Source organism: Grampus griseus (genome assembly GCF_964374135.1).
Source record: "Grampus griseus genome assembly, chromosome: 10".
Lineage (NCBI taxonomy): Eukaryota > Metazoa > Chordata > Mammalia > Artiodactyla > Delphinidae > Grampus > Grampus griseus.
Genome location: NC_139004.1, coordinates 26,043,437 through 26,115,525, shown reverse-complemented (window position 1 = coordinate 26,115,525; position 72,089 = coordinate 26,043,437).

Here is a 72,089-nt window from a genome sequence, read left to right as displayed (position 1 = left end):
TTAAACACTAAGAGAATAGGATAAAAGATAAGCTAAATCACATGAAGTCTGTTATTTTCAGCATTGCACACACTCTTTCATATCATGCTGTGATACCACTTACAAGTTTTCCAGTTGTATTTTATTTTTACTACCCCCCTCCCTTTGGGTTACATATATACCGAATGGATGATCTGAATATATATTTTCTAGTCTGTCTTTCTCTCCTTCTCTTTTTTTTCTGTAATACTGCAGCTAATGAGGCAAAAGGCAATCCTAACCATTTTAGACATGGCAGTTTGGCAACTTCTATTTCCCTAGTTCAGCCAGTTTTGTTATTCTCCTACATGTTTATAATTGCTATTTTTCAGCTCTCAAGTGAACGCAGGTAGAAAGAAAGCTAGTTTGAATCTGAACCTGGTGCTAGAGGTCCCAGGAAGATTATTTCACGGGACTGAGAAGCCTTGTGAAGTGTTTAAACAGCAGAGCATTTCTAATGGAGTGCAAGGACATAAAAGTGAAACCACAAACCCAAAACATTTTGCAATTACTGGCAAAACTGTGCTTTGTCCGATAATGCTGGGGAATAGCTCAAGCAGAGGAGAGAGTTGCTAAAATGGCAATAAAGAACATACATACATCCTGACTCTCTAACAACTGATGGCTTGTGTCCGATTTCTTGTCCTAATGGTTTCCCTTGAAATTTGGTAGGAGAAGTACATAAGACAAAGGAGGAAAAAATTCTATTCTCTTTCTGAATGGGGTGATAGACATTATGGGTTATTTTGGGAAGCAAACTAAAAATTGTAGTTCAGAAGCTTAAATGTGGACCGAGGGACTGTGTCCTGTTTCTCCCTGCTGGGTTCATTTAGGATAAATCCCAGGCTGTCCTGCGTTTTAGTTGGAGACACTCACAGTGGGGGTGATTGGACTTTCTCTGCCCTAGGCACAACATATGCTACTTCCCATCCCTTTAATAGGCATTAGTTCTGCAGACAGCACTGGTCAAATGTACATTATTCACAATCACTTTAATGCAAATACGCAAGGCCGAGGGAGAAAATATGTCACAAAGAGGCAGTCATCCATTTCTGCTCTTTTCTGGTTCCCTTTTTTTACAGGCTCTCTCCTATATGTTTGATTTAAAAATAAATACAGTATAAAAATAATAAAAGAATATGTAGCATCTACTGTGAGAACTATAAAATAGCTCCCTAACAATTCCCCGGAAATGCCTTTTGTAAAATTCCAATAACTAGAACCCTATAAATTATTTTGTTTTTATTGTTCTCTTTTCTTTGCGCTCTCTTTCTCTCTCTCTCTCTCTTTTGGTTACTGTGTCTTTTTAATTAAGTGGAATCCCTGCATGTGCTCCAACACTGTCGCATTTGTAAGAAACAGAAGAGGAATCAAAGCCAAGGGTAGAACTATATTTAATCTGTTAAATGAAAATAAAACACACAATTAGTTTTGTACTGCAAAAATTAGCTTCTGCCTCATTTTCAACCTCTATTTAAAGAACTGTTTGATTTCTCAATAACAAAGCATCTGATCTGTAGCAGAACATTTCTAAGACAGATTTGCAAATGTGTATTACACAGGCATGCATTTTAAATCCGAGCAGAGATTATGTGGTATTTGTCTGTCTAAACCATGAAGATATAACTTACTTTGCTGGTAGTGAACCTGAATTGCAAAATCATCTGCCAAATATGGGAAAGACTCCTGGATTTCTGGTACTCTATTTCTGAGAAGTTAAACAGTTCTGTTTTGTTTTAGAGTGTATCCAGTGAATTTATTTATATACAACTATTTGTCACACAAGACAACTTGACATGCTAAGCCTTGCTTTACATTAAGCACATGAAAGTTCTTATATGTGCAGAATGAAAAACTAAAATGTAACCATATGCACATGATATTTCGAGGTACATAAAATTGTGCCAGGGACCCTGAGAAGCCCATATGCGTGAACAGCAATACAGAACTAAAAAAATATGCAGAGTAAGAGAACATTTGGAAGACATTGTACTTCTTAAAATAATACAATTAAAATGTTAAGCAAATCCTACGTTAGTCTAAGGTACAAGTGTAGCAAACATTTGCCATATGAAGGGAACAATATGCTTTTATTGTGACTCCATTCTGTTAATTTAATGATCTATGTCAATGTGCTTACATATCATGTAATTCACTATCCTGTCTTTTCAGAAGCAGTCACTCTAATCTACCTTTATGCTTGCTATCTTATTGTTATGCTTATGATTAACTTAGAGAGTAGGGAAAATAAAAACCAAATGAAGTGTCAGGTCACCGATTATTCTTTACTATGTCATTTTAATGTAGTCTTAACCGAAGATAATTACATTAAAAACATAACTTTTTTTTTTCTTTCTCCCAAAATTATTTTTTAACTGAAATAGCCAGTTACCCAGTAGTTGGGGGAGGTCTCTTCAGTTGTTGGTGCCTGGTGATTTACATGGACACCTATTAACGCTAATGGAAGATTTGTGCATAAATCTCTCTACTCCAAAAGGATAATGGCCTCCTATTAGTCTCCTATAAAAGGGGCATAAGCAAAGTCTGTCTTTATATATGACCTAGGTAGTGAATTACTTAAGGGAGATTTACATCACATCTAATTAAATAGTTTAATGATTTTGGCAGAATTTTGTTTACGTTGTTATAAACTTAAAAAAATGCCAAGTATGTCTTTGACTCTATATAAACTGCCGAAGTTAATTGAGGGCACTATCATCATTAATTAAATACCTGGATTTTCAGAAACAAATATATTGTGATGGTGAAAATAGATCTCTTATTGCGCCTAGGAAAAAGAATGCACGAAACTTTTGTTTTATTTCATTTGCAGTTTTTACAAAGCATTATCCTATGCGCAATCCTGGTGAAAGAACCAAAACGGTTATTTTGGATTGTATTATATCCATTTGCATTTAAATTTACAAAGAATGAAAAAGAACTAGATTTTGAAATAAAAAAGAAATGATCTTATTTAAGCGAATGACACAGCCAGCATTAGAAACAGGATTCCACAAGACTGAGATGAATAAGAGGAAAAAGGTACATGTGAAGTGTTACCCTGAAGGCTCATCTAATAGGCCTTAAGTAATTCCCAGGCCCTTGAGAGGCTCAGAGTATTATAGTAGTTAGCCAGACACCTGCACAGTGCTAAAACTAACATTTGTCAAACTGACATAAATGGAAATGTGTTTCAGCACCAACTTCCCGTGTCTACACTAGTTTCAGCACCAACTTCCCATGCCTACACTAGTTTCTCCTTTTTTTCCCCATCCTTTTGCTTCTTCAGGCATTTAATCTCATGCTTAACAGAAATAGTTCTTTGGAAAATGATATTTCAAATCAATCATTTAAGTCTTATCAGAAATCTGTTAATGCGTATCCCACCTCTAAGGACATTTGCATTTTTAACATCATCTTTAATAGTTTTCTTTTGAAATGTTTTGCCTCCTATTAAAGGAACCAGGTGTATAGTCAGAGTCCTTGAAATTGTATTAATTTGCTTCTGCTTGAATTGGCTTTGGTTTATGGCCTTACCTGAACTTTGCTGGAGAGAGTACAGAATAGGGGAATGGGAGAGGGTTTGGGAATCTTGGAAACAGTCATTTGGTGACTTGATGTTCTCCAGTTACATGGACATGGTTGTCTTAGTCTGAATTTAAATGTCTTTGATTGCTTCCAGTTCAATTCATTTAAACCCTTGAAATTAGTATTCAGGGTTAGTGCTGGGCTACTTGATTTGGGGCCTAAATAAAATATATGAGATCAGATTCAGAGGTTCTACTTACTGTACACAGTCTTGCTCTCTCCAAAAGTAAGGTTATTCAGGTTATCTATTTCTTCTTGGATGAGTTTTGGTACTTTGTATCTTTCATGGAATTTTTCGTTTCATCTGAATTGTTGTTTTGGCATAAAGTTGTTCATAATAACTCTTTATTATTATTTTAATATTTGTGGAGCATGTAGTGATGCTACCACTTTAATTTATGATACTGGTAGTTGTGTTTTCTCTCTTTTCTTCCTGGTTAATTTGGCTAGAGATTTATAAAATTTATGAATTTTTCCAAAGAAACAGGTTTTCGTTATAATTTTTTCCTATAGTTTTCCTCTTTTCTATTTTGTTTTTTTTCCACTCCTTTTATCTTTATTATTTTCTTCCTTCACTTATTTTGGATTTAACTTTTTCTGTTTTAAATTTCTTAATATCACTAATTTGAGGCCCCTCTTTTCTAATATAAGCATTTTAGAGCTATCAATTTCCCTCAAAGCTCTGCTTTAGCTGCATACTACAAAATTTTATGTGATGTGTTTTCATTTGCTTTAAAACACTTTCTAATTCTCTTTGTGATTTCTTCTTGGATACAATGTCTTTTTTTTTCTGTGATTGCTCTTACATTTTCTATTTGTCATTGATGTTCAGCACATTGATCATGAGGAGACTTGGTGTAACTTTCTTTATGCTTATTCTGCATAAGGTTTGTTGAAGTTTATAGATCTGTAGATTTATAGTTTTGGCAAATTTGGAAAATTTTCTTCAATTATTATTATTTTTTCACTATTTTCTTCTTCTGATACTGTAATTACATGTATGTTAGACCATTTGTTATTATCCTTCAGCTCACTGATGCTCTGCTCGTGTTTTCTCTTTTCCTTCCCTGCTTATTTGTTTTTACTCTGTTTATCTTTGCTTTATGTTTTCAAGTTTTATGTTTCAAGGTTTTATGTTTTCAAGTTCACTGATTTATATTTCTGCAGTGTTTAGCAAGATGAATAACACCTTCCAGTGTGTTTTTTCTTTCAGATATTGTATTTTTCACCCCTTCAAATGCCATTTGGGTCTTTTCTTAATATCTTGCATTACTCTTTTTATCGTATTCATAGCTCCCTCTACCTTTTTGAACATGTTGAACATATGTGTTGTAACTTTTGTAATACTTTTTCTGATAACTCTCATATATGTAATCTCTGTTTTTTTAAAATCAGTTATTCTTTAAGTTATGGTTCATACTTTCCTCTGATGGTATTGTCTCTAGAGCCTCAGAGAGTATTGTCTGTTGTCCCTCATGGTGCTGGGCAATGCCCGTGTTTCTCTCCTAAGCAGGCCTATCAATTCCACATGGTGTCATAATAATTTTTACCCAGGGTTTGTCTTATCCCTAACCTTTACTCAAAGAGTATGTTGTTTCCTCTGTTTAAAAACATTACAAAAATAAATCTTAAAGTTAGTTTTTAACTTTCATTAGGGAGGATCCAGGGGAGCTTTTACTATAAGGCTAATTTAACCCTACTACTAAGATGATATCCTTCTGATCACTCTAATCAGTGACCCAGACATATTAATGCACTCTAGCCTTATGTGAGCTCTAAGCATGGCACTGTTTTCTGGTGATTCTTTTCCTGGCCTCTCACACATACACAGATCAATACTCAGCCAAACACTCAAGGAGACCTCCATAGATTTCCAGATTTGGGCTTCTAGCCTCTACAACAGTAAGAGAATAAATTTGTGTTTTTATAAGCCACCAAATTTATGGTAATTTGTTACAGCTGCCATAGGGAAAATATACAAATTTTATCTCTTACATTTAGGACTATCATATATTTTGAGTTCCATTTTGTATATTGTGTGAGAAAGGGTCTAACTTTACTCTTTTGTATATAGGTATCCAGTGTCTCAACACCACTTGTTGAAAAAATTCTTTCCCCATTGAATTGTTTTGGCAACCTTGTGGAAAATCCATTGTAAATATAAGTGTATACTTTTGAACTCTCAATTCTATTCCGTTAATCTGTGTTTATCTTTAGGCCAGTACCACCCTTATTAGACTACTATGTAGTATGTTGTTTTTTTTTTTTTTTTTTGGCGGTACGTGGGCCTCTCACTGTTGTGGCCTCTCCCGTTGTGGAGCACAGGCTCTGGACGCGCAGGCTCAGCAGCCATGGCTCACGGGCCTAGCCGCTCCGCGGCATGTGGGATCTTCCTGGACCGGGGCATGAACCCGTGTCCCCTGCATCGGCAGGCGGACTCTCACCCACTGCGCCACCAGGGAAGCCCTGTGTAGCATGTTTTGAAATCAGAAACTGAGTTTTACAACTTTGTTCTTCTTTTTAAAGATTGTTTTGGTTATCCTGGGTCCCTTGCATTTCCACATGAATTTTATGATCAAATAATGCAAAAACAGTACCTGGGATTTTGATAGGGATTGTGTTGAATCTATAGATCAATTTGGAGAGTGTTGTCATCTTAATCTTAAATCTTTCAATCCATGAACATGGAGTAACCTGTTATTTACTTAAGTCTTTTAAAATTTCTTTTAATGAAGTTTTGTAATTTTCAGAGTACCAGTCTTACACTCCTTTTTCTTTCTTTCTTTTATTTTTTAACATCTTTATTGGAGTATAATTGCTTTACAGTGGTGTGTTAGTTTCTGCTTTATAACAAAGTGAATCAGTTATACATATACATATGTCCCCATATCTCTTCCCTCTTGCGTCTCCCACCCTCCCTATCCCACCCCTCTATGTGGTCACAAAGCACAGAGTTGATCTCCCTGTGCTATGTGGCTGCTTCCCACTAGCTATCTATTTTACGTTTGGTTACACTCCTTTTCCTAAATTTATTTCTAATTATTTTATTCTTTGTGATGCTCTTGTAAATAGAATAGTTTTCTTAATTTTCAGATTTCTCATTACTAGTGTATAGAAATATAATTGATTTTTTGAGACTTCCCTGGCGGTCCAGTGGTTAAGACTCCATGCTTCCAATGCAGGGGGCGTGGGTTCAAACCCTGGTCAGGGAAATAAGATCCCACATGCTGCATGGCCAAAAAATAAAATTAAAAAAAAAAAGAAATATAATTGATTTTTGTATGCTTATCTTGTGTCCTGTAATCTTTTTGAGCTCGTTTATTAGTTCTAATATATTTTGGTGGATTCCTTAGGATTTTACATATACAAGATCTTGTCATTTGCAAATAGTGATAGTTTTACTTCTTCCTTTCCAATCTAGATCCCTTTTATTTCTTTTTCCTGCCTGATTACCCTGACTAGAATTTCCAGTAAAATGTTGAATAGAAGTGGTAACAATAGCCATTCTTGTCTTGCTCCAGATCCCCGAGGAAAAGCGTTCACCCTTTCACCATTTAGTATGATTATAGATATGGATTTTCCTTAGATGGCCTTTCATATAATTTTAAAAAAATTAATAGGCTTATTTTTTAGAATAGTTTTAGGTTTGCAGCAAATTTGGGCAGAAATACAGAGAGGTTCCATATATTCTGCCTTCACATACAATTTTTTCTATCAGCATCTTGCATTATTATAATACATTCGTTACAATTAATGAATCAATATTGATATATTATTAATTAAAATCCATAGTTTACATTAGGGTTCACTCTTTGTGTTGTACAGTGCCATGGATTTTAACAAATGCATAATGTCTCATATCCACCATCACAGTATCGTAAAGAATAATTTCACTGCCCTAAAAATCCCCCGTGTTTTTCCAAATATTCATCCCTTCCCTCTCCTGAACCCCTGGCAACTATTGATCTTTTAACTATCTTGATAGTTTCCCCTTTTTCAGAATGTCATGTAGTTGGAATCCCTTTTCAGACTGACTTTTTTTGCTTAACAATATGCACTTAAGTTTTATTCATGTCTTCTCATGGCTTGATAGCTCATTTTTTATTACTCAGTAATGCTCCATTGTCTGGATGTACCACAGTTTATTAATCCATTGACCTGCTAAAGGACATCTTGGTTGATTCTACATTTGGCAACCATGAACAAAGCTGCCATAAATATCTGTGTGTGAGTTTTCTTGTGGACATATTTTCAACAACTTTGGGTAAGTATCTAGGAACATGGATTGCTGGATCAGATGGTAAGAATTATGTTTAGTTTTCTTAGAAATCACAATACTGTCTTTTGAAGTGGCTGTACCATTTTGCATTCCCACCAGCAGTAAATGAGAGTTCATGTTGTTCTACAACCTTACAGCATTTGGTGTTGCCCGTATTTTGGATTTTAGCCATTCTAATATGTGTGTAGTAGTATCTCATCTTTGTTTTACTTTGTAATTCCCTGATGACATATACTGTTGAACAGTTTTTCATAAGCTCGTTTGCTATCTGTATATCTTCTTTGGGGAGGTGTCTGCTCCAGTATTTTCCCCACATTTTATTTGAGTGGTTTGTTTTCTTATTATTGAGTTTTAAGTGTTCTTTGCATATTTTGGATACAACCCATTTATCACACGTGTTTTGCAAGTATTTTATCCCAGCCTGTGACTCATCTTTTCATCATTTATTTTTTACTTAACTTTTCAGTTCCTCAGTTTTCTCATATGTAAAAGTGGTCTAATAGTAGAATCCCACAGGGTTATTTTCAGGTTGGTATCAACTAGGATTCAGTGCTTTAATCCAAAACCATTTTTGGTTATCTTAAATAATAAGATGTTTAATACAGGTTAGTTATGTGCTTATAAAGTTGTTGGATGGGCTAGAGAGCAAGCACTAGACTGGACCTCCGGTGAAGCCTCTGAGAATAAGACTACCGAACTGGCCTGCCAGAAGAGCTGCTGCCTCTGCCACACTCAGGAAAGGAGGGATTCGAGAGGCTGCCAGACAAACCAGGAGTCAATAACTCACTGAAATCTAGGATTCAGAAGCCTGTCATTGCCACTGTTACCATCACTACCACTCTACAGCTGTTACTCCAGCTCTTCAAGAGCCTTGTGTGACTTTTCAGGCAGTTATCAGTTTTATCCTGAAAATAATGGGATTCCATTTATTCTGAGACTTCTCACTGGAGAGATAGCTTGACAGTTTCCAAACTTTTTTTTTTTTTTTTTTGGCGGTACGTGGGCCTCTCATTGTTTTGGCCTCTCCTGTTGTGGAGCACAGGCTCCGGACACGCAGGCTCAGCGGCCATGGCTCACGGGCCCAGCCGCTCCGCGGCATGTGGGATCTTCCCAGACCGGGGCACGAACCCGTGTCCCCTGCATCGGCAGGTGGACTCTCAACCCCTGCACCACCAGGGAAGCCCCAGTTTCCAAACTTTTGAATACTGCTTCCAACTAAATCTATAAAGAAAATGAAATCAAGGCCCTAATGTGACCAGAAACCTGAAAAGGGTGACCACATTGCAGTTTTTGCTATGTAATGACCAAAGCTGGGTAAATGAAATTGTGAGAAGGCCTCCCTCACTCACTGGATATCTGGTTACATTTACCACTCATTTCAGCTGACTGCTAGCCCTGGAGATGTTCAGAGAAGGTAGCTAAGAAGCCACTGCTTAAACTAACATGTTTTTATATTTCCTTTTCTATGCTGCTCCACAGTTAATGCATTGGCTTACTGAACCAAGCAGAGCAACAAAACAATACAATTAGGAATAGTAAGCCTAGGGCAACAACTGCAACTCAAGTTTTATATAGATACCTCGCTGCTAGCATCTGAAGTGGAATCCTGAGTAATCACCATCCTCCGGGTGTTGGTGCAGTTAGGGGTATTTGTGCAAAGACAAGCAGTCAGGAGGGACTGCTCACCTTCACCTTCACCCCAAAGTGTGATGGTACTTGATGGAACCTTGTGCCCGATTTTGCTTGGCTTTTGTTTTTAGTGGTCGATTTATTTTTGATGTCTGAAAAATGGGGCTGACACTATAAATCTACAGACATGCACACAAACACACAGTTTCTCAAGCTTATATTGTTCTTTTGGGTTGAAAGATAGGAAAGAAAGAAACCACTTTGGGAAAGTCTAGAGTACTACCTTCCAGGAAGCTTAAAGACTAGCCAGGGGGAAACCTGAGAAATTAAGGACCAAGTCTTTCTGGGTATTTGCGTCATATTTTCCAATCTATTATGAAAAACCTGAATAGGGCAATCATTTTGAGGATGGCTTTTGATTCTTGCGAAGAAGAAGGAGCCAATTACATTCAGCACTATCTGGTCCACATTCAGTCATTGTGCTGTCGGGGCCTGCTTTACTTGAGAAAGCTTCTTTTTTTTCTTTCTTGCTGCTCATGGCCTTGTCACAGATGATTTTGCTACTGCAGGACGTCTTGTGTGCAAAGAATCATAAACTGTACTAGGCTTCCTTTCTCGGGAATAGGATGGATGAAGAAAAGAAAACTCACCGGCTGCCACGTTCAGTTACTCTGAGGTCACGTTGCCCTTTCCAGGATCTGTCTGTAAAGTGATCTGTGTGCCACGGAGGAGTCCCTGAACAGCCCCATGTCTCTGCTTCCACCTGTCTCTTGGCTCCCAGAAATGTTTATAACTTTTTTTTCTTATTTTTGGCCGGGAGGCTTGTGGGAACTTAGTTCCCCAACCAGGGATCGGACCGGGGCCCTCGGCAGTGAAAGCGCCGAGAGTCCTAACCACTGTACTTCTAGGAAGTCCCTATAAAATTGATGAGGTCATATGTTTAAAGCTCATCACCTGTCTTTCCTAAAGAGAAGTGTGGGACTTTAACTCCTCAGTCATTCTAAAGGGATTAGCAGTTAAAAAGGTATGTTAAACTGGTTTCTAGGGAAATTCTCCAATAAAATACCGATCTTGTCTATGGAATGGTCCCTGCCACTTGAGTAAAATTTGTCTACAGGCTCTGTGGGAAAACCGGAAATGTTCACAGATTAAACTCATCTCTAAAGAGAAGCTCCTTGAAGGAAAAAAAAAAAAAAAAAGCAACATATTGATTACAAGAGTGGATTTTGGAGCCAAGCAGTCTGGATTCAAAGCTCAGGTCTGCCACTTAGTAGCCATGTGAGCCTAGCTAAGTCTTGTAATGCTTCTGTGTCTCAGTTTTCTCATCTGCTAATTGAAGCCAACAGCAGAATCTTCATCTTGGCGTTGTCTTAAAGATTCATTTAAGTGATAGTGTTTGTAAAATGCTTGTAACTATGCCTGTACATATTAGTTGCTAAGTATTGTTTAATAAAATAAAAAATTTTTTGATCCTTCTGCTTATCCCACCTCTTCTAGGGGAAATATACGTTTGCTTGTGGTTTTATTTTTTTATTTTTATTCTGAGTGGAACCAACATCTCACCTACCTTTCCAGTCTTTAGTGAAATAAAGATCCCATATTAAAGGGGATATATGAATTTTCTTCACCTCACTAAGTTTCTCAAGCTGTCAGCTTATCTGCCAATATGGGAAGTCCAAGAGAGGTTCCTTTAACTTCCTGGAGAGAAAAAAAAAAATCTTTACCTGTGTCTGTGTCTGTCTCTATCAATGTTCCATTTTGGAAAACAAATGCCATTGAAAACAAGGTTTTTACTTATGTTTAGAATGATTTCCTTATTTTCCCATGGACTATTCTGGATATTTTAAAGCTGATCATGACAATCAGTTTCCTGGATTATTAACACACCTTCTTCCATGTTTATTTCCTTCTTGATAACTCTACATTTTCAGGTCCATCTATGAAATGTTTCAAATGTCAAGTCGGGTGCCTCTTTTCATGTATTAAAAGGATTTCTATCATTGTCCTCTTAAGAAAAAACTTGCTTCTGCTAGAACTGACTGGTCTCTGAATGGACACTCCTAAAATATTTAATCAGCAGGGCTTCCATAGATCATATGGACAAGAAATAGAAAAGTAAGGATAGAACTGGGAGAGAAGAATAGAGGAACACATACATTAATATGGTTATGGTAACTTCTAGTTCTGCAAGCATGTAAATATTTAACAGCATACCAGTGCCTTACTAGGCATATAGTTAGCCTTCCCTGAGCAAATAAATCCATTACTTTTTTGATCTATGCAATCTCCTTGCCTTCAGGCTGGATTGTAACTCAACATACTGATGAATGTCCCTTAAGTTTTTGTTGTGGCCGTTCTCGATGTATGTTTAATTTTCAACCACACCATAGTTCGGGGAGGTATGGTGATCTTCTCTGAGGCTCCTGTAAAATCACAAAGTTTTGTTGCAGCAAGTTGCAAATGGTTGCTTTGTTCAAGGCATTTTTGTTTATTGTATTATTGGCCTGAAAATGTGAGATTTCAACCAGATGTTCCTTTCCAGGAGCATGATTTCTAAGTAACTTAAAAAAACAATTCTTTAAAATGGTAAAACCTTAAATCCTGATAAGACTATTATCTTTTTTTTTTTAGTAGCCAAAGACACATGGCTGGAGGAAGAATCCATAAAGTCTGTTTTATTTTTTCAACTCAAATGAGAAGGACTGAATTATCAAGCATGAAATTGCCATCTGTGCTCCCCTTCCCTGCCCCCCACGTTTTAAATAATTTTTTAGCAGATCAGGTGAACTCAGAAATTTATTTTAGAAAGAATGATGTCATTGTACAGCTGAATGTATGCCTTCATGAAGCTACCTGGGGCAACAACTTGTCACTGTAAAAATATGAATGAGATAAAATTTTCTCTTTCCCTCTGCTCCTCTGGACTCCAGCCTCATACTAATAATAAATGCTGCTGGTTTTGTAAGCATTTGACGTATGCCAAGTGCAGTGCCAAGTGTATTATGTTCATTATTTCTCTTTTAGTCCTTTTAAGAACCTCTTTAGGTGGATATAATAGTGTAATTATTCCCACTTCATAGTTGAGGGCACTGGAACTTGGATAGGTTAAATAACTCGCCAAATACCAAGCAGTTAGGGTCAGTTTTGGGTGTCTGTCTTATGTCATTAGACTACTCTTTAAAAAAATTTTTTTAAAGGGAACTTTATTATTTTTATTTATTTATTTTTGGCTGCATTGGGTGTTCGTGGATGCGCGGGGGCTTTCTCTAGTGGCGAATGGGGGCTACTCTTCGTTGCGGTGTGTGGGCTTCTCATTGCGGTGGCTTCTCTTGTTGTGGAGCACGGGCTCTAGGTGCACGGGCTTCAGTAGTTGTGGCTCACGGGCTCTCGAGCATAGGCTCAGTAGTTGTGGTGCACAGGCTTAGTTGCTCCGTGGCATGTGGGATCTTCCCGGACCAGGGCTCGAACCCGTATCCCCTGCATTGGCAGGTGGATTCTTTTTTTTTTTTTTTACATCTTTATTGGAGTATAATTGCTTTACAATGGTGTGTTAGTTTCTGCTTCATAACAAAGTGAATCAGTTATACATATACATATGTTCCCATATCTCTTCCCTCTTGCGTCTCCCTCCCTCCCACCCTTCCTATCCCATCCCTCTAGGTGGTCACAAAGTACGGAGCTTATCTCCCTGTGCTATGCGGCTGCTTCCCACTAGCTATCTATTTTACGTTTGGTAGTGTATATATGTCCATGCCACTCTCTCGCTTTGTCACAGCTTACCCTTCCCCCTCCCCATATCCTCAAGTCCATTCTCTAGTAGGTCTGTGTCTTTATTCCTGTCTTACCCCTAGGTTCTTCATGACATTTTTTTTCCCTTAAATTCCATATATATGTGTTAGCATATGGTATTTGTCTTTCTCTTTCTGACTTACTTCACTCTGTATGACAGACTCTAGGTCCATCCACCTCATTACAAATAGCTCAATTTCGTTTCTTTTTATGGCTGAGTAATATTCCATTGTATATATGTGCCACATCTTCTTTATCCATTCATCTGATGATGGACACTTAGGTCGCTTCCATCTCCTGGCTATTGTAAATAGAGCTGCAGTGAACATTTTGGTACATGACTCTTTTTGAATTATGGTTTTCTCAGGGTATATGACTGGTAGTGGGATTGCTGGGTCATATGGTAGTTCTATTTGTAGCTTTTTAAGGAACCTCCATACTGTTCTCCATAGTGGCTGTACCAATTCACTTTCCCACCAGCAATGCAAGAGTGTTCCCTTTTCTCCACACCCTCTCCAGCATTTATTGTTTCTAGATTTTTTGATGATGGCCGTTCTGACTGGTGTGAGGTGATATCTCATTGTAGTTTTGATTTTCATTTCTCTAATGATTAATGATGTTGAGCATTCTTTCATGTGTTTGTTGGCAGTCTGTATATCTTCTTTGGAGAAATGTCTATTTAGGTCTTCTGCCCATTTTTGGATTGGGTTGTTTGTTTTTTTGTTACTGAGCTGCATGAGCTGCTTATAAAATTTGGAGATTAATCCTTTGTCTGTTGCTTCATTTGCAAATATTTTCTCCCATTCTGAGGGTTGTCTTTTGGTCTTGTTTATGGTTTCCTTTGCTGTGCAAAATCTTTGAAGTTTCATTAGGTCCCATTTGTTTATTTTTGTTTTTATTTCCATTTCTCTAGGAGGTGGGTCAAAAAGGATCTTGTTGTGATTTATGTCATAGAGTGTTCTGCCTATGTTTTCCTCTAAGAGTTTGATAGTTTCTGGCCTTACATTTAGATCTTTAATCCATTTTGAGCTTATTTTTGTGTATGTTGTTAGGGAGTGATCTAATCTCATACTTTTACATGTACCTGTCTAGTTTTCCCAGCACTACTTATTGAAGAGGCTGTCCTTTCTCCACTGTACATTCCTGCCTGCTTTATCAAAGATAAGGTGACCGTATGTGCGTGGGTTTATCTCTGGGCTTTCTATCCTGTTCCATTGATCTATCTTTCTGTTTTTGTGCCAGTACTATACTGTCTTGTCTACTGTAGCTTTGTAGTATAGTCTGAAGTCAGGGAGCCTGATTCCTCCAGTTCCGTTTTTCGTTCTCAAGATTGCTTTGGCTATTCGGGGTCTTTTGTGTTTCCTTATAAACTGTGAAATTTTTTGTTCTAGTTCTGTGAAAGATACCAGTGGTAGTTTGATAGGGATTGCATTGAATCTGTAGATTGCTTTGGGTAGTAGAGTCATTTTCACAATGTTGATTCTTCCAATCCAAGAACATGGTATATCTCTCCATCTATTTGTATCATCTTTAATTTCTTTCATCAGTGTCTTATAATTTTCTGCATACAGGTCTTTTGTCTCATTAGGTGGGTTTATTCCTAGATATTTTATTCTTTTTGTTGCAGTGGTAAATGGGAATGTTTTCTTGATTTCACTTTCAGATTTTTCATCATTAGTGTATAGGAATGCCAGAGATTTCTGTGCATTAATTTTGTACCTGCTACTTTACCAAATTCATTGATTAGCTCTAGTAGTTTTCTGGTAGCATCTTTAGGATTCTCTGTGTATAGTATGTCATCTGCAAACAGTGACAGCTTTACTTCTTCTTTTCCGATTTGGATTCCTTTTATTTCCTTTTCTTCTCTGATTGCTGTGGCTAAAACTTCCAAAACTATGTTGAATAATAGTGGTGAGAGTGGGCAACCTTGTCTTGTTCCTGATCTTAGTGGAAATGGTTTCAGTTTTTCACCATTGAGGATGATGTTTGCTGTGGGATTGTCATATATGGCCTTTATTATGTTGAGGAAAGTTCCCTCTATGCCTACTTTCTGCAGGGTTTTTATCATAAATGGGTGTTGGATTTTGTCAAAAGCTTTCTCTGCATCTATTGAGATGATCATATGGTTTTTCTCCTTCAATTTGTTAATATGGTGTATCACGTTGATTGATTTGCATATATTGAAGAATCCTTGCATTCCTGGAATAAACCCCACTTGATCATGGTGTATGATCCTTTTAATGTGCTGTTGGATTCTGTTTGTTAGTATTTTGTTGAGGATTTTTGCATCTATGTTCATCAGTGATATTGGCCTGTAGTTTTCTTTCTTTGTGGCATCCTTCTCTGGTTTTGATATCAAGTGGATGGTGACCTCGTAGAAAGAGTTTGGGAGTGTTCCTCCCTCTGCTATATTTTGGAAGAGTTTGAGAAGGATAGGTGTTAGCTCTTCTCTAAATGCTTGATGGAATTCGCCTGTGAAGCCATCTGATCCTGGGCTTTTGTTTGTTGGAAGGTTTTTAATCCCATTCTCAGTTTCAGTGCTTGTGATTGTTCTGTTTATATTTTCTATTTCTTCATTGTTCAGCGTTGGAAGGTTGTGCTTTTCTAAGAATTTGTCCATTTCTTCCAGGTTGTCCATTTTATTGGCATAGAGTTGCTTGTAGTAATCTCTCATGATCCTTTGTATTTCTGCAGTGTCAGTTGTTACTTCTCCTTTTTCATTTCTAATTCTGTTGATTTGAGTTTTCTCCGTTTTTTTCTTGGTGAGTCTGGCTAATGGTTTATCAATTTTGTTTATCTTCTCAAAGAGCCAGCTTTTAGTTCTGTTGATCTTTGCTATTGTTTCCTTCATTTCTTTTTCATTTTTTCTGATCTGATCTTTATTATTTCTTTCCTTCTGCTAATTTTGGGATTTTTTATGTTCTTTATCTAACTGCTTTAGGTGTAAGGTTAGGTGGTTTATTTGAGATGTTTCTTTTTTCTTGAGGTAGGATTGTATTGCTATAAACTTCCCTCTTAGAGCTGCTTTTGCTGCATCCCATAGGTTTTGGGTCATCATATTTTGTCATTTGTTTCTTGGTATTTTTTGATTTCCTCTTTGATTTCTTCAGTGACCACTTCGTTATTAAGTAGTGTATTGTTTAGCCTCCGTGTGTTTGTAGTTTTTACAGATCTTTTCCTGTAATTGATATCTAGTCTCATAGCGTTGTGGTTGGAAAAAGTACTTGATACAATTTCAATTTTCTTAAATTTACCAAGGCTTGATTTGTGACCCAGGATATGATCTATCCTGGAGAATGTTCCATGAGCACTTCAGAAGAATGTGTATTCTGTTGTTTTTGGATGGAATGTCCTGTAAATATCAATTAAGTCCATCTTGTTTAATGTGTCATTTAAAGCTTGTGTTTCCTTATTTATTTTCATTTTGGATGATCTGTCCATGGGTGAAAGTGGGGTGTTGAAGTCTCCCACTATGATTGTGTTACTGTTGATTTCCCCTTTTATGGCTGTTAGTATTTGCCTTATGTATTGAGGTGCTCACAACAGTGAGAGGCCCACATACCTCAAAAAAAAAAAAAGTTAACGTGTAATAAAAAAAGAAAAGAAACAAAACCCCAGACAGACTGAACCCTAGGACAAGTGGTAAAAGCAAAGCTGTATAGACAAAATCACACAAAGAAGCATACACATACACACTCACAAAAAGAGAAAAAGGAAAAAAGGAAATCTTTTGGGAAGTCTGAGCCCTTCTGCCAGCGTTCAGTAGGTGTTCTGTAGGAGTTGTTCCACATGTAGATGTATTTCTGATGTATTTGTGGGGAGGAAGTTGATCTCCACGTCTTACTCGTCCGCCATCTTGGAGGTCTCCCTCAACACTGGTGTGTTTTTTTTTTTCTTTTTTGCGGTATGTGGGCCTCTCACTGTTGTGGCCTCTCCCGTTGCGGAGCACAGGCTCCGGACGCGCAGGCTTAGCGGCCATGGCTCACGGGCCCACCCGCTCCGCGGCATGTGGGATCCTCCCGGACCTGGGCACGAACCCGTGTCCCCTGCATCAGCAGGCGGATTCTCAACCACTGTACCACCAGGGAAGCCCAACACTGGTGTTCTTTTTTTTTTTTTTTTTTTGCGGTACACAGGCCTCTCACTGTTGTGGCGTCTCCCGTTGCAGAGCACAGGCTCCGGACGTGCAGGCCCAGTGGCCACGGCCCTCGGGCCCAGCCGCTCCGCGGCATGTGGAATCTTCCTGGACTGGGGCACGAACCTGTGTCTCCTGCATCGGCAGGCGGACTCTCAACCACTGCGCCACCAGGGAAGCCCCAACACTGGTGTTCTTGATCTCTAACTTCTGACTTCTTATTCTCCTGTGATAAATGTCAGTTTTTTTCCCTTTCATTTTTACAGTTTCATTTCACTTTATTTATTTATTTTATATCTTTATTGGAGTAAATTGCTTTACAATGTTTTGTTAGTTTGTGTTGTACAATAAAGTGAATCAGCTATAAGTACACATATATCCCCATATCCTCTCCCTCTTGAGCCTCCCTCCCATCCTCCCTATCCCACCCTTCTAGGTCATCACAAAGCATTTAAAAGTGTTTAAAGATGATTTCATTACACATGCTTGAACATTGTGTAGCAGAACTGAGATTATCCAGAGATCTCAGGTTCTATTAATCGTAAGATTTCAACTGAATTCACACTACATTTATCTTTGGGGAGACATATGTAGACAGAATGATAGCATTTTTACATGTTACTTGTATCTACTATGTGGTACTTGATCGTAATACATATCTAAATACACATATAGATGTATTTAATTTTTAAATGTCACAAGATTTTATGAAATTTTTAGTTAGCAGTGTGGCACAGGGAAAATAGTACATATGGCCAAAATTTGAGTTTTAGCCATAGATTAATGAAACTTGTTATGAGGTGGCCAGAACAGCCATTCCATTTATTTCTGAGCAGTATTAATAGTCAGTTTTAGAAAAAATAGCTGAATCTGTTATCTTCACTTCCTCCAGTTCATTGTGCATAAATTTACCAAATTAATTTTCCTTAATCACTGTTTCCACGTTGTCATTCCTCTTCTCAAGAAGTGTTTAGGAGATTTGAGGTCTTACTGGCATGGAAGGGAGCTGCTTTGCCTTTCTTTTAAGCCTCTATACACTATCGGCTGCGCCTTTCGTGTAAATACCTGCTTCCTCCTGCTCCCTTGTGTGAGGCTTTCAAATATGTCTGAACTTTCTGTTTTCAGCTCATCTAATCTGACCTGCTCATTTCCTTCTTGGTGTCTTCTCATACGTTTTTTTCTGCCCCCACTCCACCAATTTACTTCTCCCCTATTTCCTCAGGTAGATCACCTTTACCTCCTTAATATAACTTCCATCACTCTAGCCCTCACTGATTCCTCTTTTCTCTGTTCATCAAAGAATGTGTAAATTATAGAATTATATGTAACCAAGCTATAATATTGTGTTGGGATCATTTAGCCTAAGCCATTTTTTTTTTTTTTAAGTAGGAGGAATTGAAACCCATGAAGTTTATAACTGGTTCAACCTCACACAGGGAGGTTCCTGTATCTTTGGTCACTGTACTTTAAAAACTGTGCACAAAATTTTATTAATTTGTTCATTCATTCCTCAGATACATACTGTACACCTTTTATGACCCAGTCTTTTAACCCACACAAAAACCCTAAGCAGTAGATACAGTTTTCATGCCCATTTTACCCATTTTGATACCCATTTTAAATGGGTATCAATCCAAGGCATCAGAGGTTACATGGCAGAGTTGGAATCCAAACCCCTGTATTTGGCCTAGGACCTGAGTGTTTTTTTTTTTTTTTTGTGGTACGCGGGCCTCTCACTGTTGTGGCCTCTCCCGTTGCAGAGGACAGGCTCCGGACGCGCAGGCTCAGCGGCCATGGCTCACGGGCCCAGCCGCTCTGTGGCATGTGGGATCTTCCCAGACCGGGGCACGAACCCGTGTCCCCTGCATCGGCAGGCAGACTCTCAACCACTGCGCCACCAGGGAAGCCCAGGACCTGAGTGTTTTATCATCATGTGACACTGCCTCTTTTCGCTGCTGGTCCCTGGCTAGTTTTTACATACTTGAAGGATGAGACCACGTTCCATACTTTTGGGTTTCTCTCTGTCCCCCCAGTAGGGAGTAAGCACCCAGTGTACCTCAATATTTGTTGATTGATCGGTTCTCTGACCCAGCACATTTCTCGTGAAGATAGCCCCCAAATGTGAATCCACATTGCCACAGTCATATTTTTAAAGAAATCACTTGAACCCAGCCTAAAGCTAGGTCTGTACACAGAAATTAAAGTACACAGAAGTTAAAAGTTAATCATGCAGATAATTAAAACAAAACCCTGCCTTTTACTTTAATGGTCTCATTTTCTTTGTAGTTTACTTATCTGTCTGCAAGCGTTCCTGTCTTACCCTATCGGTGTAGCAACTGCAGCTCAGTCCACTTGATTTCCACCAATGATTTAGGTTTTTTCACAAAGTCAGGAAAATATGTAGGGCAGAGCCATAGTCAGTTCTTTCCGCTCCTGACTGAATTTGATTCATTCTCAACACACAGTCCGGTTTTCAGTTGACTCCTTGCACACTCTGGTTTGTGTAGACTGTGCTTAGTCATCTCCAATATTAATGCTTCCTATGAAAAATACATAAGAATGAAAGCATTTTGTATCCATGCTAAAATGAGTGAATATGGAACCATTCGGGGTCCACCGAGATCTTCAGGAGGATATTCTGGATAATTACACAGTCTCAGCATCTGAGACTGAACAAAGTAAGCAGGCCTCCAAAACAGAAAAAAAAAATCCTTCTTGCAGTCAGGCCATTCCAGCCTAAAACAAAACCCTCCCAAATTCTTATTGCAATAAGTATAATATATCAAGATAGAGATTTATGACATAATGAAGCAAATAAAAAATAGAACATTATTGTCTTTTCATTTAATTCAAGATTAATTAAGATTGATTTGCTTTTAGCCTTTGAGTGAATGCTGGTGATCTTAGGTTTATGTGACCAGTTGTGGACTTACTGAAATGATAATCAGTGTATGAATCTCAGTTTTTCTTGATATTGACATATACATATATTTTTGAGACATTCTATATAATTCATGGATTACTACCCTTTCCTCCCACAGGTAAATGATAGATTTCTTCTTGAATTGAAGTGGAAACAAAGGCCTACTTCTAGCCAATCAAAGGTACTGTGGAACAGATTTGATTTGATCTCCTAATGATCTAGAGAACCAGCTTGATTATTGTCTTGATTCTTCACCTGAATTCATTTTAAAAGCTACATAATGGTTTATAACTTCTTGTTCTAGGAAAAAAATGAGGAAAAGGACATTGTATATCTCCTCCTTTTTATTTATTCTAGAATAGTTATGTAGATGTCATGTTTACTACTAGTATTACCTTTTAGAAATATTACTTACCAGTTTTAGTTAAATTTCCATCTATTAGAAGTAAAGATAGAACAGTTTTTACCCCATGATGGAAATGAAAAACTGTGGCTGTTAATGGCTTTTAGCCGAATAACTATGCTTATTATCATGCTTTAGCTGAACTCACTGGAACAGATATAACGTCTAACTTTAGCTGTGTCTACAGAATGGCAGTATGCAGATCATTTGCTGAAAAACAATTGCAGATGATTTGAGTTTTCTTATAAATAGTAAAATATATTATTAAGGGAGGCTGCTACTTGATATTTATGAACTTCATCTGATCAACTGGATCTGGGATTGTAGAATGCAGACGTACCCTTGGGTTTCAACACTCTCCCTCTTTCTCTCTCTCTCTTTTTTCTAGTTGAATATTTTTGTTTATGTTACTTGGGAAAGATCGCCACCATATTATGAAGCATCATTACTGAATCTAAATGATGCCCAATTAGGATGGAGGCATGAAAGGTAAATGAGAATATTGACAAGAGAAATTCAGCAAGCTTAGTGGGCAATATAGGAAGAGACCTTAATCAATGCATTGGGTCTATTTAATCGCAATCAGAGATGGTAATTGACTTGGATGCAGCCTACTAAGTGCTTGGCACGGATCTGGAAAACATAATGCAGAACAAAGACAGACTGGAAATTTCTCCGTGGGCCCTAGACTAGGGATCACATTTCTTCTTTGACAAAACCACATATCATTCTGATGTCTTTTCTCTTGGGCTACCTGGACACACTTCTCTAGTGTAAATGAATGCATGTGGATAGCTGGTAGTATCCATTCATGATGTTTTCTGCACCATCTAGACATGTCGTAGAGGTGGTGTGTAGTAGTTTAGTGACCAGTGCTGATCAAATGCTATCACTGGATTTGAATTGATCAATGGAGACTAGTGTGTTCTGACAGCCAAAGTGCCAAAATTAGCTGTGCTGTGGCTGGGTTTGTTGGACTTCCACATGTCAAGGCAGTCTAGGTGGTTGGGTCTGACAAAGGCACGAGTTACTGCATGCCCTTTGGGTTCTGAGCTTGTGCTGGTCAGTATCGTACTGAGGCACATCCCTAGTGTCCTAGTGAGTCTGAGCTGTGATAATGGCACCATTGGCAGATCCTTTAGGGTCTTTTGTTAAGTGCTCTTTGACCTGCTTTAGATGAGTAAGTGCTTTGATCCCTAAACTGCTCCAACTCTGCTGCTACTACTGCAAATGCTTGAGAATATATCAGAGGTGGAGGCAACCTTTAGTCCTATAGTCACACCTTTCACCACCAGGCCAAACATGATTCATTACTTTATTTCACCAGGGGTTGCGATGTTTTGGAAACTCTAGAGGTATGTGTACTTGTATCTCAACATTAGGTCTTATCTACTCTACTGCAAGGTCCCATGGACCAGATTAGTGGTTCTTGAGTCCCTTCCACTCCTTGACAGAGTTTTCTCATTGGTAGAACCCTGCCCAACCTGTGTCTTCTATTCAAGCTATTGAGGTGGGCAAAGGGACTTTGTGAGGTTCCTTGAGTGATAGATAACTCTATCCTGATTGGGGGGAGTGGTAACCTAGCAAGGACATTGGCAAAACTTTCTTACCTGCTCTGTGGGCATTGGAATCTGGAGTGCATCCTGATCTAATTTAATCCCATAGAAGTGAGAATCCATTAGTTATTTCACTTAATCTACTAACCTAAATTCCATACAATAACTTTTTTTTTCAATTTTTGAATTTTAATTTTTTTTTATACAGCAGGTTCTTATTAGCCATCCATTTAATACACATCAGTGTATACATGTCAATCCCAATCTCCCAATTCATCACACTGCCACCCCCACTTTCCCCTCTTGGTGTCCATACGTTTGTTCTTTACATCTGTGTCTCAATTTCTGCCCTGCAAACTGCTTCATCTGTACCATTTTTCTAGGTTCCACATATATGTGTTAATACACGATATTTGTTTTTCTCTTTCTGACTTACTTCACTCTGTATGACAGTCTCTAGGTCCATCCACGTCTCTACAAATGACTCAGTTTCGTTCCTTTTTATTGCTGAGTAATATTCCATTGTATATCTGTACCACATTTTCTTTATCCATTCGTCTGTCGATGGACATTTAGGTTGCTTCCATGACCTGGCTATTCTGTACAATAACTTTTGTGGTCTGGAGAATCAGCATGTTAGAAAAGTGACTTGGACCCCTCAACCATTCTGTCCTCTTGCCTTGCTACTTTTATTTACTTCCAAACATTTGTTCCATGTTCACTGTATTTCAGTTATTTAAAAATAAGTATACATGTGTATGTATACCTTTGAGAATAATATTTCAAACTGGGAAAAATCTTAGTTTCCATCTGTATCAAACATTGAGTAAAAGGTACCACTGGTATGAGATGCCATAATTATGAGGATATTTATTGAGAATCAGTTATGTGTCACACTGTTGTTAGTCTGATGAAAAAATGTGGGCAAAAATATATACCTTGACAGAGCTTACATTCTGTCTAGGTGAGTCAGGGTGGGGCAGGTGATAAACAAAATATATAAGTAAAATGTGTGGTATGTTGGATGGTTGATAAATGTTATTGAAAAAATAAAGCAGATGAGGCCTCACTGAGAAGGTGACATCTGAGCAAACACCTGAAGGATGTAAAGGAATAGAGAGCATCCCTGGCAGAGGGAACAGCAAATGAATGCCAAGAGTGAGGCTAGTGTATTGACGGTAAAGCAAGGCATGGCATGAGCAAAGGGAGAGACTGGTAGGAGATGAGATCTGAGGAATAATGGGGGAGGTATAGGTCAGAGAGGATTTGACTGTTTTTGTGGTCTTAGTTGATGTATTTGAGTCTGTTAACCCACTTGGAATAATGTAGCAATTTTCTTGAAGGATTGGCTGCCCAGGGAAATTTACAAATAAAATTTCTAATGTCCATAAAATTATTCCATATACCAGCATCTCTATACTGACATGTTTAGAAGGGCACAGATGGCAAGTGAATAGCCAGTCCCATTGTGGGGAAGAATGAAGCCAAGGTAGGCAGAACTCCTCATCAGGATGGTTTAGTAGATAGTATTTTACCTTGTCTTCAGAAAACTGTGACTTAGCAACTGAACAAGAACAGCTGCTCGTGAATTCGCCAGTATAAAAATGTTTAAGAAGGTTTCACTTTTTAAAAATCTTGCTATTTTTTTGCTTTTTTGAGACATATCTAGTATTTATTATTTTTCAACTTGAAATAATAAATAGGACAGATGATTTTGGGTGACAATCTCAAAATAATTTGAGAACAGTTTTTGGAGGAAAAATTAAATATTTGGTGATAATGTTATATAGATAGCTAGATGGATGGGTGGATGGATGGATGGATAGATACAGAGATAGATAGATAGATAATAGACAAAACCCTGCTTGCCTTTTATCAGTCTAAATGAAACCATAACCGCTGGATAAAATATGTGTTAGATTTACTCCTCAAATGGTTGGCCTTCTGACAGCATTACTTTAAGCCAACAGGTAACATCTTGACATTCTAAAGTAAGAGAGATACAGCTTCTCTCTTTCATGGCATTGCTCGTTCCCAAAAGTGAATTTCGTCTCCTGTGTTCCCATTATCATCTTGATATGATTCGTGGTGGCCTCTTAGATTGCTTCAAGGGTGGTGGATAATTTCATGTACTTTTATTAAAAAAAAAAACAAAAAACCCTTTTCTACTCCAGCAGGGTTTTTAACTGGGATTACCATATAGTGGGTCTATAGAGAGGCTTTAGTGGTTCTCTTTACCCCTTGATATCATATGCATGCATTTATGTATGTCCTCATGTATATTGTTCTGAGGAGATAATTCTAACCCTCGTCAAATTCTTAAAGAGATCTGTCATCTGAAAAACATTAATATCACTTGTTTAATAGAAGACATTTTAGTGGGTGTTGTGTGGCAGTAAGACGCAGCATGAGGTGTCCACACAGGAAAAAGCATGGTTGGGGAACTGAGCGTGTTCGTATCAATTAGCAGGCTTGAGAGGCTCTATACCAACCACATTACCAAGGAAATAATCCAAGGAGGAAACTTTCAAAGGAAAAAATATGATGAGGTTTCCAGGGACTGATGAATTCACTTATGGACCCAATTCTTGAGCAAAGATAGATGGAAGGAGGATGAGTTTTGAGCTGCTCTTTGCCATTTATTGCCCTCCCAACTTGGAAGTATGTCCTGTCTTGGGGTAGCTGTTCAAACGTCTTCTTTAGGACCATATCCTGCATTGGATTAGAGAGAGCATATTTGAGGACATAGGACACATGGTGGTTTCTGTTTGTGAAGAGTTGTAGAACAGGAACAGCTCTTGTGTAGAAAGGGAAAGAGAAGGCTTCATATTAGAGACTTAAAAAAAATTCATATACCATTTTGGTGAGGTCCTGGTGGACATCAAAAAGAGATAATTTTAAGGTTTAAGAAATCTAAACTATCCTTATAAGGGTCTCTAAGGGGATTAAAAGACAGGGCAAGAGGAGAAAATCTCACTGATGGTAGACCAAGAGAAAGTGCATATTTCACCACCACCTTCCAGTTGAGAGGCTTAGAAACTTGGCGGGGACTTGGACTGGACGTGTTGTCCAATACAGATAAGTATGAATTCCCTTGGTAGGTTGGAGGAATTACAGCAGCATGTAGCATATTTTACACAGTAGCTCTCCAGATGCGGGTGTTAGGGAGAGCAAATAGTAATAGCTGGTCTAAAACATGAGGTATAATGAAAATATTTTATGACCAGTTTGCAAAGTTTATGTAAAAGCAATAATAAGTGTGGTCAGCAATGGTGACAAAGAATTTACTTTCCTAAAGTCTTGCTGGGGGTGATATAAATGCTGAAGACTGTAGATTCTTAAAGTTTCAAAGAAGACTGACTGAAAGGAAAAAAAAAGCAGCTATAATAAAAGGAGGAAATCTATAGAAAACTTTAGTCTAATATTTTTAACTCATTTCAACAAATACATTATATGCGCTGAGGAGGGTATAAGGATGAATAAGAAATATTTGTATTTTCAGGGAGCTTCCAATATACTTACACAGTTGAGAGCAGACGTTGTAGTAGTGTAGATTACAGTACGATATACAGGAATAGCATGCACAGAGCCCTTTGCTAGGGGCTATAGGGGATGCAGAGATGAATTCTCATCTTAAGGAGCTTAGCTTATACCAGTGAGGGGAGTTAACGTCATGCATGCAACTAAGCTCCACATAAGCGAGAATGTATTAACTGCCACTAGAGACAATGGTATCTGTGTTCAGAGAAGGTGAGCTCCTATATGATTAAGGGAAATAGGAGAAGGCTTCAGAGAGGAGGTGATATTTACAGTGGACTGTGAAGGATGTATAGAACTTTGTCAGGCTACTAGATGTGTTCAAAAGGAATAGATACATAAGTGTGGTAGGAGTCATTTTGGTTTGGTCACAAAACATGTGTATGTATGAGTAAGATATGAGTGAAAAATAATCAGTGATATCTCATTCTCTGGCCTTTTATAGAAAACTGTAGATAATTACCCTTTTAGAGGCATGGAGAGGACTCAGATAATCCTTCCAACTCTATAACCCGGGGATCTTCTAAGCCTGCACCCAAGGAAAGTAAACACCTGTTCATTTAAAATAAAATGTATAACCATACCTAAAAAGACTGGAAAAGTCTTATAAAAGACTCTATTAGTGATAATAGTATCACTATTTAGTATTTTACCAAATTCTCTGAAGAATCTTATGAGTAATGAATAATCATCCTCACTTTTCAGATGAAAAAAGGCTCAGAGTAACTGTCTCAGGTTCACACAGCTCTTAAGTGGCAGAGCTAGGACTCCATACTATGTCCAACTAATTCCAAAGACTGTTTTCTTAACCACTACTCAGTACCACGTTATTACTTTTTTACTGGAAGCATAGCATACAGAGTGATTGTGTAGGAGTTCCTATTTGTCAGCAGTGAAATCCCCTCTAGCTAATGGAAGTAGAAAAGTAATTCGTTAAAGGCAATTGGCCAGCTCACAGAATCTCCAGGAGGGCCAGGGAGTCAAATTTGAAGGATATGCATCCAAAAAGCATGCCCGGTCCCACTGCTGCACTGATTTAGTGGAGACCCCATGACTTCTGGCTGTGCACACAGCTTTGCACAGGGTGCTGCTAGCAGTGTTGGGGGGGAGGGTGCCACAACTGGGACCTGGGCCACTGCTGCTCCTGAATGCTGGATATTGCAATGCTTCTTGTGGCAGAATAAGTTCCACGTGCTATCTCCTTCCTCATTTCACTGTCTTGAAGTTGTGTATGGGTATGTCTAATTGGCAGACCCTAAGTCATATGTTGTGACAAATTACAAAGGAGTCTGGAAAACAAGTGTCTAGCTTGTAACTTGGGGAGGAGAGTCATAAATTAAGAAATTCCCCATATAGGAAGGATTTTCAAAGCATTCTGGAGAACTGAAAATCAGTGGCCAGTAGAGATTCATTTTGTGTAAGATTCTAGCATTTACGTAAATTGTTCTTTATCTGTCTGGAGTTCCCATCAGCCCTTTACTTCCTTGTATTCAGAAGGTGACCTTCCCAGCATCTCAATTCAAACACCATGCCAGCAGTGACCCAGGCAGTAAAAAATATATCACTGAATTAATTTAGTAGAAACACTAAAACATTCGCGGTCTTAAAATTTTAACAGAAGCCTGTGTTTTCTCCATTAAAAAAAATTAATCGGGTAGGATGTCTTTAATCAAAAGACAAGTCAACTGGGTCACACAAAAGACCAAATAATGGCATTGTAACTTTACAAATTCTCTGACTTTTGGTTGCTTTTTATAAGCCTGAAAAAAATATCAAAAGCAGTAAAGACATATTATTTCTGTCAGTAGTCCTTTTCATAAAATATTGTGAAAACAGCCTCTTTAAGAAGGAAGCAACATACTGAGCAGCAAACCTCAATCACAGGAAGTTCATTTTTTCTTTGGCTTACAGCCCAATGCCATCAGAACTAATTAAAAACAGAGCCACGCTGGTATGGGGCTCAGTGTTTGGGTTTTACAATAACAGAGTCTCAAAGCAGGGGGATGTCTAATGAGAATAGTTTCTGAGTTTGTTTTGTAGCATTGGGCAACTATGTCAATTACTGGAACTGCAGCTCAGGGCCAGCACCCATGCTGGGATGTGAGAGAGTCTTATTGCCTTACAGATTGAGCTTCCACTTTGATACATGTGATATGCATGTCACTTGTATACTGGTGCCGCTCCTTGGCTGCAGACTATATCAGAGGAGGCTAATGCCACCTTGCTCCTCTTGTCTGAGGCCAGATCAAATGTTACCAGGCCTGGATTTCATCTGCATCATTAGCTATGCTCCAGTTAAAACATGAAGCATGTCTTCTGGTTGGGAAATTATTGGAGATGAAGGCTGTGACTTACACAGCCATATGTAATGAGCTGCTGGAGAATTAATGTGGAATGGGAGAGGGGGCAGAGAAAGACATACATACCAAGGTAACGAGAGAAGAACAAAGCAGTATGGCCGAATTCTAGGTAGTTCAGGGCTAAAGTATCTCCCTTGCTTTATGTTATGTGTAATAGTAATAAAAACAAGATATTTTTGTTTCTTTTTTCCTTTTTTCCCCCCACTTTGGTTAAAGAATAAAAAACTCACTCTCCCCCATGCCCTTCGGGGGCGGGGGAAGAACCTTTATTTTCTGTGTGTGCGTGTGGGTGTGTGTGTGTGTGTGTGGGTGTGGGTGTGGGTGTGGGTGTGGTGATCATGATGCATATGCTTTTCTGGTCATTTAAGAAATTGAGGACAAGCAGGAGGTACAGTGGTGGCAAAAGCTGGTAGTTTTAGACGAGAAATCATCAGCAGGGTACTTGCAACTGTGTGCCTCTTCAAGTTTACAATTTAATCTTGCGTTCAAGGTGATTTTTCTTTTCCTTTATGCAAAACATGGTGGAAGAACATGTCAGTGTCAACTGTAAGGACCATTGAATATATTAAAATAGAACTGCACTAAAGCTTGATGAACTTTGGATTCATTCTTTTCCGTGACTTAGTGCATTTAAAGATAGTTGCGTTTATTTGTATTGTTTCATTTATATTCCTATTTCATATTCTAAGAATATATGCAGAGAAAATAAATAAATATGTAATTCTAGTAGATGAATTCAAGTAAATGTGGAAATTTGTTAGTTAACATATGTAATCAAGCCATTAGTCATCTCAATTATTAATGGCTCATGAAATATACACCTAGTTATATACAATCTCCCTTTATGCTTTTAAAGTTGTGAGGAGGCAAGTATACCGCAGATTAACGTGTCATGGGAACAAGTTTCTAAGAGGGTTGACAGACATATTCTAGTCCAGCAAAATTTATAGAAATTAATCTGAAGCACTTAGTGATTTACATATTACTTCTTAATCTCAATGGTGATTAGGCATAAAGAATGAGGTATTTTAAAAATGCATGCAGTTAATAATACTTGGCAAAATAGAGCATAACTTTACACTTTTTGTTTTCTCACTTTGATCGCTCTCTGAGCTCTTTAATCAGTGTCAGTATCAGTAATTCTCCTGATAACATGTAGAGTGTACTCTTCATTACAGAAACATGTATCTGTTTTGAGAGTTATACATGCTAAAACCTAACAGGCTGGGATTTCCTAATGCCTCTCTTTCAAGCACCTCCTCCCACCGCTCAAAGAATGCTTCATTCAACACCACGTAACAACTTTGAATAACATTTTGAGCTCGCTATTCTGTACCTATGCTTTCGAGTATCCTCGGTTTTAGAGGGTTCAAAGAGCAAAACTCTGGACAGAAGAGTATCAGCAGAGTCTGTTTGGAGAATGTTGATAGCATGAGGACCCTGGGATTGTCACGCTAGAGCACTCAGTGATGCTATGGCCAAGAGGAGAGTGATGCATAAAATGAGCCTTGAGATCCTGGTGCCTGTTAATCTTGGACCAGAGAAAGGGACAGGAAGGGCAGGAGGAGAGGAGGGAAGAAGATGGAGACTGAAGGAAGTTTCAGTGAGCAGCAGAGACTTTTGCAAGTTAAACTCAGGTCCTGGGACTGTATCTGAGGGAGATGGGCCAGGCTCCTCCCAGAGTCTACTCTTTGCAAATAGAGAAGTACTCCACGAAATCCGTCTTCAGTGCAACGTTTACAGGGGAGTAGTGCTTGCACTACAAATCCTGCAGATGTGGAAACTTGCCTGAAAGTCGCTGGTGGTGAAGGGAAGTTAGAACATCAGTAGTATAAGTGAAAGGCATTTGACTTTTTTCTTCTTTTACTACAAAAAGAGATTATAAAACATGAACGTGCTTGGGGAATGTGTGGGAGGTTTGGGTGACTTTACAGTTTTCACTTTAGTTCCTGTTTACACTCAATGGAACCGACTTATGTCAGTGATTTTGTAGAGCAGCCACGGTCCCTTGTATAATCCTCTTAACGCACACGTTGATTTTATGAACTGTGGCCCTTAGTGTTATAACCAGGGAAGGGGAAGGGGAAAGAATGGACATTTAATCTGATATATGTTATGTGCCAGGTATGTAGTCTCATTTATTTCTTGATACTACTCCCAAAACAGAGGGTGGTAATTATATTTCACAAGTAAGGAAACTGAGGCTCAGATGGAATTAAAATTAAGGCCATATAATAGTTTGTGAAAGACAGAACTGAGATTTGAATGCAGTCTTCCTATGTTCTCTCCGTTTCACTACCTATCATTTACGTTTCTATTGTATTTCTTAGGGAATTTGAAAGTCATTATAATCCAATGGCAGTTCAGAAAGTAGTACCTTTTAGGTACCCCCTACTTAAACAGGAAATTTATCTCCCTAGTAAAGATAAAGACAGCATCCTTGGCTAGGGTCCATATGATGGTGATTACACTTAGTGTGTATTCGTGAGGTGATTTCCCATATAGGTAGCAGATTTCCAAACAGTGTAGGAATCATCGTATAGGAGATTCATGTTTAAAAAATACTGAAGACAAGTACAAGGAATGCTTCTGAAATGATCTAGGAAGATCAGTATTGGGTTTGATTCCTTACCCCTCTGCATTGTTCAAGGATTCTGCTGGACTAGAGAGAATCTACTTAAGGTGGTACGTCATGGCAAGCTAAGGCTTTAGAAAAACTACTTCTGTGGCCAGTTTTCATCCAACTCTTGTAAGAGGTAGGTTTCCAAACAGGAAAAACTTTTAAAAAAAACATTCCTGGCCACTGAAACATTGCCAGAAATTTTGACATGTAATGATGTTGGTGTCAAGAAGTTGAATAAATGGTAAATGAAGGTTTTTGCTTTCATGCCACCCAAATTTGTCTCCTATAAATTCAGTGGTACCTATGCTCCTCATTTCCTGTTTAGGTATCACAATGTGGCACTGGTTTGTGGGGCTGGTGTGTTGCTCTCCGAATGTGGCATAATTTCAGAGATGTGAGGTGAGCTTCTGACAAAAACAGGATTGGTGTACTTTACTAAGAATGCCTTTCAGTTGGGCAGCAATGTTGCCCTGGTGCAAATTAAAAAGGACTTGCACTTTTAATATTGTCATATTCCTCTTGACCATATCAATGCTTTCATTTATAAATAATTTATGAAGCTCTCACTGGATGCAAGTCATTTGGGGAAGGTTACAAGAAGAGAAAACCAAGTGCTGTACTCACAGACCTTCAGTGTACTAGGGAGGTTAAAGCAGATGGAGACAAGAACAGTTATAAAGTGGCCTCAAAAAAGTTCTCGGGAGTCCAGCTTTACTGTTCTCTAAACCAGTCATTCCTTCTGGCCCTGAGATATTCGAAGAAAGCAAATATTAGTAGACAAACTTGGCTTTTCCAAAAGAAGATAAAAGCCAGTTCTCTTTTTTGATAAACTCTTTTGGAATTTTTTTTTGTAACTTGTTCATGTACTTTGCCCCTGAATAATTACTGTTAGTGGTACATGTATGTGGGGAAAATAAATAACTGAACAGATTAGCAAGATGATGTGAGATGCCGCCACTTCTCAGAAACACATAGTCATCACTTCTCAGAAACACATAGTCATTACTACAGCTCTGACTTGGTTCCAAAACAGAAGTAGATAACGTTGGCACATCAAAGGGATTCTTCTGTTTAATGTGAGTTTTGGTTTGTTGGCGTATCTCTTAAAGTATGACCTCAAATTCATTCACTGAAAATAGATCAAGAGAGCCTAACGTTATGAAGGTTTAATTGGCTGTGGTCCTATAAACAGTTGGGACTAGCTTTTTGTGTCCTCTAAATACATACATTGAGGAAGGAACCCACTAAAATGAGGTCCCTTGACCTAGCTATAGCCATTCTGTATGAGTTTGTCTTGGTGACATCTAGCTTTGTGGTAATTACCACCACAAAAATTCTCCTTAGTTGAAACTTAAGAATTGCTTTTAAAATGTTGAGTATTTCAAAGACCAACAAGCCAAAAGCACTAGAATTGAATAGTCTTGCTAGTGGCATGGTAGCTTACTTGCCTATATTCTGTCTTTACTCATGAGAAACTTACATGTGAATGGGCAGAATAAAGGAAAGAAAATATTAATTGACTGGATTGTTTAGGCTTAAGTGGGATTCTGTAGTATACATTTTCCTAGGTATTAAGTCTGAGTAAAGAATGTTGCCTGAAGTGGGAGTATACAGTAGTGCAGCTGCTTTAGAAAACAATCTGGCAGTTCCGCAAACGGTTAAACATAGTTATCATATGACCCAGTCATTCTACTCCCAAGTATAGGCCCAAAGAGACGTGAAAACATATGTCCACACAAAAACGTCTACAGAATATTGATAGCGGTTTTATGCATAAGAGCCAAAAAGTAGAAGCAACACAATGTCCACTGACTGATGAGTGTGTAAACAAAATGTGGTGTATCTGTATAATGGAATACTACTTGGCAATGTAAAGAAATGCAGCACTGATACGTGCTACACCGTGGGTGAACCTTGAAAATCTTATGCTAAGTGAAAGAAGCCAGTCACAATGCACCACATATTGTATGATTCCATTTATATGAACTGTCCAGAATAGGCACATTGAAGAAAGTAAATTCGTGGTTGCCTAGATCTGGGAGTGGGACTAGGGGACCAGGAGGTGATGGCTAAGGGGTGCAGGGTTTTTGGGGGGGATAATGAAAATGTTCTACGATCGATTGTGGTGATGAGTACACAACTCTGTGAATAACTGAAAGCTACTGAATTGTACACTTTAAATGAATGAAATGTATGGTATGTGAACTATATCTTGATAAAGCTGTTGAAAAGGAAAGAGTAGTCCGGGTGTATAAAACCAGACCACTTTATCTTATCAATTTTAAAACTCTCACTGGTATTGTGCCAACTGACTTTTGGTCTGTTTTAATAAAGATATATAGTAAGACTCGTATTCCATTTTATAAGGTGGGTATATGAGAGCTGGGGGAGCTATCTGATTATCACATATAATACACCAGCAATGCTTTTGGTCACTATGTCAAAGAACCCCCTTTTAACCATGAAAAAGCTGACTGAAGTCACTCACAAGAGAAGCACATTTATTTCAGAAGGATTTTGTAAAAGCAAAAGTAATTGGCAATAATATATTTAGGACTCGTAAATATTATATATACTTCATGAAGTTAGGTCTGAAACTTCTGGGCTCTTGTCATGTGGTACTGTATTTGCACCCTGTTCCTATAGCATGAGACCTCTCAAATTCATAAAGAAACATTAAAAATTGTTTTTAGCTCTTTAGGACTGCACATAGAATTTGAGATGTGGTTGTCATATGCTCTGTGTCTCATCACACAGCAAACCATAGAACTGGGACCTTGGTCTTCTGCTCACATCATGTGAAACTACTGCTTGGCAAATCTGAACAGACTAATATATATTTTCCCCCTTCCTACTCATCTTATTAACTATATAGTAAGATATTGGTAATAGAAAAAGGCCTTGATTCTTCTCAAATTAAAAAAAAACACAACCAATTTAAATGTCTATGAAAACAAAATTCTTAAAGTATCAACAGTAAAAAACTGATGATACGATTTTACTCTGCATGCTTTCAGTAACTTGACATGTAATCGTTAAGGCTACGTTTTCTTTCAAGGAATAGATGTATAGGTTTATCAAGTAGTATGTTGGCAAATGGTTCACAACCAGCTTTCTGGGGGGAAGAAAAATTCTAATTTGTAGCGGTGGCTGATTTTGTGTTGTAAATATTTCCACCACGGCTGATTCCAAGCTACCTGTGAGAGGTCTCTAATGTGGAGTCGGGTGAAGACGCACAAAATGACTCTAGAGAGCCTGAATAAGCTGGGTGCTTCCTAAGACACATACACAAATACACAGACACCTGTAGTTGTGCATAGGCATAAATGCACCATTATTTGTAATTTATATAGCTCTGTTGGGAAATGAGATGTTCAGCAACATGTTTTTCTTGATAAACACAAGGCTATTTAAAATGTTAACCAAATTGGAGGCTTCTTTTTCAAAAATAACTTATCAGATGATAACTTATCTTGCTTATGATATAGAATATACTTCAAGAAATGTAATCTTTTATGGATTATTCAAAATCCATTGCCAGAGTAGTGACGTAGGACTAAGGTTCTCATTCCACCTCCATCACGAAATAGGTGTGTGTGTGAGGGAGGGTGTAAAAGAGAGGGAGAGAGAGACAGAGATAGACCACCTTAATTGAGCACCAGTGAGCACATTGAATTAGATAAATTTCAAGGTCCCTTGCATTTCCAAACTGGTGAATGTAGTCATTATGAATTGATATACATCAAACTACTGGTCTCAGGGCAACATGATTTAGAGTGATTATACCTGTTCCTTAGGAGTATTCTCTTTAGCTGTTTTTGATATTACCCTTATTTTTGCTCTTAATCTCTAGAGTTCCTTTCCCAGCCTTTAGTTTGCTGCTTCTAATCTCCTATGGGTTTGAGAGGAGCAAGTTTATAAGAATGGTTTGTAAGCCATGAGCAACAACTGGTGTTTGAGGGGCTGGTTGTCCAAAGAATAGAGTGCCATGTGCTAGATCAGGTCAGGAAGTGTTTCTTGCTCCAAGTCTTTACAGTGATTGGAGAGCCAAAGTTGCCATATAAATGGTATCTGAATGATTTCATTACATTTTTACTGTGCATTTCATTACCTAGTGGTTATTCTATATTTTTGTTATATTGCAATATATTGGTAGTTTTTAAGAGAGGAAATTTCAAGTAATTCAGGTTTATTTAGAGGGCAAATTTAAAGACATTAATTTTTTACATATGGGAAAGTTGAGGAAGGGAGATTATTTCAAAGCTACATGGTATATTTAATGCAGAAGTGAGATTAGAATTCAGATTTCCTTATTTTAGGACCATTCACAGATTCCTAATTCATCATCCATCTAAGAGTTTCAGTAAATGGGTCATGGTCCCTATTCTGGAGAAAATTTTATTTCCAGGGCCTTCAAAATAGATGCATAAAATATGAAATGTCACATTCTATACTTTAAAAGCTGTTTGGTTTTGATTCATCTTCTCTGGTGGGAAATTCCAACTTGGTCATTCTTATGGGTTCCCTATGTCAAGGTTAATAGGTCTTGAGCAGAACCAAAGGTGATTACAGGCCTTGGCTGGTGGCCACCTCTGGCCATTGACCCTCTTTCCAAACAGGTTCCATCTCAGTTGTGCATTTGCTTTTTCTGCACAGTGACTTCAGGTTTGAGGGTTGTTGTTTTCATACCAGAGTTGGGACATGGGGAGTTTTTCAGGGCTTCCAGTATTGCCATCTCTACATTTTTAAAGATGCTATTTTTCTTGAAGGTCTTACATCCCTTGTTTTTCACTCCTCTGGGACCATAGATCTGTCTCCTTTCCACAGGTCAGTAAGAAATTTTTTTTCTCTTTTTTGAAGACCAAGCTTTCCCTTTGCTTCTTTCAGACACTCTGTTTCTTCCTGCAAACTCTCTTTGCATATTTGCTTTCTTTGCCAACTCTCTATTTTCTCCCAAGGCCTAGATTTTTTAGGAAAAAAGTCAGGAATTCTGCCAGGCTAATTCTGCATTTTCTCCTGTCATTGACTACATCTGACCCTCCCACCCCCAGGTATTGAAAATATAACTATTTGTTTGAAAGTGGAAGCATAAGAAATGTGTGTTAACACTGGTTACTTCGGGCAGGAAGGAGTAAGGGTGAGATGGAGAAAGATTATGAATATTTCCTTTATTCACTTTTGCTATTTTTGATCTGTCATAATTAACATGTATTACTTTTATAATTAAAAATTCTAATGACATTTAAAAAGGATTAGTTGAAGTCTGGAAAATAGATTAGAGCTTTGCTAAAATCACTTTTAAAAAAAGCTAGTGCTTTTTTTTGTAGGTTTCTGTCTATTTTCCATACTGAAGTTTTAGCTACATGAGCTACAAACAATTGGAAACTGAAATTCACTTACAATAGCATAAAAATAAAATACTTAGGGATAATAAAATGGGGAAAGGACAGTCTTTTCAACAAGTGGCTCTGGAACAACTGGATATCCATATAGAAAACAAACAAACAAAAAACCCTCAACTATTACTTAATACCAGACATAAAAATTAACTGGAAATGAGACATAGAGTTAAAAGTAAGAGTTAAAACTTTAAAATACCTAGAAGAAAATGTAAGGGAAAATTTTTGTGACCTTGGGTCAGATAAAGATTTCTTAGGTAGCAAACAAAAACCATGAAACATAAAAGAAAATCGATAAGCAGACTTTGTTAAAATTTAAAAATTTTACTCTTTAAAAGACACTGTTGGGACTTTCCTGGTGGCACAGTGGTTAAGAATACGTCTGCCAATGCAGGGGACACAGGTTTGATCCCTGGTCTGGGAAGATCCCACATCGCGCGGAACAACAAAGCCTGTGTGCCACAACTACCGAACCTGCACTCTAGAGCCCGCAAGCCACAACTACTGAGCCTGTGTGCCACAACTACTGAAGTCCGCATGCCTAGAGCCCGTGCTCCGCAACAAGAGAAGCCACTGTAATGAGAAGCCCGTGCACTGCAACGAAGATGAAGAGTAGCCCCTGCTCGCAACTAGGGAAAGCCCACGTGTAGCAAGACCCAACGCAGCCAAAAATTAAGAAAAAAAAAAAAAAGACACTGTTAATAAAATTAAGAAATAAGCCATAGAATGGAAGAAGATATTTCCAAAACACATCTGATAAAGAGCTTGTATCCAGAATATATAAAGAACTCTTACAACTCAATCATAAGATGATAAACTAGTTGATAAATAATTGTGTGTGTCAGATTCTGCATTACCTGGTGATCATAGAGGCATAGGGCTTGTTTGGGCAAAAAAATCTGCTTGGATTTAGAAGGAGAGTTTCTCAGTGGGCTGTTTCATTCTGAGATAAAATTTTTAAATCTCTGTGTTCTTCTGGTTCAGAAGTAAATTTCTGCATCAATTTTGGTTACTCCAGCATGGATAAGTCTCGTTCTACACAATATCTTTCTTTTATACATTATTTCCACTTTCTACCTTTCTAGAAAGGCTGATTCATTTGTATCTCAGCATTAATAAAGCAAATCATCAACTTATGCCTTTCCATTGCCTATGTTGTCCCAAGATTCCGGACGTGCAGGCTCAGCGGCCATGGCTCACGGGCACAGCCGCTCCGCAGCATGTGGGATCTTCCCAGACCGGGGCACGAACCCGTGTCCCCTGCATCGGCAGGCGGACTCTCAACCACTGCGCCACCAGGGAAGCCCTCAAGATTATTTGTAAGCAGTTTTCTATTATTTTAAATTTTTTATTTTGAAATAATTTTACAGTTGAAGCTGCAGAAATAGTACAGAGAGTTCTTGAGTACCCTTCATGCTGACTCTCCTAACATTAATGTTATAATCCTATAACCATAGGGCAGGTAAGAAAACTAGGAGAATAAGAGTGGTATGATACAAGACTCTTGGCTTATCTTGGCTTATCTACAGACCTTATTTCGCTACTCTCCCACAATGTCCTCTTTTCCGGTCCGGGATCCTGTCCAGGATTCCTGCGTTTAGTAGTCATATCTGTGTCTCCTCTGATTTGTGACAGTTCCTCAGTCTTTCCTTGTATGCTATGACTTTTGGAGAGTATTGATTATTTTGTAGAAGGTCCCTCAGTTTGAGTTTGTCTGATGACTTACTCATGCGTAGACTAAGGTTAAATATTTGTGGTCAAGAGTACCACTGAAAGGAAGCAGTGCCCTTCCCTGTTCATTGTAGGAAAGGCACAAGATATTGATGTGTTTTATTACTGGTGATGTTGACCTTGATCACTTGGTTAAAGTAATGTCTGCCAGGTTTATCCATTCTTTTCCTTTTTGTAATTAATAAATATTTTGGGGGGAGGTATTTTGGGAATATGCAAATATCTTGTCCTCATTATACAGTACCTCCTTCTATTAAATTCTATAAAGAAAAGCATCATTTTTACCTTGATCCTTAGCCAAATGGCTCTGAAAAATGAATTAGGATTTAGGAGCCTCGACATATGGGTGCCCAAGAATTGGGTATTTGTGTATATCTTAGCACTGAGTCCTTCTGAATATGCCTGATCCTCAAGGCTGAATGAGGAGAGGAAGTAGGCTGACATGTGCATTGCAGGTGTCTGAGACAGCTGCCGGATTCAGTCACATTCACGGCAGATTTCTGGAACTTATGTCATAGAGCCCCTACTGCCACTCTTTGGGACTCTAACTGACCCCCGTCTCCAAGCCATTCCACACTGGAATTTGTGAGGATTTCAGCTCAATGTCCTGAGGGTGTTTATTTCCTAGTTTCTCAGAGGGAAGGCACAGTGTGTCTACCCCGGCCTCCCTCTCCCATCAAAGAGTCAGCTACCTCCACAGATGCCCGTGTAAATCATCTTTAGTAGAACAGTGAGAATCTAGGGAAAACCCCTCCTAGGGAAACGAGTGCCATTTCATTATAAGAGAGAAAAAAAACAATCCTTCAAATCTGGTTCATCTCACAGTCTAAATGCAAGTTCTTAATTAAAAGCCAACAGAGATTTCTAAAGTTGGAGAAAAACTGGAGCAACAACTTTAAAAATTATCCTGTGGGCTTTTCTTCCTTCTTAGTCTCTTAAAGGGAAAAAGGCTAATAACCATTCAGTGGGAAATTGCTGTTCCTTCAGAACAAGGAAGTGAATGAGAATGAAAAGTGGCATCCCAGGGGAATGGGGAGTCATCCTGTAATTAGACTGGGCACCATGTAGAGAGGCTTATTCTAGCTTCTAGTTTCTGAAGGAATAAGTAAAAGGCCATGCCTTGCACTTCTGTGTGTTTCCACAGAACCTAAAGCAGTGCTAAGCATGAAGTAAGAACCAGGGGACCCATGTTTATCATTCTGGGGATTCTGTAGTTCAAAGTCTTTGGTGCTTTTGTAGGCTGTGGTTTTTGTTTGACCACACCAGTACTGAATGATGGCAACAATAATATGTTCTTTACATCCCGTGTTTCTCTACCTTGTACTATTGGCATTTTAAGCCAGATAATTCTTTGTTGTGGGGACTACCCTGTGCATTATAGATGTTTAGCACCATTCCTGGCCTTTATGCACTAGATACCAGTAGCGCCTCCAAGCTGTGACAATCAAAAATGTCTCCAGACATTGCCAGATGATCCTGGGTGGGAATCACCTCCATTTGAGAACTGTGGCTTTATTTCTTTATCCCAAGGTCACACGGCAAATAAATGGTAGAATTGAGACCAAGATCCAGAAAGTCTGAGCCCTGGCCTTCAGTAATTTCCATGATATAAGCCTACTTGTTGCATTGCCAAGTACATTGATAAGAACATAATGTTGGGAGCATTGATACAATCAGTGCGGAGATTTTAAAAAATGGATTTTCTGCACAAGTCAGGTTAATGGTGGCATAGAGACCACCTTGAAAAATCAAGAAACTGTCCATTTTGCAGGAGAAACCCCTGATCACAGAGCCATGCAGTAATCTAAACAGAGGAGATTTGGCTTTGCCTCTTGCTGAGAGCTAGCAGAGATCTAGGGCAAATCTGAATCCACGTCTCTTTCCTTAATTTACCTACTGCCTCCCTTTTAGCAATACAGAAGGGAAATGAATAAAAACAATTATCCTCCAAGACATTTAGCCTGGTCTTGACTTGTTAAGAACGGTAAAAGTCAACAGTTAGAAGCATTTAATACAGCCGAACAAACCATAGAGTCTCAAACAGCTTCATCTGGTGCATTTCCTCTCGGTGGCAAATAAAAGGGAGACGGTTATTTAGGGCATGATTCTGTTCAAGCTATCCAATAAAAGCTTTCAAAAATGATTTGCCCTCATGGAAGGCAATGTAAGGAACAAAGGAATCTTGCATGGCTTATTATTTGCTTATTAGTATTACTATATGATAATCTCTACTTTTTGTATTTTAAACCAAAGGGAAACACTAAAATGCTCACATGATTTCTTAAGTGTATTTTTGACAATACATTAAAGGACACTGGCTTCTCTATTTTGAAAGCCAGTTCTCAGGTTTTCAATTAATAAGTGTTTATTAAACCCCATGCTATTTTCCAGGTCTGGGTACTGCACAAAGTTTTGTTGAAATATCTGTCCCCTCTACATTCTAGAAATTGAAAGTAGACTGAGGAGAGAAATCAGTGACCTTCAGTCTTCAATGTGCACATGAATCACCTGGGGGAGTTTATTAAAGTGAGTTTCTGAGTCAGTAGGTCTGGAGCAGGGCAAGAGATTCTACATTTCTAAGAAGTTTCCAGGTGACGCTGATGTTGCTTGTCCCATGGTCACACTTTGTGAAGCAGGAATCTAAATGACGAGTCAAGGATACATGATATAAAGTAAGCTGAGCTCCAGTTACTAAATTCAAAGTGTGGTCTCCTCTAAGCTCAGAGAGTTATACTCTTCTCATCTCTGTGGCGTAGCAACCACTGAAGATGTTTACGTGTCCCGTGCTTAAGCACATCGCCAGTGCTGTGTGCTGTTCCTGATGCTTGCAAACATGTTTGCTTTCGGCAACATGGATAGAGATGGGCGTCCTCTGTTGTGTGCCTCTGATAAGTGTCTAAGCTGCTCAGAAGGCCATTTGCCATCTGGCATTGGCAGTTGGCCTCGACTTCCACTGGGACGTCCATGACTCCTATTTTCTATTCAAGTTATATGACCCCCAGAGACTCTTCAGATTGGGGTCTTTGGCCCAACCCTGTACTATTCACAAAGTCTCTTGGGGACATTCCTAGTCACTGTCTCTGAACCAGATGCAGCATGGGGGGGAAACAGGAATAACTAGAGTCCTGTTCTCCTATTTCCTATGAATATGTGAAGGCCTTCCCTCTGCAGGTTCACTCATAGCTGATGGGGACATTGTGCTCAGTTATCAGCTGAGCTGCTAGGTCAGTGCTAATAAATCTTCCTGTAATGATGGAATTTTCTCTTTTCTGTGCCGTCCAATTGTCAGCCACATGCATTCTTGAGAACTTGAAATGTATGCTTGTGTGACTGAGGAATTGAATTTTGAATTTTAATTGTGTTTAATTAAATAAAATTTAAAGTCAAATACTACATGTGACTAGTGGCTACCTACGGAACAGCACAGCTAGATGAATTTCTCAATGACACATGCACTCATAGGAAAAGAGCAGGAAATGGCTGGATTCAACCAAGACTGGACTACTTTTGACCTGGCTTTCTAATTTATCAAGGTCTTGAATTGACCTGGGGAAGTGTCTCAATTTCTCTGTTCATTTTTGTACCTTTCCTAGAAACATGTGAAAGACTAGGTATTTAATTTACATTTTAAAAAGACTTTTAGTTTGTTGCATAAGAGATAGGTAGTAGAAAATTTAGAAAATATTGTTACACAAAATGAATTTTAAAATCTTTCATAACCCCACCATCTAAAAAGAACCACATTGAGTGTACAGTGTGCATTTTGGTGGCTAGCCTTCCAGTTCTCTGGTGTGTGTGTGTGTGTGTGTGTGTGCGCGCGTGTGCATGTTGTGTGTATCTTACATAATGATCTATAAGTTTATAGATCTATAAATCTATACACAAATAAACATTACATAAGGGAAATTTAATTTAGATACACTACATTTGGGATGGGTCATAATGACATAGTGCTGGGGAACATGAACCCCCAGATGCCACTGGAAGGGAGAGATAGGGCAGTTTACTTCCTTTTTTGGGGAAAAAGCAGAGCTTTGCTTTGCATGATAAATATGACCAACCCATGAAAGTCTCTTGTAGGCATCAAAGAAATGGAGTCTGTGAGTGACTGATCAAAACTCATGGGCTAACAGACGTACGGTAATCTAGGAGCCCAGGATGAGCACTTAGCCATCTGAGTTGCTGTCAGTATCACTGGCAAATAACAGATGGAAATGGGGGAGAAAGTAGACCCAGCAAACTCCAGGATGAAGTGTGTCTTCATTGTGCAGTGTTAAGTACTAACAAGATGTTCTCTAGTTAGTAGAGTTGTTTTCCTAAATGCTCTTATGTTACTACTTAAGCAGCCCCTGCCTTTGTTCAGGCCCACAAAAGGGAAAAAACATTCTCTTGAGGGTCAAGATGGGCATGTTCTGGGGGCAGCTGAGTGGAAGGGGAAAGGTGCTTTGCAAACTGAGCTTGGAAACCTAGAATTTAAGCTTTTAATATCTGATGACATGCAAGTCATTTTAAGGAACCTAGATGATTTTCTGCAGGAAGGAGAAAGGAGGAAGTGGAGGAAGGAGGCTACAGAGGTCAAAATATAAATGGGAGATTCACCCAGAAAGATTTTGTAACAGAAGCTCCTTAAATGTAGCTCTGTTTTTACTTTAGATCATGTGCAGTGTTGAGAGCGTGTGCAACGTTAAGTGCTCAATCAATCTGAAAACACTATCATAATAACATAATAAGTACATTTATTCTTTCCTAGCTGCTTCACATACTCACATTGAACGACAAGTTCAAAGTTCATGAACTCCAGTAAGACAAACAGACTTTTCTCTTGTATTGTGTGAAAGCTTTTTATTGTCCTCCTTGCCACCTAAGCCAGAAGTACAAATAAAGGTGCAAAAAACTGATGACCCCACTTATGAATTACCAAAGGATTCTTCCTTCTTGAATTTTCTGCCCTCTTTTTGACCAGGTCCCTGCTTACTTAAACTTAGGACTTGGGCAGTATTTTCGGTCTGGAGTGCTGGCCTTGCTGTTTGGTCGTATCTTGTGGAATGGCACATAGTTCAGAATATAGATTCTGGAGTCACACTGCTGGATTCAAACACTGGCTCCAATGTCATTTGGATACATTTCTAAGCAGCTGTGTGTCTCAGTTTCCCCTTAATGTAGCCTGGCAATAACAATAATATTACTACCTGTTATTAGTATCCATTATAGACTAGAAATACGTGTTCCAACCTCATAAAGTGGTTGTGAGGCTGAAATTAGTCAGTCCTTGTAAAGTGCTTATCACAGTGACCAGTGCAGTAAGCATTCTAAAGCGTGTCAGCACAGACGAAGTGCTTAAAAATGTCCGGAGCACGCTGGACATGTCACCCGTGGTAGGCTTGGTTCTTCTGGAGAAATGTTTGCCTGTCAGGGGAAGGGGATTTTTCCTTTAGATTGCTGCCTGCAGTTTGTGCCTGCCATGATGCAGGCGCTCTAGCAGCTAAGGTCTAAACTACACAGTCAAAACTACTAGTCTTTGAACTAGAGCAGAATTGCAACTATATTCATTTTAACACACATATTTGAGGGCTTATAAGGAGAGATGAAGGGCCCTGACTTCAGAGTCAGATGGATTTGGGTCCAGATCTCAGCTTTATCATTCACCAGCTGTGTGACCTTGGGCAAGTTACTTAACATCTCTTGTCTTCAGGTGCCTTATTTGTGCACTGCATACACTCATTCCAACCTCATAGAGTTGTTGTCAGTCTGAAATCAGAGAATCCTGGTAAAGTGCACATTATAGCGACCAGCTTCTCAAGTATCTATTAGTAAAAGTTGCAAACCTTTGTCATTTTACCCCAAGAGAAGTTATATAGCCAAGCTCAGAAAGAACTTATTCTCTGAAGAAAAGGTTGAATGACACCTACCAAAATCAGATTCCAAACTGGTACCTCCTACTGCAACATTCAATTCTGGGCATACAATGGGGGCTTGATTTTAAAAAGGTACACATACATATAAATATAAATATATATATATATAAATGTATAAATATAGGAATGTATGTACACATATACCTCACTTAGCACTTATTCTGTGTAAGATACTGTTCTAAGTGATTAAAATATTAATTAATTTTTATATTAACTTCTATGATGTAGTACCATTATTATCATCGCCATTTTACAGAAAAGGAAACTGAGGCAGAGAGAGGTTAAGTAACTTTTCAGGATCTCCAAGCTACAACACGGTGAGGCTGGGATTTGCACTCAGGGATTTAAGTGACAGGAATTTGTGTTCTGATCCACTATACTTTGCCACCTGTAAGTGTTGCAGCCCTGACTCAGAATCTCTCTCCTGGAAAAGGCAGGTGAAGCCACGTAAATTTCTCTTTACATCCTTCATTTTCTTCTGAATCTGGAAATCAAACAAGCAAATGCAAAAGAAATATTTCTTTTTCAAGTCCCTTCTTTCCCTTTCTTCTCCCCCCTCCCCCATTCTCTTGCTGACCCTCCACTTCCTCTATCAGGCCATTCCATTCTGTCAGTCCCATTACGGGCTGCTGCTGTCACACTTTGAACACAGTATAATTCAACATGACACATGGTGAGTAAAGATGTGTAGAAATACCTGAAACTATTAGAACCAAACAGCTTTCTGTTAAAGTTTTTTACGGCCGCATAAATATTCTCCTAGCTGGCTGGAGTCTGTGAGGTATAAATGCTCCATTAGAGAATATATCTACGACGGCAGCATGGCCCTCTGGGTCTTGTCCAAGAGCCCAAGAAAATGCAAGAGTCAGGTGGCATCTGGTGTCTTTGTATTTAAACAGCCTTCTCCAGTTTCCAGAGTACAGTGGCATGATTAACAAGGTCCATTTGGCTTATTTCTTCCTTAGGAGAAATCTCAAGGATCAGTTAGGCGACTCGTATTATTGAGTTCTTACTACGTGCCCAGCCCTGTGGCAGGTAGTATGGTAGAAACAGGTAAGGGTTAAAATACCACACCCCCTTGTCATGAATATTCAAATACACATAAGCTTTCAAAATGTAATCTGGACTTGAATGAGGTAAGGGATCTCTCTCATCCTGAGATAGCATTTTCACCTGCCATGAAGATTTGTGAGAGAAAACATCCATTATTTATTTTCATTTGACCAAATTTTGCTTTCTGGAATAACTAACCATGTTTCCAAAGTACAGACCAAAAAAAAAAAAAAAAGACCGTCTTGACGTCTCTTTTTTTACCATATTTTCTGAAAAGGCAGAGCTTATCTCTGATGAATCTGGATGGCTGGCAACACCATACTCTCAGTTACTTTAGAATTAATCATTTCTCAGGAGGCATAACTTGGGAGGGAGGATGGGGGTCAAGAGTGTTCAGGCCCAGCAAGACTGCATCATCAGCTTGTTCACAGATTTGCCAGATTTACCCACCCTTGCTCTCCCTCTGCCCCAGGTTATGCCACTCCAGAAACTCGGGAACAGGGCTGCAGCACAGAGCTGGGCACTGTATGCAGGAAAATGAGGCAAACCCCCAGTCCTGCGTAAGGACAAGAAGGGCATGCCTTGGTCCCCTCCAATCCATCCACAGACCAGAAAATTAAGGTCAGTGTTTCTTTGGCCTATACAACATACCAGCGAGATGGGGGAGAAAGGAGGCAGTCGGCCTTGTCACCGTTTCACAGGACAGAGAATAGGGACAGAGGGAGGCCACATCTGCAGAGGGAGAGATGAGGTGCAGCCTCTCCCCAGTGATGTCCCACAGGTTTTCCGTTTGCCTGAGCTTCCTCAAACTTGGCTTCTCATCAGCATCTCCTAGGATGAGGGTTAAATACCCAGATTCCAAGGCTCACCTGAGACTCTGATGAAGTAAGTCTGGGTACTAGGAATCCATATTCTTAATCAGCTTCTCGCATGCTTCTAAAGATAAGCACTGCATTCAACTACTGCCCTGCTGTCTCCGTAATTATCATGGGATGGGAAAAAAAGTCCCCATTCAACAAGCTGATCAAAACCACAGTCAGACAGGTATTACCCTCTTGCATGGGATGCAGTTGGGTCTTAAGCAGAAGACGCCTCTTGAAATAAACAGCTTTGGAGAGGAAGCAGTCAAGCCAGTCCCAAGCAGCTGACACAGGACCTGCCAAGGTGTGATTGGAGGAACGGAACGTGAGGCTTGCACCCACCAAACGTTCATTTTGGTCACAGACACTTCACGCTCTTTTGCTTCCTGCTTATGTCCTCTGGGCTACGTTCCATGAGGTTTTGAAGTCTCCGGGGTACTTCAGTGTGAGAGGGATGCCAAATTCATCTCATGAGGGAGTATTCTTTAGCCATGGAATGTCTTGGTCTCATGGGGATTCGGTCTGTACTCTTTTCAGGGAACTGTGTGGAAATGGCACACAGATATCAGGCTTGGCATGAAGTATTGCCCTCATTCTGATGTTGGTTCATTTGGGGGAGGGGTTTGTTCAGTTTTGTTTCAGCCAGTGGGCAAGTCACTAGATCAAAGGATGTGAATTCTCAGAAATTAACTTGAATAAACTCAGTTTATGATATCCTCCATTTTGTTCAGTAAATCACCAACTGAACGTTATCTGTAACAAGGAATGGGAATAATGTGGATAACGAAAACACACGCATAATTACTACTCATATCATTTTTTATCCTGACTCACGAGAGCCCAGCTTTGTTAGTAGAAAATCAGGTAAACTGGTTTAAATTCTTTCCCTTTCCTTGCCCTTTCTACCTTCCTGAGGAGTTACTCCATTAAAAAAATGTATTTCTTTGAAAGGGAAAGAAGGGGCAGTGGAATTTTATCATCCACTTGGAAATACAGAAAAATTCAATTATACTTATGCAGTAGTCTCTGTGGAAGATTCCAAGATCCAGATGGACGTATTGACATATTTGATCATCCCAGGAGCAGCCTGCAAAACCAGAATTTCCAGGTGCATGTAAAACTGCAATGATATGCTTAAGTGAAGAAAGATCCAAACTCTTGGTTAATTCAGCTCTGCTATGTATATACACAGACATGTGTAGGATTTTGCAAAATGTTTAAAACTAAATACTTAAGGGAGAGAGTGTTAGTACTTTGCCTGTAGATGTGTTATGGAAAGGCCTGTGTGTGTATGACTTGCACACTGTTTGCAGTCAGTACTTGGGGAGGAATCCCAGGAGCTGGACCCTCCCCTTCAATGGCTGGCTCCATGCTAAGGTGGTGTGACAGTGAACCGGGTCCAGCCTTTGCCCGTTTCACCACATGAATTAGGAAGAGAATACAGAGTATTACTGGAGTGAATTCAGCTCTGACTGTAATTTTTTTTTGCTTCCCTCCTGATGCCAAAGTTCAAATGATTTTCCTCCCAGCTTGCCTCCCAGTTCTTTAAAAATGATTTTTTTTTTTTGCCAGTTTCATGGTGTTTAGACTTTTCTAATTCATTTCATGACTAACCCTCGTTGGTTGGCAGCAGTTTGGTTAACAATTTAGCTTCTAAATCGTGTTAGTCCCTACCCGCAAAATTCCTCTTATTCTAAATCCCTGGAAACTGTTGCTTTGAATGAGTGATGCCTTCCTTCCTAACTTTTTACTATCAGCACATACTAGATGGGGAATTTAAACAGCCAGTAAATACATCTGAAGGAAGTTTGAGGTTGGAACTAAATTTTGTTTAATAATAATACAGCACTGGGTTTAGGAGCATCAAGAATTTGAAAATGCATCATACTAATAGGATTGGAGGTATAAAATGGTCATCAGAAGACTTCATACCAGACGTTTGTGGAGACTTCCTTACTCTAATGAGAAGTACTTCTCATTAGATCTGCAGAGATTTTTTAAAATGAAATTTATTTACATAATATAAATATACATTTACTATTCCTCTTCCACCATCAAAGCCAACACAGTTTCTTATAAACTCAGACTTCTCAAATATTCATAATTTTTTTCTGCATCTGTTTCCTTCTTTTTAAAAAAATATCTTGTGGATGGACCTACAGACTGTCATACAGAGTGAAGTAAGTCAGAAAGAGAAAAACAAATATATAATATTGCTTTTATGTGGAATCTAGAAAAATGGTGTAGATGAACTTATTTGCAAAACAGAAACAGAGACACAGACATGGAGAACAAACGTATGGATACCAAGGGGGGAAGGGGGGGAGGGATGGATTGGGAGATTGGGATTGACATATACACACTACTATGTATAAAATGTAATGAGAACCGATTGTGTAACACAAGGAGCTCTACTCAATGCTCTGCGGTGACCTAAATGGGAAGGAAATCCAACGAAGAGGGGATATATGTACATGTATAGCTCATTCACTTTGCTGTACAGCAGAAACTAACACAACATGGTAAAGCAACTAGACTCCAAAAAAAAAAAAATGTCTAAATGTGCTTTATCTTCTGGCCATCTCTTCCTCAGACTCTGACAATGGATTTGTGCTTTTATAGAGCTTCTTTATTCCCAAGATTATAAATGGTTTCCCTTCTGAGATCTTTCTTTTTACCAACACCACACAAATGCTTTCTTTGAAACTAGTCGTATTCCACCCCTGCCTTCTCTCTCCTAGTTCTGGTGAGCTGACTCCCACTGCATGTGGTGTATACAGAAAGGCTGGACATTGCCACTACTCTTCCTCCCCACACAATTATTTTAAGAGGTGCCACCTCCTCTCCTAGGAGATTGTTGGGTTTGGTATGTAGGTTGGCATGGAAGTATGTCATGGAAGATAAGTGTAACATAGCTTGGCAATGTTCTAGTGACTCTATTTTTGGCAGCCTCTCAAAGGTTTTAATGTTCTATCCTCAGCCTTCTTCTCTGTAAACTTCTTCTCCCTTGCTGAGATCACATATTTAAGGTTAAAATCAATACGTCCAGGCCTCCTTTCTTTTTATGAGGTTGATTCAGCAAATGCTTAGTGGGTACTAACTCTGGGTCGGACACTGTAATGGTGCTATCGATATAGCAATGAATAGAACCGATGGAATTCCAGCTCTCATGGAGCTTGCACTTTTAGATAGGAGAGACAATAAACAGAAGTGTGAGGTGATGAATGTTATGGAGACTGTAGAGTAAGGTCAGTAGGAAGTGAAAGGAATGCTGTAATTTTTAAGGTGGTGAAGGAAACCCTCTCTGATGACACTGAAGCAGAGACCTGAAGAAAGTGAGGGAGGGACTGACCACGTGGCTATGGGGGGCATGGTGGTCCAGACAGAATGAAGAGCAGGTGCAAAGGTCCTGGGGTGGGAGTGGACTGGAGGGGTCCTAGGAAGAACCAAGAGGCTGGTATGGCAGGACAGGATTGAGTAAGGGGAAGGAAGGCAGGAGGAGAGGCCAGACAGTAAGCAGGGGACAGATTTTGTACAATGAGAAGGACTTTGAATTTTATAGTGAATGAGATTGGAATATTTTGAGCAAATTAGTGACATAACCTGACTTTTTAAAAAAGCATCACCGGGACATCCCTCGTGGTCCAGTGGTAAAGAATCTGCCTTCCAATGCAGGAGACACGGGTTTGATCCCTGGACAGGGAACTAAGATCCCACATGCCACAGGGCAACTAAGCCTGCGTGCCAAAACTACTGAGCTCGAGAGCCTCAATGAGAGGGCCTGCTCGCTGCAAACTACAGAGCCCAAGTGCTCTGGAGCGCACATGCCACAACTAGAGAAGAGAAAACCCACACCGCCACAACTAGAGAGAAGCCCATGCACCACACTGAAGAGCCCGCACACTGCACTGAAGAGCCCACACGCCACAACGAAAGATCCCTCATGCCTCAACGAAGATCCCCCGAGCTGCACCTAACACCTGACACAGCCAAAAAAATAAATTAAATAAATATTAAAAAAAAAAAAGCATCACCGATGTTGTATGAATAATAGAAGCCTGAGAATAAGGGAGAAGTAGGGAGAGCTGTTAGGAGGATATCACGATAATGCAGGTAAGAAATGATGCTGCCTTGAACTGGGGTGGTAGTAGCTACAAAGGCAGGGAGAAGTGGTCCGATTCCAGACGTACTTTGAAGATAAAGCCAACAGGATTTGCTCAAGGAGCAATGTCAATAGATGATACAAATGAACTGGGAGAAGTAAGGTTGATAACATTGGGTACATGGAGAATTTCAGGTTTTGATAAGTTAAGTTTGAGATACTCATGTGATGTCCAAGTAGCAATAATGAGTAGAAAGTTAGCTGTGTGAGTCTTCATGTCAAGCATGGATATATAAATTTGGGGATACTCAGTGCATAATTGATCCTTAAAGACATGAAAACGAATTGATCATCTAGGCACAGAGAAGGAAGAGGTCAGAGGAATGAGTACTTGGGCCCTCAAACATTTAGTCTAGAGGTTAGGAAGATGAGGAAAAACTAGCAAAGGAGACTGAGAAAGAATGACCAGTTAAGTAGAAATAGAATCAAAAGAAAATGTGCCAGAAGCCAAGTGAGGAAAGTATTTCAAGATTCAGGATTCAGGGAGTAATCAACTATATGAGCTGAGAAATAAGATGAGTGCTGAGAAATAACTATTGGATTGGACCACATGGAAGCCGTTGGTGTCATTGACAGGGATGTTCCAGTAGAACGGTGGGAAAAGAAACCTTAGTTGAATGGGTCAAGAGAGATCGGAAGGAGAAGATGTATAGAAAAATTGTACTTTTTTTTTTTTTTTGGTAAAGACATTAACAGGATGGTTGTGAAGTTCAGGGAGACTTTTTAAAGACAGGAGATGGTATAGCATGTTTGTTGTGGTGGATGATCCAATAATGCCAGAGCAATGTAGGTGGGGAGGGGTCAGGTCTAGATCTGTCTTATAAAGAGGGTGCTACAATAAAGACCACTTGGCAATATCAGTGATGGAAGTCTGATTGTTGTGTCATATATTGCCTTCACAATATCCATGTGAGGTTTACATGAACTTTAGTGTTCCTGTTTCAAAGAAAGAGAAACTAAAGATGCACAATGGATCAAGAATAAAGCTTTAACACACTGGCTTTCATGTGCATGTTGGCACTGAATTTAGATGACTGCTAAATAACAGGAAGACCCATCCAAAGAGCCATCTGGAAGGAGATCTATCTCCCAGCTCTGTTGCTTACCACCTGTCTGATTTGACCATGTTGTTAACTTCAAGGTCCTCATCTCTAACGTGGGAATAGTACCTAGTTTACAGCATTGTTGTGAAGTTTTAGTGCGATAAGAATGTTAAGTGTGGAATATCATAAGTGCTTAATAAATGGAAGTTATCATAAAAAAAAGGGTGGTCTTAGAGAAAACCTCAGAATAAATGTAATGATTATAATCCATTCTAACAGGAGGGAAGGCAGAGTAAATGGGTGCAGATATATCTGGGTGCATAGATTTCATGGTGAAACTATGTGAAAAGGGGTGTTGCCAACTAAATGTTCCAAAGACCCTTGACATATAAGATGATGAGTACAACTTATCATCTGACCCCATCCTGACTAATGAGACTTTTGTTAAAAACACTACTGTTTTGCTGATCTCTAAATCAGTAAATTTTTATTTCTGTTTCTTATTTATCATTATTTTGTCATCTCATTATTTCTCATATCTGTCCCCTTTTTACCAGTTGAGGTGCTACAATTCCAGGTCAGTGAGGTCATTTGACTCAAGTATGTGTATTTAATAACTTTATAATTTCTTTTTGAGTGAAAAGACTTATTTAACATGTTTGTTCTTTACCATCTGATAATTTCCTCAATATTAATCAACATATGTTCTTTTGATCTACAATTTTTTTCTTGCTTTTTGGGTAGTTTCATAATGAATACCATTGTCTCAATAGTTTTTCTTTCTGTTCCACCTTTAATAGTTTTTTTTGTATTATTACCATCTCTTCTTTTTTTCTTATATAAGGAGTCCTATATTTAGTTTCTTTTTACTATCTCATCTACTTCACTTTGTCTGTAAACATTTTTCTCAATCCCTCTTTTCTATTTATGCTTCCTTTTATTTGCTTATACTATTTCCATTTACTCTGGTTCATTAAACACTTCTGTAGCTGGGAAAGTTTCTTTTGTTTGGTGTAACCTTGTGTCCTTCCAATGGACATTTTCTTTATATCCTATTTTAACATGTTACCACCTCCCTGACATCTTGAGAGGAAGGCTTCTTTCTCTTTTATCATTCTTCTTATCATAGTTGGAATTTTTTCTTGTTCTAACAGGACTTGGTTGATCCTTATTTTATTTATTCAGTAATCAGGGATTTTGAGAAAGTAATGTTAGTTATTACCATAGAATGATTAACAGAGAGGCTATCATTCATTTTATATTATGCAAGCTCAAATTTTATTATAAATAAATCTTATTCACTGTAACTGACTCATTTTTTCCAAGTTATTGTTTTTTTAGACTGTTGGTGTAATCCACAACAAACAGTCATAAAATAGTTTCTTGGCATCTCAGTTTAGTTTGCTAGGCTGAGCTCATATCCAGGGTAATAAAATTTTTGTAATAGTGGCATTTAGAGTATGAAATAGGAAATAACCATAGAGGAAAGGCATTTGAGTGTCCTGTGCTCAGTCTTGGAGATATTATTTTTCCCACCCTAAGTCATGAAGTCAGTAGTGTCCCTCTAACTATGGCAGTCTAGGAATTAACAAAGGAAATTTGAATGGGGGGGCATGCCCTCTATATTTTATGTATAGCATCAATTTTCATAGTAACAATAAAAATATAGACAGAAACAGAAATGGCAGTAGAAACACAATGGATAAACTTCTGTAGCTAAAGAAGAAAATCTGTATCATTGAGAAATTATAGAGCTCATCGCTGTCAGCCGATCACCACTGGTATCTGGAATGAACGAGATGTGCATGGAGCAGGAAGGAACAAGCCTGAAAGTCATACCTTAATACTCGGCAATTCTCCTGACAAACAACTTCTCAGGAATAATTTCTTGAGGACGGATTTGTATTTACACTTATGTATTATTCACAGGGATTTTTTTTGGGTTTTTTTTGTGTGCTCGTTTCTGCTTTGTAACAAAGTGAATCAGTTATACATATACACACGTTCCCATATCTCTTCCCTCTTGCGTCTCCCTCCCTCCCACCTCCCTATCCCACCCCTCTAGGTGGTCACAAACCACCGAGCTGATCTCCCTGTGCTATGCGGCTGCTTCCCACTAGCTATCTATTTTACGTTTGGTAGTGTATATATGTCCATGCCACTCTCTCACTTCGTCTCAGCTTACCCTTCCCCCTCTCCATATACTTAAGTCCATTCTCTAGTAGGTCTGTGTCTTTATTCTCGTCTTGCCCATAGGTTCTTCATGACCTTTTTTTTTTTTTTTTAGATTCCACATACATGTGTTAGCATACGGTATTTGTTTTTCTCTTTCTGACTTACTTTACTCTATATGACAGACTCTAGGTCCATCCACCTCACTACAAATAACTCAGTTTCATTTCTTTTTATGGCTGAGTAATATTCCATTGTATTTATGTGCCACATCTTCTTTATCCATTCATCTCTTGATGGACACTTAGGTTGCTTCCATGTCCTGGCTATTGTAAATAGAGCTGCAATGAACATTTTGGTACATGACTCTTTTTGAATTATGGTTTTCTCAGGGTATATGCCCAGTAGTGGGATTGCTGGGTTGTATGGTAGTTCTATTTTTAGTTTTTTAAGGAACCTCCATACTGTTCTCCATAGTGGCTGTATCAATTTACATTCCCACCAACAAGAGGGTTCCCTTTTCTCCACACCCTCTCCAGCATTTATTGTTTGTAGATTTTTTGATGATGGCCGTTCTGACTGGTGTGAGGTGATATCTCATTGTAGTTTTGATTTGCATTTCTCTAATGATTAGTGATGCTGAGCATCTTTTCATGTGTTTGTTGGCAATGTGTATATCTTCTTTGGAGAAATGTCTGTTTAGGTCTTCTGCCCATTTTTGGATTGGGTTGTTTGTTTTTTTGATATTGAGCTGCCTGAGCTGCTTATAAATTTTGGAGATTAATCCTTTGTCAGTTACTTCATTTGCAAATATTTTCTCCCATTCTGAGGGTTGTCTTTTGGTCTTGTTTATGGTTTCCTTTGCTGTGCAAAAGCTTTTAAGTTTCACTAAGTCCCATTTGTTTATTTTTGTTTTTATTTCCATTTTTCTAGGAAGTGGGTCAAAAAGGATCTTGCCGTGATTTATGTCATGGAGTGTTCTGCCTATGTTTTCCTCTAAGAGTTTGATAGTTTCTGGCCTTACATTTATGTCTTTAATCCATTTTGAGTTTATTTTTGTGTATGGTGTTAGAGAGTGTTCTAATTTCATACTTTTACATGTACCTGTCCAGTTTTCCCAGCACCACTTATTGAAGAGACTGTCTTTCCTCCAGTGTATATTCTTGCCTCCTTTATCAAAGATAAGGTGACCATATGTGTATGGGTTTATCTCTGGGCTTTCTATCCTGTTCCATTGATCTATATTTCTGTTTTTGTGCCGGTACCATACTGTCTTGATTACTGTAGCTTTGTAGTATAGTCTGAAGTCAGGGAGCCTGATACCTCCAGCTCCGTTTTTCTTTCTCAAGATTGCTTTGGCTATTCGGGGTCTTTTGTGTTTCTATACAAATTGTGAATTTTTTTGTTCTAGTTCTGTGAGAAATGCCAGTGGTAGTTTGATAGGGATTGCACTGAATCTGTAGATTGCTTTGGGTAGTAGAGTCATTTTCACAATGTTGTTTCTTCCAATCCAAGAACATGGTATATCTCTCCATCTATTTGTATCATCTTTAATTTCTTTCATCAGTGTCTTATAATTTTCTGCATACAGGTCTTTTGTCTCCTTAGGTAGGTTTATTCCTAGATATTTTATTCTTTTTGTTGCAATGGTAAATGAATGGGAGTGTTTCTTTAATTTCTCTTTCAGATTTTTCATCTTTAGTATATAGGAATGCTAGAGATTTCTGTGCATTAATTTTGTATCCTGCTACTTTACCAAATCCATTGATTAGCTCTAGTAGTTTTCTGATAGCATCTTTAGGATTCTCTATGTATAGTATCATGTCATCTGAAAACAGTGACAGCTTTACTTCTTCTTTTCCGATTTGGATTCCTTTTATTTCTTTTTCTTCTCTGACTGCTGTGGCTAAAACTTCCAAAACTATGTTGAATAATAGTGGTGAGAGTGGGCAACCTTGTCTTGTTCCGGAGCTTAGTGGAAATGGTTTCAGTTTTTCACCATTGAGGATGATGTTGGCTATGGGTTCGTCATATATGGCCTTTATTATGTTGAGGAAAGTTCCCTCTATGCCTACTTTCTGGAGGGTTTTAATCATAAATCGGTGTTAAATTTTGTCAAAAGCTTTCTCTGCATCGATTGAAATGATCATATGGTTTTTCTCCTTCAATTTGTTAATATGGTGTATCACATTGATTGATTTGGGTATATTGAAGAATCCTTGCATTCCTAGGATAAACCCCACTTGATAATGGTGTATGATTCTTTTAATGTGCTGTTGGATTCTGTTTGCTAGTATTTTGTTGAGGATTTTTGCATCTATGTTCATCAGTGATATTGGCCTGTAGGTTTCTTTCTTTGTGACATCTTTGGTTTTGGTATTGGGGTGATGGTGACCTTGTAGAATGTGTTTGGGAGTGTTCCTCCCTCTGCTATATTTTGGAAGAGTTTGAGAAGGATAGGTGTTAGCTCTTCTCTAAATGTTTGGTAGAATTCGCCTGTGAGGCCATCTGGTCCTGGGCTTTTGTTTGTTGGAAGATTTTTAATCACAGTTTCCATTTCAGTGCTTGTGATTGATCTGTTTATATTTTCTATTTCTTCCTGGTTCAGTCTTGGAAGGTTGTGCATTTCTAAGAATTTGTCCATTTCTTCCAGGTTGTCCGTTTAATTGGCATAGAGTTGCTTGTAGTAATCTCTCATGATCCTTTGTATTTCTGCAGTGTCAGTTGTTACTTCTCCTTTTTCATTTCTAATTCTATTGATTTGAGTCTTCTCCCTTTTTTTCTTGATGAGTCTGCCTAATGGTTGTTTATCTTCTCAAAGAACCAGCTTTTAGTTTTATTGATCTTTGCTATCGTTTCTTTCATTTCTTTTTCATCTATTTCTGATCTGATCTTCATGAGTTCTTTCCTTCTGCTAACTTTGGGTTTTTTTTTTTGTTGTTCTTCTTTCTCTGACTGCTATAGGTGTAAGGTTAGGTTGTTTATTGGAGATGTTTCTTGTTTCTTGAGGTAGGATTGTATTGCTATAAAATTCCCTCTTAAAACTGCTTTTGCTGCATCTCATAGGTTTTGGGTCGTGTTTTCATTGTCATTTGTTTCTAGGTACTTTTTGATTTCCTCTTTGATTTCTTCAGTGATCTCTTGGTTATTAAGTAGTGTATTCTTTAGCCTCCATGTGTTTGTATTTTTTACAAATTTTTTCCTGTAATTGATACCTAGTCTCATAGCTTTATGGTTGGAAAAGAAGCTTGATACGATTTCAGTTTTCTTAAGAGTACCAAGGCTTGATTTGTGTCCCAAGATATGATCTATCCTGGAGGATGTTCCATGAGCACTTGAGAAAAATGTATATTCTGTTGTTTTTGGATGGAATGTCCTATAAGTATCAATTAAGTCCATCTTGTTTAATGTATCATTTAAAGTTTGTGTTTCCTTATTTGTTTTCATTTTGGATGATCTGTCCATTGGTGAAAGTGGGGTGTTAAAGTTCCCTACTATGATTGTGTTACTGTTGATTTCCTGTTTTATGGCTGTTAGTATTTGCCTTATGTATTGAGGTGCTCCTATGTTGGGTGCATAAATATTTACAGTTGTTATATCTTCCTCTTGGATCGATCCCTTGATCATTATGTAGTGTCCTTCTTTGTCTCTTGTAATAGTCTTTATTTTAAAGTCTATTTTGTCTGATATGAGAATTGCTACTCCAGCGTTCTTTTGATTTCCATTTGCATGGAATATCTTTTTCCATCCCCTCACTTTCAGTCTGTATGTGTCCCTAGATCTGAAGTGGGTCTCTTGTAGACAGCATATATATGGGTCTTGTTTTTGTATCCATTCAGCCAGTCTATGTCTTTTGCTTGGAGCATTTAATCCATTTACATTTAAGGTAATTATCAATATGTATGTTCCTATTACCATTTTCTTCATTGCTTTCGGTTTGTTTTTGTAGGTTTTTTCCTTCTCTTGTGTTTCCTGCCTAGAGAAGTTCCTTTAGCATTTGTTGTAAAGTTGGATTGGTGGTGCTGAATTCTCTTAGCTTTTGCTTGTCTGTAAAGGTTTTAATTTCTCCATCAAATATGAATGAGATCCTTGCTGGGTAGAGTAATCTTGGCTGTAGGTTTTTCTCCTTCGTCAGTTTAAATATGTCCTGCCAGTCCCTTCTGGCTTGCAGAGTTTCTGCTGAAAGATCAGCTGTTAACCTTATGGGGATTCCCTTGTGTGTTATTTGTTGTTTTTCCCTTGCTGCTTTTAATATGTTTTCTTTGTATTTAATTTTTGACAGTTTGATTAATATGTGTCTTGGCATATTTCTCCTTGGATTTATCCTGTATGGGACTCTCTGTGCTTCCTGTACTCGATTAACTATTTCCTTTCCCATATTAGGGAAGTTTTCAACTATAATCTCTTCAAATATTTTCTCAGTCCCTTTCTTTTTCTCTTCTTCTTCTGGAACCCCTATAATTCGAATGTTGGTGCGTTTGATGTTGTCCCAGAGGTCTCTGAGACTGTCCTCAGTTCTTTTCATTCTTTTTACTTTATTCTGCTCTGTGGTAGTTATTTCCACTATTTTATCTTCCAGGTCACTTATTTGTCCTTCTACCTCAGTTATTCTGCTACTGATCCCTTCTAGAGAACTTTTAATTTCATTTATTGTGTTGTTCATCACTGTTTGTTTGCTCTTTAGTTTTTCTAGGTCCTTTTTAAATGTTTCTTTATTTTCTCCATTCTATTTCCAAGATTTTGGATCATCTTTACTGTCATTATTCTGAATTCTTTTTCAGGTAGACTGCCTATCTCCTCTTCATTTGTTAGGTCTGGTGAGTTTTTGCCTTGCTTTTTCATCTGCTGTGTTTTTCTGTCTTCTCATTTTGCTTAAGTTACTGTGTCTGGGGTCTCCTTTTCTCAGGCTGCAGGTTCGTAGGTCCCGTTGTTTTTGGTGTCTGTCCCCACTGGCTAAGATTGGTTCAGTGGGTTGTGTAGGCGCCCTGGTGGAGGGAAGTAGTGCCTGTGTTCTGGTGGATGAGGCTGGATCTTGTCTTTCTGGTGGGCAGGTGCACGTCTGGTGGTGTGTGCTGGGGTGTCTGTGGACTTATTATGATTTTAGGCAGCCTCTCTGCTAATGGATGGGGTTGCGTTCCTGTCTTGCTAGTTGTTTGGCATAGAGTGTCATGCACTGTAGCTTGCTGGTCGTTGAGTGAAGCTGGGTCTTGGCATTGAGATGGAAATCTCTGGGAGATTTTCACCATTGATATTACGTGGAGCTGGGAGGTCTCTTGTGGACCAGTGTCCTGAACTTGGCTCTCCCACCTCAGAGGCACAGCCCTGACCCCTGGCTGGAGCACCAAGAGCCTGTCATCCACAGGCTCAGAATAAAAGGGAGAAAAGGAAGAAGGAAGGAAGGGAAGAAAGGAAGGAAGGAAGGAGATAAAATAAAATAAAATAAAGTAAAATAAAATAAAATAATTTAAATAAAAAACAATTATTAAGAAAAAAATTTTAAAAAGTAATAAAAACAGGAAAGCAAAAAAACCGGACAGACAGAACCCTAGGACAAGTGGTAAAAGCAAAGCTATACAGACAAAATCACACACAGAAGCATACACATACACACTCACAAAAAGAGAAAAAGGGGAAAAAAATACATATCTTTGCTCCCAAAGTCCACCTCCTCAATTTGAAATGATTCGTTGTCTATTCAGTTATTCCCCAGATGCAGGATACATCAAGTTGATTGTGGAGATTTAATCCGCTGCTCCTGAGGCTGCTGGGAGCGATTTCCCTTTCTCTTCTTTGTTCGCACAGCTCCCGGGGCTTAGTTTTGGATTTGGTCCCGCCTCTGCATGTGGGTCACCTGAGGGCGTCTGTTCTTCGCTCAGACAGGACGGGGTTAAAGGAGCAGCTGATTCGGGGGCTCTGGCTCACTCAGGCCGTGGGGAGGGAGGGGCACGGAGTGCGGGGCGGGCCTGCGGCGGCAGAGGCCAGCGTGACGTTGCACGAGCCTGAGGCGCGCCTTGCGTCCTCCTGGGGAAGTTGTCCCTGGATCCCGGGACCCTGGCAATGGCGGGCTGCACAGGCTCCCCGGAAGGGGGGTGTGGATAGTGACCTGTGCTCACACACAGGCTTCTTGGTGGCGGCAGCAGCAGCCTTAGCGTCTCATGCCCGTCTCTGGGGTCCGCGTTGTTAAACGCGGCTGGCACCCGTCTCTGGAGCTCCGTTAAGCGGCGCTCTGAATCCCCTCTCCTTGCGCACCAGGAAACAAAGAGGCAAGAAGTCTCTTGCCTCTTCGGCAGCTCCAGACTTTTCCCCGGACTCCCTCCCGGCTAGCCGTGATGCACTAATCCCCTGCAGGCTGTGTTCACGCCGCGAACCCCAGTCCTCTCCCTGCGCTCCGACCGAAGCCCGAGCCTCAGCTCCCAGCCCCGCCCGTCCCGGCGGGTGAGCAGACAAGCCTCTCGGGCTGGTGAGTGCTGGTCGGCACCGATCCTCTGTGCGGGAAGCTCTCCGCTTTGCCCCCCGCACCCCTGTTGGCTGTGCTCTCCTCCGCGGCCCCGAAGCTTCCCCCTCCGCCACCCGCAGTCTCCGCCCGCGAAGGGGCTTCCTAGTGTGTGGAAACCTTTCCTCCTTCACAGCTCCCTCCCACTGGTGCGGGTCCCGTCCCTATTCTTTTGTCTCTGTTTTTTCTTTTTTTCTTTTGCCCTACCCAGGTACGTGGGGGGTTTCTTGCCTTTTGGGAGGTCTGAGGTCTTCTGCCAGCGTTCAGTAGGTGTTCTGTAGGAGTTGTTCCACATGTAGATGTATTTCTGGTGTATTTGTGGGGAGGAAGGTGATCTCCGTGTCCTACTCTTCTGCCATCTTGAAGCTCCTCGTTTTGTCTCTCACAGGTATTGTTGAGTACAGTTATGTTTAACTGGAGTAAACGCCATGTAATTCTTTTCCTACTGTGTGTTCTGTTCTTAATAAATGGTTTCTTCCTTAAAAGTGTCTTCCTTTAAATAGCTGCTTTAGGACAAGCAGCAGAACATGAACTGGATGAACATTTACTATAATTTTCCTGATTGCACCGGCCAGGAATTACCTTATGTCTAAGAAACATGTTTGATGGATATTTTTGACATACATCCATAAGATTGTGTTTCTTATTGTTTCCTTATTCTTCCAGTCCTGAACCTTCCATCCCTGAGAGTCCAATTTTCAACACCAATTTTCAACAGCATCCTTCTTGTCTGCAGGACTCATGCCGCATCTGTTTGTATGCAGTCTGTCACTTTAGATCCATAATCTTGTTTCTTGATCTCAAATTAAATCATTGTTTCATTCAGAGTGCCATCTTGAGCTTTAAGCTATTTTTATTACATGTCCACCTTTACGTTGTGTTATCCCTGTATTTTTGAGAATTTAGTTATTCTTGGGGCCTTCCTTCTTTTTCTTAGACTCTTGTCATTCTATTTAAAAAACAAAACAAACGAAGGAAACTTCCTACTCATTGTTTTTCCCTTCTAAGCCTTTGGCGCCATATTTTTTGGACATGTTTTTCTCTTCTTTATTTTGATCTTGTCCATTAAATTCTCTGGATGCTTTTTTTTTTTGTCTCCTAAGAACTAAAAACTGAATTGCCTCTTTTGATAAGTTTATTTCTCTGTTTTCTTCCATTACAGCCACCCTTTCCTTGATGTTTTCTCACTAATCCTCTCATCCATCTCCAGGATTTCTGATTTCTCACTATAATAGGAGATTCCTATCTTCCTGAAATCTTCATTTGCTGAGTTGTAATCCCAGGAGACAAACAGCTTTCACTCTGGGCCTTCAGTACAGGATGAACTTTGCCTGGGACTCCATCTTGCACAGGTGGCATCCCAGTAAGTGTGTGCTCATGGACCAAATTGCTGTGGGCTTCTAGGTCTGTTTATAAACTTTGTCCAGACTGCACAGTGCTTAGAGAAAGAAGCAGGTACAGCAGAGGCCTAGAGGTCCATTAGGCTGCCCAGAGAGCCAATGCAGGGTGTAGGGGAGACTGAGGGGCGCAGCCAGGACCTCTGCTTGTGTCACCAATGTGAACACCTCTTACGTACTGGGATTCTGTATAAGGTTTACTTTTGAAAGAAATGGTTTTGCTGCTAATAATGTAATTTTAAAAATGTTTGGTATAATGAAGGAGCATTGGCCATGGAGACAGAAGGTTCTGTGCGTACCAGCTGGGCAATCTTAAATCCTGTCACCTGTAAATTGAAGATTGCTATATTTTATCCAACATATTTAGGAGGATTATATGAGAAAGGGTGAGAATGCATGGATAACTGAAAAAGAATTTAACGTATGAGATAAACCCCTTATATCAATGTGTGTATACCTCAAAAAACAATGTTTAATGAAAAAAAGCAAGTTGCAGAATGGTAGACAACAGTGTGATAACATTTGTATTAATTTAAAGACAGAACAACAGTGATTATTGCTAGAGGCTTAGGACTGGACATGAGGACAAAATGGACTTGAGATTGATACGAAATGCTTATTTTTAAAATGAAGCAATTAATCAAATGTTATAATAAAGATAACCATACTTGTGTTTGATCTCTCTCTTGCTCTCTCTCTATATACACACAACCAAAATATATTTATATCCTCTCTCTGTCTAGTCCCTGAAACTATATCTGTTCCTAAATGAAACGTCTGAGCAGAAGAGAAGAGAACTAATTGATGTTTGCTTTTTAGTGGCACGCTCACACATTGGAACATATTTAAACCGGTTCATAACCTCTGGTCTGCTCATTGTTTCGTTCCTGAAAAAATGAAGGGAAGCTAGAATTCTGGGGAGTTTCATCATTTACTTTTTTCAACTGTCTTGTCCCTTTCTCCACTCAGAAACAATCTCCAAAGTGAATTAATTTTTCACTGCCAGTTTGGAACACAGATCAAACTTCTTTCTTCCTGGGATTGAATGCCTGCCTATCAACTCTTTGAATTGACTAATCAGGGACTCCACTGCATAGCTTCCTACTCACCAGGATCCTGAACATTGATCTCCCTCAAAGGGTTCTGCATGCTGCCTCTCTTCATGGAAACGGCACGTAGCCAAGGCTGTATTCTCTTTTCTTTCCTTCTTCTATTTCTAGCCAGTAAGAAAGAGAAGAATATTTCCCATTTCCTTTGCTCTCTAAATCTTCCCAGTATCTTTTTTTCTTTTCTCTCTTCTTTGACTCTGTTGTAACTGATGGTTTACTGCCCTTCGGAGTGTATCCCTTTGTAGCTTAGAGTTGACGTTACCTAGGAGGTGGGAAAGAGGAATTTGGGGCTGGGGGCTGGAGAAACGGACTGCAGCACATTTTGGATTTAGCACAGTTTAGCCCTTTTACTAGCCTCTCCTCCTCCCAGTATGGGGTGGTATGTCTTGGGCACACACATTTGCCTCTTTGCCTGCTGGCAGTGCGTCAACGTCTTCATGGTGACTTCTCACAGTAGAGATGTCGTGTGCCTCCCCTCAACGGTAAGGGTGGGCAGGCACGGATGATACTCCCATTTCACAGCTTATGAAATGGATGTGAAGAGACCTTCATGCCCACCTCTGATACAGCTGTGATTAAGATTTGGGTCCCTGGATGCCTAACTTCAGCCTGTTTCTACCGCACTAGTTACCTAGTCTTCGTTGGATCCTGCTTCACTCAGCCCTAACTGTGAGGACCTTTTCTCCAGCTGGACTCACTTTCTTGGTGATCTCATTCAGTTCCACTTTCAATACCATCTCTATGCTAATGACTCCTAAATAGATATCTCTTGACCTGATCTCTCCCCTGAACTCAAGTTTCATTTATCTTATTTACTTGACATCCATCAGGATATTTAACAGACGTGTCAAATTTAGCTTGTCCAAGATCTTAATTCTCCTCTGTCTCAAAACTGAAATCTTCCCAAGCTTTCTCAATATGAGAATTTCAGTCACCTATCTAGCTAGCTTTTGCTAAAAACCTTAGCGTCAGTATTGACTCTTATCTTTTATTGAAGTCATCAGTTGATTGTTTTTGCCCTACTTTCAAAATATACCCCAAATCTGACCATTTCTCACCATGCCCTTCTATTATAAGCCAATCTTCTCTCATCTGGTTTCTTACAGAAGACTCCTAACTGGTTTGCCCAATCCCATTTACTTGCTACAGTCTGTTTTCCACACAGCTGCCAGAGGGGTCCTTTTATTTTTTATTTTATTAAAAAATTTTTATTTCATATTGGACTATAGTTGATTTCAATGTTGTGTTAGTTTCAGGTGTACAGCAAAGTGATTCAGTTATGCATATACATATATCTATTTTAAAGAGATAACCAACAAGGTAGAGTAGGGAATTAAGAGGTACAAACTACTATGTATAAAATAAATAAGCTACCAGGATACATTATCGTACAGCACATGGAATGTAGCCAATATTTTAAAATGGAGTGTAACCTTTAAAAATTGTGAATCACTATGTTGTACACCTGAAACATATATAACATTGTAAATCAACTCTACGTCAATAAAAAAATAATGCAAAATTCAAATGAACCAACATAAGTCAGATTGTGCCACTCCTCTGCTCAAAGTTTCCTAATAGCTTCTCAGCATATTTTTAGGTACTCCAAACTCCTGATGGTACATCTGGTCACCTATACAGTAGGCCACTGGTCAACTCTGATCGCGTCTTCCCGCTTCTCTCCCTCCCTCCCTCCCTCTGGCCACACTGACTGCTCTTCCTCAGGTCGCCAAGCACACATGGCTTTAGCCTTTGCTGTTGCTGATCCCTCTGCTTGGAATTATCCCAGGATATTTGTGTCTCACCCTTTTTCACTTCCTTCCAGTCTCTGTGCAACTGTTACCTCTTCAGAGATACTTGAGCATGTGAGCTGGAAACTGCAGCTCTATTCCTCATTATCCCCTACTAGCACGTAAGCTCTGTGAGAGAGAGAGGGACATTATGATTTTTTTTTTTTTTTTTTTTGGTGGTACGTGGGCCTCTCACTGTTGTGGCCTCTCCCGTTGCAGAGCACAGGCTCTGGACGCGCAGGCTCAGTGGCCATGGCTCACGGGCCCAGCCGCTCCGTGGCATGTGGGATCTTCCCGACCGGGGCACGAACCCATGTCCCCTGCATCGGCAGGCGGACTCTCAACCACTGCACCACCAGGGAAGCCCGGACATTATGATTTTTGTTCACTGTTGAGTCCCAGCACCTAGAACAGTTTCTAAACCCTAGGAACACATTAAGCCAGACTCAATAACTATTTGTGGACTCAGTGATTAGTGAAGGATGCTTCAGACTAGGCCATTTTGATCACCAGAACCCTCTGACCAGGAGCGGTCACATACAAACCTCGTCGTGGTTGAGGGTATACTATACAAACCATACAGTCCAAACTTCTCTGGGGGACAGGTCCAATCTCAAACAACCTGTCTTACCTTAGCTGTTAATGTTATTTTGTTTCCATAAGTACACAGGCATTTCTCTGACTACATGTTTACTGGTGTATGTTAGAGGCAAGGATCTGCAACGTTCTATTCATTCCCTCATCTAATTCTCTCCAGAAGCAAAAGTGTGCGATTGAACTTCAGTAGCTTGTCCAAGGCCACATCACTGACTGGTCAGTCGTGGAGCCAGGATTTGAACCCCAGAAGCCTGTACTCCAATAGCTCTGCTTCACAGTCTCCTACCATTTCTTGTGTCCCCCGCACCTGCCCATTTTTGGTTTAGAGATGTGACTGTTATGCACAGCATCAGGGTAGCAGTGCCCTCAGAGGACTGACGGACCAGTCCACATTTACTGAAGGATGGTGATATGATGTTTTTCCTTTCAAGATTCAACAACCCATTAATTCTGCAACTTTAGAACAAGCTTCCCTCTGCACTGCCCAACAGTATTCTTCCCACGTGTGATCATTGGACAATGAAGAAGTCGTGTTCTGGTCATCTCTCTGACCCTTGCCCTGCCCTCCTCCTAAGAACTGATTGTTTCCTATGTTCTGCAGGCTGCTCGGTCAACCGGCCGCTGTGATATCCTGAGTGCTAAGGACACTGAAAGTGAGAGTCAGGTTTGCACAGTTAGATTGATAAGCAGATGCTGAGTCGATGTGACACAGCTGCTACTGCAGAGCCAGGAAAAGCGGGTCAAGGTTATTAGGAGAAAGTGTGGCACTTGCCCATAGCTGGGAGCAAAAATATCCCCATGTACTGTTTCCTTTCCCAGGCTCTGTCTTTGAATTCCTTCTTGTCCTTTCTTTTTATTTCTTTCTGTCATCTCTGTTTTAGAGCTTTGTGGCAAGAGAGAGACATATTGAAAGCACTGGGCCTCTCTAAATGAAGGACATCTATGAGTGAACCACTACGTTTTTCTAGCATTATATGTGTTATCTGAGCTTCTAAGTAGCGCCATGCTTTAGAAATCAGATTAAAAGATTAACAGTGACCATTTGCCATTTGATTTTGTTTATTTTTAAGACATGGTTTTACATCTGAAACATACCAGATATCTTGTGCTAATGCCTCAGCTACCCATGGCCCATTAGCATATATACAGTGTAACCAGGGAGTCTAGTTTCTTATTTCCAGTTTTCATTGAATTGAGTTTATTCGTGGCTAAATCTGATTTTTCATCCAGAAGAACCTATTTCCCCTAAGATCTTTTTAGCTCTTTCTATGTAATTTTGAACTGAATATTATTTAATTAGGTGAAAATGACCACATGAGATAAACCAACCTTAAAACCAAAGCCATTTAAAAAGTATCCTCTTCAGATCAAGGGTACATCAGTATCTACTTGTAGAACTTGAAGTCACGTCAGGCAGATCACCGGCGGTAGATGTTGCCATGCCCCCGTTGGGGATTGCTCTAATTGTTACCGGTGGCGTAGCACCTCTTGGAAAGCCCATTTCTCCTCTAGTATCCCCACACCACACCCATCCCCACCCTCCTTCTGACCAAGCCCTGTCCTATGCCTGAAAATATTCAGCCTCACCCAAAGTTTGGAGATCTCTGCCTCAAGTTCTTAAGACCATTTTTCCCTTACAGTCCCTTCAGGATATGTCACGCGGAAATAGAGGACGCGGGCTTGAAGTCTTGGTTTCTATTTGAGCCCTGACACTCATCAGCCGGGTGAGCTGGGAAAATTACTCATCTCTCTGAGCCTCGATTTCCTCATTTGTCTGAGAAGGGAGGCAGCAGTGAGATAAACTCTAAGAAGTACCTAGAATTATACACTTGCTTGCAATGGACAAGAGCTATTTTTATAATATCACTATTGTTTCACTGAACTAATTTTAGCGCTCCTAGTAATAAAACCATTGGAGACAGAGAAAAGTTAAGTGGAAGAGAAATTAAAGTGACTCTTCACCAATATTTTTCTTGTGAGATATAAAATTTAAGCAAACAGAAAACACACTCTTCATACTCAGTCCAAGTAACTAGGCCATAGAGAAGAGACTCCAGGTCTTAAAAGGGTAAAAAGTGGTCCCAGGGTTGAACAGTATATGTTTAGGTGACATCTGTAAAATGGGAATAAAATAATGCTTACTGCGTTGGGTTGTTATGCAAAAAATGATTTCATATAATGCGCTTAAAACACATAGGAAAAAAAAGTCAGGTATTGTCATTAATGGATAAAAAGATTTATATTTTTTAGACCTGATGGCATGCCAGTGATTATGGGGGAGGATCTCCTTGGGTTGAAATACTGTAATTCTGATTGTGGTATTTCTCAAGCTTTGGAGGGTGACTGAACTGTCAGTATCCTGAGGCGTTTATTGGTTTACATATCTTTATATCTTATCTCTTGGTACAGAGTCTGGCACAGACCTAGCATTTAGTGAATGTTTATTGAATGAGTGGATGAAAGAGTAGAAAAGTGACCTGTCTCGTCTAGTTCTGAGGGTTATTTGTTTGAGATCATAACATTTGGGTATAAACTGAAATTCCTTAATTCTCCTCTTCACTTTGTCTACCCATCCCATCACATCAGGTTTTGAGATTCTAAACCAGGCACAAAATTCTGTAGCCCCTCTACCTCTTCTCACTCCAGGAAGCATTTCCCTGGAAGTCGTCTGGTGTCACCAACCCCCAAGCCCTCTCAAGCCAACAGGGGCCAGTCAGGGAGCCTGAATGAGTAGAACAGGCTGGGTGACAGTAGATTATGAGTCCCACCAGAAGCAAGCCCTGCGAGGGCAGTAGCCTCATCTGTTTTTTCATTTCTGTCCATTTAGTACCTAGAACAGTGCCTGCCACATAGTTCTTCATGGATAAATATTGGTTGAAGGAATGAATAAATAAATGTTCAGTACAGGCTGACTTTTGCAAGACAGCAATGAAGACCCAGTGTTGTCCAACACTTAGATTTCTCCAGAAAGAGCAGAGAATCCACTTTTATGAGAAATCTCTTGATTTCAAATGTTGGCAACAGATTAAAAATGTTAAACACTGTGTGGGTCAAACAAAAACATAACTAGGGGGAAAATTCAGCTCCTAAACTCCCAGCTTTAGATGTCTGCTGTCAGCAGTAGTTATGCAAGGCGCTACTGTTTGCCCTTCTTCCTATGTGCTGGGGAGTATAGATTGCATTATCTCCATTTTACAGGTAAGGTCACTGAGGCTCAGAGAAACTGAGTGACTTGTTCAAGGTTACATACAGGGCTGGTATGTAATGGAACTGGAACCAGAATCCAAGTTTTCTGGCCTGAAGTCCTGTGCACATTCCAGGACACCCTTCCGATTATTCCACCACATGTCCTTTGGGAGCAGAAGGTAAAATCCCAAACCATACGCTTTTGATACTTCACAGATTTGGGTTTCTATTCTTCCTTCCTGATGCTTCTCTCCATCTTCCAGCCGATCTGTCCACGCTGCTATGATATGGCAGTGTAATTGCCAGTAAATAGCTTCCACTTTGGTGTTATTAGTTCACAGGCAGGCCTACTTCTATTTTGTTAAACACCTGGATTCACAGAAATCAATTTGAATCACTGAGAATTTATAGCTTTATTCGTTTGGATCTAGATTTGGATCTAGACCAAAATAATCATGTCTCAAAACAAGATAAAAGTTGTTTTTATTTTCCCTATTTCACGTAAATCTGAACATAAATAATCCAGGGATGCTATGGTGGCTCCAGAGTGTCCCAGAGGTAGACCTCTTCCATCTATTTACTATGTGGTTGTTAGCCTTGCTGGCTTTGCTAAGGTCTCTCACCAATATGTTCATATTAAAGTCAGAGATACAGAGGAGAGAGAAGAAGGGACCGCATCACCTCCCCTCCCTCTTACGGGCATGAAGTGGAGGTGGTACACATCACTCCTGCTCACAGTGTAATTCTTCTGCTCATGACTTAATCTTGTAGTCACCTTGCTGTAAGGGGGTGAGATATAGTTTTCAGCTGGATGTCCATGAGTCTAGCTGAAAATTCTATTACCATGTGAGAAGACAACAAATATTGGGAAACAACTTGTCATCTCTGCCGTATCAGCTAAGCATTAACGTGTTAGTGTTTAAGTGGCGTTTTCTAATTGCTAGGGTATTCTTTGATTCAGATACTTAGTCCTGTTTTACCTTTCATCTGTGGTGTTTAGTATGAGTAATAGATATTTGAACATAAAAACATAAAAACTAATGTGTTAAGATTGTTCTCTGAATTATTTGCCAATTATCAGATGACTTTTGAAACTTGAAATTTGCAGGGAATTGGAAGAGCTAAATATATCAGGCCTTGTAGTTGATAACTGTTGACAGGGGCCCTTGAACAGGAATTCATCAGATTGCTCTGCGGAGATAACCACCGTGCCTTCGCAATTAAGGCATCTCATGGAGCCAGTCACTTCCTGTATCTGCTCCCCTTCTGACCTTTGGGTGGTCTCGTTGGTGAGAACACTGAAAATATTCCAGTGAAAGTTTCCTATGGCTGCTATAACAAATGACCACAAACTTGGTGGCTTACAGCAACAGGAGTTTATTCTCTCACAGTTCTGAGAGCCAGAAGTCTGAAATCAGTACTATTGGGCCAAAATCAAGTGCTCAGCAGGGTTGCACTCCCTCTGGAGATTCTAGGGGAATATTTGTTCCTTGCCTCTTCTAGCTTCCAGGGACTGCCAGCCGTCCTTGAATTATGGTCCTATCACTCCAGTCTGCTTCTGTCGTCACACAGTCACGTAGCCTTTGCTTCCGTGTCAAATGTCCCTCTGTGTCTTCTTAGGAAGGCACTTGTGGTTGCATTTAGGCTCCACCTGGATAATCTAGGATAACCTCCCCATTTTAAGATTTTTAATCACATCTGCAAAGTCTCCACCGATTAGGACTTGGGGGAGCCATTATTCTGCCTCTACAGCAATATTATTGTTAAAAACAATAGCTACTTCCATGGACCTAGAGATTGTCATCTCTTCACAGAGCGAAGTATGTCAGAAAGAGAAAAATATCGTATATTAACGCATATATGTGGAATCTAGAAAAACGGTAGAGATCAACCTATTTGCCAAGCAGAAATAGAGACACAGATGTAGAGAACAAACGTATGGACACCAAGCGGGGAAAGGGAGGGGGTGGGATGAATTGGGAGATGGGGATTGACACGTATACACTGCTATGTATGGAATAGATAACTAGTGAGAGCCTGCTATATAGCGCAGGGAACTTTACTCGATGCTCTGTGGTGACCTAGATGGGAGGGAAATCCAGAAGGGAGGGGATATGTGTACATATATGGCTGATTCACTTCGCTGTACAGCAGAAACTAGCACAACATTGTGAAGCAACTATACCCCAATAAAAACAAAAAACAAAAACCAAAAACAAAACGCAGTAGCTACTTACTGAAGCTATACTATGTGCCAGACATTGTGGTTAAGTGTTTTATGTAGTTTATTTAATTTTAGTCTTACATAAATTTATTTGACTTTTCAGGCAAGTAAGGTTCAGAGAAGCCAAGTAACCTGCTCTATGTCCCTCAGCAGGCTCCACCTCCTGCTTCCTCACTCTTCCTTCTCTAAGCTGGTACCAAAGTGAAGCAATTAAATGTTCAGTCTACCTAGAACAACAAGAGGGAATGCCCCCTTCCCCACTGCCATCACCAAGTCAATTTAGGTAGCACACCTGCACCTTCCTTCTAACCTTTATGAGGCCCTCTGTGTCTCCTTTTCCCCTGAAAGGCTGCCTGAAGGTCCATTTCATCCTCAGTTCACCTGTGTGCGAAGCTGTGCGTCTGGGAGAGGGACCAAATGCCTGTGCAACTCCAACCTGTCATAACTCACCCCTGGGACAGTGGGGGGAGTACGAAGTTCTCTCCCTATAATTGGGTCCAGAACTCTTCTGTACTTTGGCATTACAAAGTTGGGTTACAAATGTCATGGGAAAAGGCTCTCTGGCCGGTTGTCTAATGCTACTGCTTCCAGTCTCAACCAGACATAGCAGGAGACTAACTTTTCCCAGGGTATTTTAGTGCTTCAGGTTCTGGTTCCGACTGGAATCAAAGTGGTGAAACGACTTCCAAGTAAACATTCAGAATGTTGGTGAAAAAGCCTAGCTCAGTATTAAGTGTATCAATAGGTGAAGGTGAGGGGATGGGGTGATGAGAATGAGTGGAAGGAATAAGGGCAGAGTTTTCCCCAGTTTATCCCTGAGTTAAGGCACAAGCTGGAAAGGCCTAGATGGATCTCTTGAATATCTGATATGTCATTTCCCAATCAGTTATGTGCAGAGGTAGGGCCAGCTCCGCTGTATTGCTGCTGTGCTAAGGTGGTGACTTAGCCATTTGGAGTTAATTGTTAATCGAGCCAGACATTATCTGCAATACTATTCTGAGAAGTCGAAAGAAAAAAAATCCAGTATCTTATTACCCTTGTCATCAAAATGCTCTAAAAAGTTTTGTATAATAGCCATAGAAATGGCAGAGATGGGGCTCTTATAAGAACAAAAAACGCCTCCTGTTTTTGCTTTCTATTTTCCAATAATTTTATGTATGAGCTGAAATGGGCTAGGAAGGATCGACCACATACTGACAATTGCAAAGCCTGGCTTCCTGCAGCACCCTCTCTGTGACTCTCATTTTGCTATTAAGAGAAGCCACTTAACAAACCAGTCGTCAACAGGGGGAGATGAAAACAACAATAGTTAATCAGGTTTTACAAGGTCACACATCTAATTCGAATTGTAAAAGAACCCCATTCGTTCCTTCTTTCCCTTGTTCTTGAATGTAGCCTTTCTCCAAATTGAGGGCTCCCCACTTTGGATCCCCCTACAAGATAGCAGTGGTTAATAAAGGCTTGAAGTACTATTTTACTTACGGAGGGCCCCCTTTGGAGCCTGTTAACACCCTTCTTTTTACGGCAAGCAGAGCAAGTAGCCAGCTTCTGACATGTGTTGGCACTTTCTAAAAGGTCATTAATGCTTCATGTTTCAGAGCATAACAAACCCAGGAAGGCTCACAGGGAGGCCAGCAGGGGTAAAATAAAAGCAGCGAGTAATTTACAGAGCTTCCAGCATCACTGAGGTGCTATATGCTAAATGAGAGGGAGAATTAGGACATTTCCCCCCCTCCCCAAACCCCAGGGAACTTGCAGGGTCCTAGGAATTTCTAGGTAAAATCTAGACTAGTGAGCTTTTATGAAACAATCTTGGTCAAATATCTGGGCTGTAGCAAAGCAGCCTCACAGTGTTGGATCCCTCTCTCTGCCCTTGTCCTTACTCATCAGAATGAATTTTCTACATGGGTGGGCCTTCTTTGCCTCTTGATTATTTCGGAAGCTTTATTGTGATTCTTTGATAACATACCACACCGAAACGGGAAATGGATGGGCAAATCTGCAGCTTCATTTTCAAATTTCTGAGACCTTCTTTTTTTAGCAAACGCATCCTATATTTTCCAGGGAAGCTACTTGCATTTTAGCATGTTGCTAAAACTTGCATTGGACACTAGATTG